General features: G+C 39.5%; 1 protein-coding gene across 3 annotated transcripts; it reads right to left on the bottom strand.

Moving 5' to 3' along the window:
• Positions 1-5885: 5885 nt before the first annotated feature.
• UEVLD (UEV and lactate/malate dehyrogenase domains) lies at positions 5886-45650 on the bottom strand. 3 transcript variants are annotated; one of them, XM_060177058.1, is made up of 11 exons: positions 45452-45557; positions 36474-36539; positions 34834-34997; positions 31003-31138; positions 29071-29189; positions 24153-24255; positions 18622-18792; positions 17157-17330; positions 10407-10467; positions 7494-7617; positions 5887-6167 (listed from the first exon to the last, which is right to left on the bottom strand). In XM_060177058.1, the coding sequence occupies exons 1-11, from the start codon at positions 45489-45491 to the stop codon at positions 6000-6002; spliced, it is 1326 nt and encodes a 441-aa protein (XP_060033041.1). In that variant the 5' UTR covers positions 45492-45557; the 3' UTR covers positions 5887-5999. The 3 variants fall into 3 exon arrangements, with proteins under 3 accessions (XP_060033042.1, XP_060033043.1, XP_060033041.1); XM_060177059.1 differs by lacking the exon at positions 18622-18792 and having other exon boundaries at positions 5886-6167; positions 45452-45650; XM_060177060.1 differs by lacking the exons at positions 29071-29189; positions 31003-31138 and having other exon boundaries at positions 5886-6167.
• Between the last annotated feature and the right edge of the window lie 5245 nt (positions 45651-50895).

The following is a 50895-nucleotide window of genomic DNA, read 5'->3' as shown; positions in this document are numbered from 1 at the left end:
TGAAAAAAAATTTAAAAATGGTTCTCTTAGTCTTACTTTTATATTTCATACAAAAGAATAGTGAGGCTAAAAGAACAAACATTCATGTTTTTTATTCTAGTTAATTTTGGTTGGAATATTTTTTTTCAATGTGACTTTTTAATTTTTTAAATTTATTTATAAAAAGGAAACATTGACAAAACCATAGGATAAGAGGGGTACAGCTTTGCACAGTTCCCACCACCAGACCTCTGTATCCCATCCCCTCCACTGATAACTTTCCTATTCTTTAACCCTCTGGGATTATGGACCCAGATCATTGTGGGATGTGGAAGGTTGAAGGTCTGGCTTCTGTAATTGCTTCTCCGCTGAACATGGGTGTTGACAGGTCAATCCATACTTCCAGCCTGTCTCTCTCTTTCCCTAGTGGGGCAGGGTTCTGGGGAAGTGAAGCTCCAAGTCACATTGGTGGGGTCGTCTGTCCAGGGAAGTCTGGTCGCATCCTGCTAGCATCTGGAACCTGGTGGCTTAAGAGAGGGTTAATATACAAAGCCAAACAAATTGTTGAACAGTCATGGACTTAAAGGCTGGAATAGTGCAGATGAAGTGTTGGGGGGTCCTCCATTTTGTAGATAGCTAGTGGGCATATTTTAGTTATATTTCAAAGGGCCTGTAGCTATACTAATGTTTTTGTTTGTTTGTTTTGCCTGAGCCTGAAATCTGATATGCAGGTGGATCCTAATTATTGTCTGGGGAGATGATGTCATGGCTGGGAAGAGGACCAGAAAGCTGAATCAGGGAAGAGAGTAGCTCCCTAAATGGGAAAGGGGTATAAATATTACTGTAAACCCCATCGATTTGATGTGATCTGGGGCCCATAATTAGCTTAGGAGCCTGTGTGACCTTTACATCCCTCTAGATCTGAGCTCACATTCTGTGGTCATGAGTAGGAACATTCCATGCTGCCCCAGTATTGACCCATCTTCCTCAGGTGTAGCACAGAGTATGTTGTCCAGCCTCCCTTCAGAGGATGGAACATTCTCTACCATTGTTGATCCAGATTGAGGGCAAGGTCCTATGGGGGTCCACAAAGGGGTCTATTTTGTTGTTCCTGATACAGATGACCGGTAACAATGGAGAGAGGGATTTATTTGAGTTCTAGGCCCATCAAGTCTGTTTGGGAATCTCAGGATTCCCTGATTAGGGCCCTAGCGGTTGGAATCTTTTTAAGCACATTACATATCTTCCTACTTTTCTTAAGCTAAGATACTGAGTGTAATTTCATCTTTTCTTTATGACTTAAGCTCTTTATAGGCATCAATTATAATAAATCAGCATTAGTCTAACCAACTTAATAAATCACCTGACTCCTATCTCTCTTAAGTGCGGAGTCAACTTACTATATGCTTTCAAAGTACCTAGGATTTCTTCACAGTATTTATTAGACTTACAATTATAATTTATTAATTCAAATTGATCACTGTGTCTTCATTCTAGATTGTACAGATCATAACTCTAGTCCATATGGACTCACTACTACATCAAAGTGTAGCACAATGTCCAGTGGCTCGCAGGCTCTTAGTCAATACTACCCAAGTGACTAAATAAATAAATAAATGAACAACTACTTTAGTGAGTGTTTCTCTCTGCTATGTGCTGAACAAGCCTGGAAAGTCAGGGAATCAATCTGTTTAAAAGCTGATGGGGAAAGATAAAAGGCCAGTCCCTATATGAAAAGAACAGTAATCCTTCCACAGTGCACAGAAACCCAGCTTTAGGGTCTTCTAATTACGTTGGCTGCTAAGTTTTGACACCACCTAGTTCTTATAAAGAGTATAGGTGGGGGGGCCAGGTGTTGGCACACCTGGTAGAGCACATGTTATAACACCCAAGGATCAAAATTGAAGCCCCCTGGTCCCCACCTCCAGGGAGGAAGCTTCTTAAACAGTGAAGCAGTTCTGCAGGTGTCTCTTTTGTCTATCTCCCCCCACCTAGTTTCTTTCTGTCTCTATACAAAATTATGTATTTTTATTTTATATATTTTAAAATTTTATTTATTTTCCCTTTTGTTGCCCTTGTTTTTATTGTTATAGTTATTATTGTTGTTATTGATATTGTCATTGTTATGACACAGAGAAATACAGAGAGGAGGGGAAGATGGGGAGAGAAAAATAGACACCTGCAGACCTGCTTCACCGCCTGTGAAGTGACTCCCCTGCTGGTGGGGAGCTGGGGGCTCAAACCGGGATCCTTACGCTGGTCCTGGCGCTTTGTGCTATGTGCACTTAACCCACTGCACTACCGCCTGACTCCCAATAATTTTTATTCCCTTCTCCATGAGAAGATGATAAAATCTACCTTGATGGGTTACTATGAGCATACAATAAAATAATAAAGTACTCATCACACTGTTGAAATAGAAAAAGTACTGATGTTAGCTCTTATTGTTAATTGAATGTAAAACCAGTAATAATTTCACATATGAAAATACTACTGTTATTTACCTATGACCAAAGCACATGTAGCCTGGATCATTTCTTTAGGAACAATTAAAAGATTTTCTCAGAGCAAGTCCAATTAACTTCTCCCTCTTATGACCACTGGCTTTATATGAAAGCCTTATAATTAAGCTTTTAAGTAACTTGGTTTTATTAATAATCTATTTCCACTAAAATACATGTTTCTCAAAAAAGGACACTTGGAAGGTAATAGGTGTATGTGTGACTCACAAAGGAAGTAAAGGCAGGACTATAGAAAAAATGAGAAAAGGGTGGGGGTAGATAGCATAATCGTGATGCAAAGAAGACTCTCATGCCTGAGGCTCCAAGGTCCCAGCTTCAGTTCCCTACACCATCATAAGCCAGAGCTGAGCAGTGCTCTGATAAAAATAAAAATAATAAAAAGGGGGAACTGGGGGTGGCAAACTGGGTTAAGCACACATAATGTGAAGCCCAAGGACTGGAACAAGGATTCCAGTTAGAGCCTCAGGCTCCTCACCCGCAGGGGACTCGATTCACAAGCAGTGAAGCAGGTCTGCAGGCGTATTATTCTCTCCCCCTCTCTGTCTTCCCTTCCTCTCTCAATTTCTCTCTGTTCTATCCAAAAATAATAGCAGCAGCAACAACAGCAGCAGCAACAACTATGAAAAAAAAAAAAGGCCTCCAGGAGCAGTGGATTCGTAGTGTAGGCACCGAGCCCCAGAGATAATCCTGGAAGCAAAATGATGATGATCTATAGGTAGACATAGATTTAGATACAGACAGATATAGATATAAAGTAAGTCCATATCTGTGACTTTGGAGAACTAGTGCCATTTCTGCAGGAGGATGGGGACACAGAACTCTGGTAGTGGGAACAGTGTGGAATTATACCCTTATTATCTATTTAAAAAAATTTTTGTGATTAATAGTAGGTTACAAAATTGTAAGGTTACAGTGTATAGTTCCATATTTCACCCACCAAAGACCCCTATTATAATTTTGTAAATCACTAATAAAAAAGGTTTTAAAATACCTATCTCTCTACCATTATTTTAGTACTACAGTGTGTTCATGAGTTGTTGAGATCTTACATAGTTTAGGAAGAAGTTATAGGAAATTTCAGAAAGAACAGTCTCACTGGAATTTAAAATTAAATATCTTTTTCTTCACGCATTACATTTTGTCACTTTTTTTTTTTTTTGGTAACTAGTTGGAAGAGGTGAAACAAAATGTTTCACCATTGCTATCATCTCTTAATTTTATAAGGTAACTTGAAGGAGGCTGGAAGGTAGAATGCACATGTTACCAGGTGCCAGGACCCAGAGTAAAGCCTCCAATTGCAGGGGGAAACTTCACAAGCATTGAAGCAGGGCTACAGGTGTCTCTCTTTCTCTCCATTTTAATTTATCTCTGTCTCTATATAAAGAAGGTAGAGGAGTAGAAGGAAGGAGAAAAAGGAGATATGTCCACCAGGTTTTCATGAAGCATTTAGCCCCTGCAATAACCCAGGTAGTAAAGGGGGAGAAAAAGGGAAAAAAAAAAAAAAGAAACAAAACTTGAATGCCTTAAACTAAGGATCCTTTGGAAATATACCTAGTGCATATTTTTGTATTCCATTATTGGCCTTCAGCTTATCTTGCTTATAGTAACAGTCAAAAAGTATTAAATGGAATTGGCATATTGCACCCAAGTAAAAGACTCTGGGGTGGGTGGGTGGGTGGGGAGAATACAGGTTCATGAAGGACGATAAATGACATAGTGGGGGTTGTATTGTTAAATGGGAAACTGGGGAATGTTATGCATGTACAAACTATTGTATTTACTGTTGAATGTAAAACATTAATTCCCCAATAAAGAAATAAATTTTTAAAAAAGTATTTTTTGGGGGGAGTCAGGTGGTTTCGCAGTGGGTTAAGCACACATGGCGCTAAGCACAAAGACAGGTGTAAGAATTCCAGTTTGATTCCTCCACTCCCTACTTGCAGGGGGATCGCCTCACAAGCGGTGAAGCAGGTCTGCAGGTATCTTTCTCTTCCCCTTCCCTCTCGATTTCTTTCTGTCCTAACAACGACATCAATAACAACAACAATAACCACAACCATGATAAAACAATAAGGTCAACAAAAAGGGGAAAAAAATAGCCTCTAAGAGCAGTAGATCCGTGGTGTGAGCACCAAGCCTCAGTAATAACACTGGAGGCAATATATACATTTTTTCTTTATTTTTTAAAAAGTTTTTAGCCTTTATTTATTATTGGACAGAGACAGAAAGAAATTGAGAGGGAAGGGGAAGACAGGGTGGGGAAAGAGACAGAGACACCTGCAGCCCTGTTTCACCATTGTGAAGCTTTCCCTGTGCAGGTGGGGTTACCATGGAATTGAACCTGGGTCCTTGTGCACTGTAATGTGTACACTTAACCAGGTGTGCCACCGCCCAACCCCTGAAAGCATTTTATTTTTATTTTATTATTATTTTTTTTACCAGAGCACTCACTGCTCAGCTCTGGCTTATGGTGATGCAGGGGATTGAACCTGGGATTTGACAGAGCCTCAGGCTTTAAAGTCTGTTTGCATAACCATTATGCTATCTACCCCTACCCAGCATTTTATTTTTAAAATATATTGCTTCCAAAATATGCCTGTAGTGCTCAATGTGCTTTTGAGGATACATAAATTTAAAAAATATATATTTATTTTCCCTTTTGTTGCCCTTGTTTTATTGTTGTAGTTATTATTGTTGTTGTTGATGTCGTTGTTATTGGACAAGACAGAGAGAAATGGAGAGAGGAGAAGACAGAGAGGGGGAGAGAAAGAGAGACACCTGCAGACCTGCTTCACCGCCTGTGAAGCGACTCCCCTGCAGGTGGGGAGCCAGGGCTCCAACCGAGATCTTTAAGCTAGTCCTTGCGCTTCACACCACGTGTGCTTAACCCGCTGTGCTACAGCCCGACCTCCGAGATACATAATTTTAAATGATGCATATTGCAGATGACTCTTTGCCTCTGTTGTAGAGATATATGCAGTATAGAAATCTCAAGAATAACAAAGGAAATTAGCTTTCCCTCTCATCTGAATTCCTATGGACTCAAATTATGAAGCTAACCAAAAAGTCATCTACCTTACCCAAGCAGTTTGTAAAATAACAGTAACATACAGAAAGAAGTTCTAAACCTTACAAGTGACCTTTCCTGTCATATTACTCTGAACTTTAGAATCAAAGTTTTTTAAAGATTTTTTTAGTGGTCTTTTAAAAAAATATTTATGTATTCCCTTTTTGTTGCCCTTGTTTTCATTGTTGTAGTAATTGTTGTTATTGCTGCCGTCGTTGTTGGATAGGACAGAGAGAAATGGAGAGAGGAGGGGAAGGCAGAGAGGGAGTGAGAAAGATGGACACCTGCAGACCTGCTTTACTACTTGTGAAGTGACTCCGATGCAGGTGGGGAGCCGGGGAGGGGGGGGTTGAACCAGGATCCTTACACAGGTCCTTGCGCTTTGCGCCATCTGCACTTAACCCACTGCGCTACCGCCCGACTCCCTAGAGTCAAAGTTTTAACTGCTGCTGGAGACCATAGATTGATGATGCACTGCTTTGGAGTTTCTCAGACACTGTATCTTCTTTCACCGTGGTTTTGATGATTTCACATACCCCACTGCTTCCAAGGATGCAAGGCAAACTTAAAAAAACGTCGCTATTTACATCATAATATCCCTGAAATGAAAAAGGTAGGGATTATACTGTATGAAATGCTGGGGGGAAAATCTACTTGATTTACTAGACCTAATATAATATGATACAAATTAAAGATTGTTTATTTGTTGATTGATTGCCTCCAGGGTTATGGGTGCCTATACTACCAATCCACTAGTCATTTTAATTTTTTTGATAGAGATTGAGAGGGGAGGGGAAGATAGATGGGGAGACAGAAAGATATACACTTGCAGACCTGTTTCACCACTTGTGAAGCGACCCCTCCCCCCCAGTAGGACGGAGAGCCAGAGGCTCAAACCCAGATCTCTGTGCAAGTCTTTATGTTTCATGCTATGTGTACTTAACCTGGTGCACCACCACCTGGCCCCGTTTATTTATTTTGTAAACTCAGGTTGTTTCAGAAATTTTTTTGTGACAGGAGCATGGCCAAAGATACCCCTCTAAGGAAGCAGGTAAGCAATATGGATAACAGGTTGGGAGCTAAGAACAAAGACACACGGGAGCCGGGCGGTAGCACAGCGGGTTAAGCCCAGGTGGTGTGAAGCACAAGGACCAGCATAAGGATCCCAGTTCGAGCCCCCGGCTCCCCACCTGCAGGGGAGTCACTTCACAGGCGGTGAAGCAGGTCTGCAGGTGTCTATCTTTCTCTCCCCCTCTCTGTCTTCCCCTCCTCTCTCCATTTCTCTCTGTCCTATCCAACAATAACGACATCAACAACAACAACAACGACATCGACAACAACAATAAAAAAAAACCAAGGGCAATGAAAGGGAAAATAAGTAAATAAAATAAAATAAAATTAAAAAGAACAAAGACAGAGTGGATTCTTTGGGGAGGGTCACAGCATGGGCTCTAGGCCCAGGAAAACCAGTGAGCAGTCTTACATTTTTCTCTGCATGTTTTATTTCTCTCCTGATATGCCACATCACCCAGAAAATGGCTGCACAATTATACCTGATTCTAGTACTTTTTGCTTGGGAGGATGTTATCAAAGGACAAACTGAACTCAAGAAGCAGACTGATAACCAGTGTGAGCTTATCAGTGTGAGCCCTGACTGGCTGAGTTACTAAACAGAAGTTAATGAACTATATAAATGCTTCCTGGGGATTCCCAAAAACTACCTGTGATGGGTAACCTGGTAGAAAGTCTGATTTCCCATAGTCAAGCAGGATAGGGCTTAGCCCAAACTGACTCCACCCACACATTACTATACAAATGAGTAATATTGAAGATAATGGGGTAGTGAATGAACAGCATTTTTTTTGGTCTCTATTAATAATACAAAAGTTAAAAAATATGATGAAAGAATGAGAACAGCAATTTACCTTTGCTAAAACTGATACAGAATGTACTTTCTTTTTATCATTCACAATACTGTCTACCAGGTCAGCTACTGATAGCCCAACAGACCAGGATCTTTGACTTTTTACTCGTAACAACTCCATGGCTCTAGGATATAAAAACAAAAACCATGTTTTTAAAAAGGGTCAAGGATATAAAAAGAAAAACCATGTTTTTTTAAAAGGCACATTTAGTTTTATCTTCTGTTTAAGGCATTAAATATATGATACAGAAATAGAGTTAGAAAATAACTGTTAGGAAAGTATGCAAATATTCTAATTAACCTTTTCTTAGAATGTCAGGCAGTCCACAGGGAGAGACTACAAATGACCTAATAGCATAAAATATCAGAACTAACCATCACTAGTACTTATTTAAATGTCAACTAGAGAAACATATTTCTATAAGTGAGTGTCAAGTGACAATCTTCTAGGAGGAAAATCTGGTGACATATGATCTAGGAATTCCTATTCTTGATTTTATCCTATAGCAATGTGGTCAAATGTGCGAAGGAATACACAGTATTGTCTTGCTTAAGACAGCAAAAATTTTGGGAAGAACTCATTAAAAAAAAAAAAAAGATTGTTTAAGTAAATCACAACTGTAGTACTATATAACTCTTGAGAATAAGAGAGATTTATATGTATAATATAAAAAAAATGTCCAATATTTATTTTATTAGGGAAACAAAGCAAGTTGCAAGATAATAGGACTAACACAAATCTATTATTAGAAAATGTTTACAGAGGCGTTGAAAAAAAAAGTTTGGGGCTAAGATGTGTTTAGAGGTTCAGCAATAGAGTATATGCCTTGCATAGATGAAGCCTTGGGTTCAATTCCCAGCACCACATAAAGCATGACAGAGTAGCACTCTGTTTCCCTTCCACCCCCCATAAACATACATAAACACAAAGAAAAATGCTTTTATTGTTCAAATATATAGGCTCTTAACTGTTAACAGTGGTTGTGGTTCTTCCTAGAGAATAGTATTATCCCAGCTTTTCATATTTTACTTTACAGATATCTGCAGTATTTAAAGTTTTAGAATAGCACATATTTTGCAAGCAATAAAGATACAAATTAAAGAGACATGTTTCTTCATTTTTAGAAACTATAAATGAAGTCTGGGAAGTCACTCTCCCAGTAGAATGTCAAGCCCCTGGAACCACATGGGAGGGAGTGCTATGCATAACAGCTTCAAAAACAGTGCAGTGGCTGCTATGGTGTCTTTCTCCTTCTCAGTCAGTCTTTCCCTCTCTCTCTGAAATTAAAAAGAAAAAAAAAGGGGGGCTGCTCAGTGGGCATGGTAGAGTACCACAGAGATGAGTCAGTCCCCAGTACCAAAATAAAAATTAAAAAAACAATAACAAGCAGAAGGATGATATAATTACACTGAGTGGATTATACAACCTACTGTCTTTTCAATAATAGTCTTTCCAGTTGTTCTAAAATACACAAAAGTGAAGTTGTTACTGATTTTTGTTGTTTTGCTGATTACTTTGTTTTTTGAGCAGAGGACTGTTTAGCTCTGGCTTCTTGGTAGTGCAGAAAACTGAACCTGGGACTTCTGAGCTTCAGGCATGAGAGTCTCTTTGCATAACCCCTGTGTTTTCTCCCCTCACCCAAGGGCAAAGTTTTTTTTTTTTTTTTTTTTTTATAGAGACAGAGAGAAATAGAGAGGGGGAGATAGAAAGGGAAAGAGACAGAGAAACACCTGCATCCCTGCTTCTCCACTTATGAAGCTTTCCCCCTGCAGGTGGGGACCAAGGGATTGAACCTGGGTCTTTGTGAACTATACTGTGTGCGCTTAACCAAGTGCACCACTGACTCGACCCTCAATGGCAAAGTTTTTTTGTTTTTTTTAAAGAATTTATTTATTCATGAGAAAGATAGGAGGAGAGAGAGAAAGAACCAGACATCACTCTGGTACGTGTACTGCCGGGGATTGAATTTGGGACCTCATGGTTGAGAATCCAGTGCTTTATCCACTGCGCCATCTCCCCAACCACAATGGCAAAGTTTTAATAAGTGAAAATAACCACCACTCAGACTTTAGAGAAATATTATATGATTTTGAAACAACAAATGGCATGAAAATACATAGTATATAGAGTCCAACCTATAGGATCTAGATTCTGGAAGGCCTCTGAGCAAAGACAAAAGATATACAGGTCTGTTCATTATACTTGTTTTTACATTAATATATAATGGAGCATAGCTATTCATAATTAGACTAATTTCCAAATGCGTTTATGGCTAATAAATACCTATTAAGTTTTAAGTGATATTGACTAGTTCTCTTCTATATTAAAGAACTTCTCCCATGTTTAGACATAAAAGCAGTAAATCATTATCTACAAGCAAGGCACTTGCTCTGTCCTGTAAATGTCAACCACACAGTGGAGCAACCAGGAGGTGGCATTGTGGATAAAACATTGCACTCTCAAACACAAGGTCCCAAGTTCAAGCCCTGGATCACCATGCATCAGAGTGATGCTCTGGTTCTCTCTCCTCATATTGTTTTCATTAATTAATAAATAGATCTTTAAGAGAAATGTCAAACACAAAACAAGTTAGATCTACTTTCAGATATGAAATGAAGATGAAAGTATTGTTCCTTTGTATTCTTAGATTTAATAGCTAGCTTGAAAAATTTATTATGAGAGAGAGAGAGAGAACAAACAAACCAGAGCATCACTTTGGCATATGCAATGCTGGGGATTGAACTCAGGACCTCATGCTTAAGAGTCCAACACCTTAACTACTGTGCCACCTCCCAGTCAAAACTTTCAGATGGCTTTCAGCTTGGTAAGTACGTGGTATAAAGTGATCTGTTATGTTAGTCATGAAGTATATGATTTTCAGTTAGATAAATGCAATTCTACATTCAGTGTTACCTGTTAGACAGCTGAACATCAGAGTTATGACTCAATCCTTCTTGGCTACCCCATATGGACACTAAAAATAAAATGAATAATTATATTTTGTCAATAATTTTTAGGATTAAGATATGATTGTAGGCAGTCAAGGGTACTTGTATTAAAGTTTAGATATATTTTTCCCCTTTCTAGGAATAGTTGTATTTTTTCAAGCTAGTGCTACTACATGTATGGTACCAATTGCCTGAGGCAAGAGACTTTGAGCTAAATCCCTTCTCTCTATCCCTTCCCCCCAGTGGTCCCCAAAGTCTACCTGCAACCTCCTTGCCTGTTCTCAACAGTTTCTATATAAGGGCCACTTCATTGTAAAGCAGAAAGTTTTGTTTCCTTAGCAGGTTGTGTATAATAGACTCCTAAGTGCAAAAACACTTAGTATTCTGTTGGAATCACACTGAACCTAATTTATTTCATCAGGTGAGGAATAAATTGGTCACCTATTTTAGGCTTTATTTGCCTAGTTGTCAGAGAAGCAGGGCTGTTTTTTAAAAAAATTTTTCCCTTTTGTTGCCCTTGTTATTTTATTGTTGTAGTTATTATTGTTGTCGTTGTTGTTGGATAGGACAGAGAGGAATGGAGAGAGGAGGGGAAGACAGAGTGGGAGAGAAAGATAGTCACCTGCAGACCTGCTTTACCACCTGTGAAGCAACTTCCCTGGAGGTGGGGAGCTGGGGGCTTGAACTGGGATCCTTATGCCGGTCCATGTGCTTTGGGCCACCTGTGCTTAACCTGCTGTGCTACCGCCCGAGTCCCCCCACAACACAAATTTCTAATTGAGCGGTCTGGGAGGTGGCATAGTGGTGGATAAAGCATTGGATTCTCAAGCATGAGGTCCAGAGTTCAATCCCCGGCAGTACATGTACCAGAGTGATGTCTGATTCTTTCTCTCTCTCCTTCTATCTTCATGAATAAATAAATAAAATCTTAAAAAATATCTAATTGAAGAGATAAAATGAAAGATTAAGACATTTTAAAAAATATTTTACTTGAACATAAGAATTATACATTAATTAATTAATTCTACCACCAGAGTAACACTGGGGCTCGATGCCGGCATTACGAATCACTGCTCCCAGCAGCCATTTCTCCTTTTATTTTTTTCCCTCATTCTCTCTCTCTTTATCTTTCTTCCTTATATTTTTATTGGGTAGGACAGAAAGAAATTGAGAGGGAGGGGGAGATAGAAAAGAACGAAATAGACATCAGAGAAAGTTCCAGTACTTCTCCCTGTATTTCTGTATCCCTGTTTCTATCTGAATGAAAAAGTGACATGGAGTATAAGGTTCTGGCTCTGCAAAAAAAAAAAAAGTAATGTTAATAATAATAATAAGGATAACGGTTACTCTTATCACCTGACCAATATGACTGTGGAACAAAGGCAAAAAGGAAGACATTCTCAAGTCAAAATAGGGAAAATATACATCAGGGAAGGTAAAAACAAACAAACAAAACAAAATACTCTCCAATCCAAGGAACTGAAACCTTGGAGTAGGGAGAGAACAAGTAGTTGATAAAAGAAATGTCATAAGGGATAAAGAGTGAAATTTATGTTTAAAGAGGTGAAAAACAGGAGCTGGAGAGGGAGGTCACCGGCTAGCATTCATGACATGGACCCAGCCCAGAGTAGAGCCCTGGTGCCAATGCAGATCCTCTGGTGCTACAATACCTCTCCTGTTTGTCTAAATAAAAAAGTGGCCCAACCTCAACTTGGATCAACAACGGTAAAGAATACTCCATCCTCTGAAGGGAGGCTAGACAACATACTCTATGCTACACCTGAGGAAGATGGGTCCTGATATTGGGGCAGCTTGGAATGTTCCTACTCATGACCACAGAATGTGAGCTCAGATCTACAGGGATACAGAGGTCACATAGGCTCCTAAACTGAATATGGGCCCCAGATCAGATCAAATCGATGGGGTTTACAGTCAACAATATTTATACACCTTTCCCATATTTGGGAGCTACTCGCTTCCCTGATCCAGCTTTCTGGTCCTTTTTCCAGCCATGACATCATCTCCCCAGACAATAACTTGGATCCACCCACATATCAGATTTCAGGCTCAGGGCAAAAAAAAAACTAGTATAGCCACAGGCCCTTTGGAATATAACTAAAATATGCCTACTAGCTATCTACAAAATGGAGGACCCCCCCCCAACTCACTCTTCATGTGCACTATTCCAGCCTTTAGGTTCATGATTAGTCAACAATTTGTCTGGCTTTATATGTTAACTTCTTTTCAGCCACCAGGTTCCAGATGCTAGCATGATGCCAACCAGACTTCCCTGGATAGACAACCCCACCATCAGTGTGTCCTGGAGCTCCAATTCCCCAGAGCCCTGCCTCACTAGGCAAAGAGAGAGACAGGCTGGGAATATGGATCGACCTGTCAATGCCCATGGGGAAGCAATTACAGAAGCCAGACCTTCCACCTTCTGTATCCCTCAATGACCTTGGGTCCATACTTCCAGAGGGCTAAAGAACAGGAAAGCTATCAAGGGAGGGGATGGGATACAAAGTTCTGGTGGTGGGAATTGTGTGGAGTTGTACCCCTCTTATCCTATGGTTTTTGTCAGTGTTTCCTTTTTATAAATAAATAAATAGAGGGGACTTCCGGAGGCGGAGCTACGAGCAGCAGATCGCTTTCTCTCCTCTCCTCTCCTCTCCCGGATCAACTAGGAATACCAAAGGAGACCACCCGGACCGAAACAAGACAGGACTAGAATGACCACAGAAACCCAGTAAATCACCCGTGAGTACAAACACGCGTGGCTGGTGACAGAGAGGAGAGAGGGCCCTAAGGAGAGATTAAGTGACTGCTAACAGTTCGACAGTTTGTCAGTGGAGACACCACCTCCAGTCTGCTCCACCAACAAGGGGACAGCTGAAGGGAGGAAAGGACTCCCCAGAGACTCACCAAGTACAACTCTGAGTCTCCATTGCTACTACCCTCAGAATCTGGAGCAGCAACAGGTAGGGACACCAGGGCACAGAGATCTAACCAGGAAACTCAGGAGAAGACCTATACCTCGGTGGCATAGCTGAAGGGCTGTGAAAGTCTCTTTGCATAACCACTGGATTATCTCTGCCACACCCTGCTTTATCTCTTGGTCAGGCGTCATTGATTAAGCCAAGAAGCCTATTGATAGTTTAAAAGCCCTCAGGCTACCATAGCCTACAGGGGAAAAAAAAAAGGCTTTTACACCACTGAACTCCAACTCAGGGATTGAAAAACCTCTTAACTTATATAAAATGGTTAAAACAACAAGAAAAAATAATGGAGACTCGAACCAGGACAAGAGTCCAGCTAAAAGTCCTCCAGAGGGTGAAGCACAAAACAACGAGTTCAACATCCAAACATTAGCTAAGGAAATAATAACAGGAGTGAGTAAAGAATTTGAAAAAATTGTAATCAGAACTGCAGGAACAACAAATGAGAATATGGAAGAAAATTCTAATAATCTCATGGTTATTAGAGAGCTGAAAACTGAAATTGCTGAGCTAAGAAGGCAACTAGCTGAACAAGCTAAAACAGTATCAGAGCAGGGCAACAAAATAGATGAACTCCAGAAAGCAGTAGAGGGCAGAGAGAATAGAATCAATGAGGCTGAAGACAGAATTAGCAAGATTGAGGATGAATTAGAGACAACTAAAGAAGAAGTAAGAGATCTCAAAAAGAGATTAAGAGATGCTGAAAACAACAACAGAGTCCTATGGGATGACTTCAAAAGAAACAATATACGCATTATTGGCTTACCAGAGGAAGAAAGAGAAGGGGAGGAAGAAAGCATTCTCCAGGCCATAATAGCTGAAAATTTCTCTAGTCTAGACAACACCAAAGACATAAAGATTCAAGAAGCCCAGAGGGTCCCAAACAGAATTAACCCAGACCTAAAGACACCAAGACATGTCATACTTAGATTGGAAAGGAATAAGGATAAAGAAAGGATCCTCAAGGCTGCAAGAGAAAAACAAAGAGTCACCTACAAAGGAAAACCCATAAGATTAGCAGCAGACTTCTCCATACAAACACTACAGGCCAGAAGAGAATGGCAAGATATCTATCGAGTGCTCAAAGAGAAAGGCTTTCAGCCAAGAATACTATATCCTGCTAGATTGTCATTCAGACTAGATGGAAGCATCAAAACCTTCTCAGACAAGCAACAGTTGAAGGAAGCAACCATCACCAAGCCTGCCTTGAAAGAAGTTCTGAAAGGTTTCCTATAAACAACCAGACCACCACAAATAGGACATATATCAAAACACTCTAAAACTCTACAAGAATGGCGTTAAAATATCTTCAATCTTTGATATCAATAAATGTGAATGGCCTGAATTCACCTATTAAAAGACACAGAGTAGGAAGATGGATCAGAAAACACAACCCAACAATATGTTGTCTACAGGAAACTCACCTAACGCAACAAGACAAACACAGACTTAAAGTGAAAGGATGGAAAACTATCATTCAAGCCAATGGCCCACAAAAAAGGGCAGGAACAGCTATTCTCATATCTGACATGATAGACTTTAAAATACATAAGATTAAAAAAGATAGGAATGGACACTACTTAATGCTCAGAGGATCAGTCAATCAAGAGGACTTAACAATTATTAATATCTATGCACCCAATGAGAAGCCATCTAAATACATCAAACTTCTACTGAAAGAGCTACAGCAATATATTAACAGTAACACAATCATAGTAGGGGACTTCAACACCCCACTATCTCAACTTGACAGATCATCCAGGAAGAAAATCAGTAAAGACATAAGGGAGCTAAATGAAGAGATAGATAACCTAGAACTATTGGACATTTTCAGAGTCATTCAGAGCAAGTTGTGGTATATATACACAATGGAATACTACTCAGCTGTAAAAAATGGTGACTTCACCGTTTTCAGCCGATCTTGGATGGACCTTGAAAAAATCATGTTGAGTGAAATAAGTCAGAAACAGAAGGATGAATATGGGATGATCTCACTCTCAGGCCGAAGTTGAAAAACAAGATTAGAAAAGAAAACACAAGTCGAACCTGAAATGGAATTGGAGTATTACACCAAAGTAAAAGACTTGGGGGTGGGTGGGTGGGTGGGGAGAATACAGGTCCATGAAAAATGATGAATGAAATAGTGGGGGTTGTATTGTTAAATGGGAATCTGGGGAATGTTATGTATGTAGAAAAAAAAAAAAAGAAGAAGTAGAAACGCAAAGCAGAAATTGACTGAGTTTGGAGTATGGCACCAAAGTAAGAAAGCAGAAGTACACTAGAGTTTGCAGTGAGTACCTCCCTAATACTTCCTCTCCACTTTTCCAAGCTTTGGGTCCATGATTGCTCAACAATTTGTTTGGCTTTGTATGTTAACTCTCTTTTCAGTCACCAGGTTCCAGGTGTCATCAGGATGCCGGCCAGACTTCCCTGGATTGAAGACCCACCAATATGTCCTGGAGCTCAGCTTCCCCAGAGACACACCCTACTAGGGAAAGAGAGAGGCAGCCTGGGAGTATGGACCGACCAGTCAACGCCCATGTTCAGCGAGGAAGCAATTACAGAAGCCAGACCTTCTACCTTCTGCAACCCTCAATGACACTGGGTCCATGCTCCCAGAGGGATAGAGAATGGGAAAGCTATTGGGGGAGGGGGTGGGATATGGAGATTGGGCGGTGGGAATTGTGTGGAGTTGTACCCCTCCTACCCTATGGTTTTGTTAATTAATCCTTTCTTAAATAAAAAAAAAGGGAAAAAAAATAAATAAATAAATAAGTGGCCCAAAATGGTGAAGTTGGGCATGTATATGGTCCTAACTACACAGATACACAGATACACACACACACACACACACACACACACACACACACACACACACACACACGAAAATCAGATAGAAGTGTGTCTAGGGAGAAAGTCTGAACTTAGAAAAGTTATGGGGGCCGGATGGTCACACAAGTTGAGTGCATGGCACACATTACAATATGCATGGACCGAGGCCCCTGGTCCTCATCTATGGGGGGAGCTTCATGAGTGGTGAAACTGTGCTACAGGTGTCTCTATCCTTTCCTATCTCCCCCTTTCTTCTCTAAATTTCTTTCTGAGTCTATCCAAAATAAATTTAAAGTACAAAAAAAAAAATCTGAACAAGGTTAGAGTGGAGAAGGTAAAGAAAAAGCTCTGTGTATTTAGGATTATTTAAATGTTCTCTGGAAAATTAACTCTGAAAATCAATTAAAATTATAGAAAAGATCTTGACTTTTCTTAATCTTAAACTAGTAGAAAGGTAGATAAGATGAAAATGGCATACTTGAAGAGTCTATTTTCACCACAGGGCCTGTTACACAGAAGGCATTTAACTGTGGAACAAAAACCAATGGAGGGCGAGAGGTAGCTCACTTGGATGGTGTGCTGTTTTGCTGTGTACACATCTCAGGTTCTAGCCCAGTCCCCTCTGCACTGAGGGAGCTTTGATGTTGTGGACTCTTTCATTCTCTCTACCTCTATCTCAAAAAAAAGGGGGGTTGAGCTTCATAAGTCTACAATCCCCAGACATATGAATAGCTGATATATGAAACCATGACCATTGGTGATTTACATTATCAGTGAAGCTAATATAGCTCATGCTTCATATGTATAGTTGAGTGCATGCCTCACATATGTAAGGTAGTGGGTTCAATCCCTAACAACAACATACACACACTCACAATTTTATTTACCTTTATCTTCACCTTGTTCCCCAATAACCCACACTTCTTTTCCTGAAATCCGTGCCTTCAAAACATTTGTGATAATATATTGCAACCTCTGTGAATCCAGATTGCATCCAATTCCAATCACTCGACTTGGAGGAAATGCACTCAGTTTCCATGTCACATACGTCATGATTTCCACTAAAAATCATACACAACAAAAAAAAAATGCAACAATTAGAAAATACTAACAGCCTAGTTCATATGTAAAATATTTATGTATGTATTATTTATAGAAGAGAAAATAAAGCACCAAGTTTCCTTCAATGTGGTAGGGGCTGGGCTTGAACCTGGTTTGTGCACATGGCAAAGCAGTATACTATCGTGGTGCAGGAGGTGGCACAGCAGATAAAGTACTGGACTCTCAAGCATGAGGTTCTGAGTTTGATCCCTGACAGCACATGTACCAAAGTGATGTCTGGTTCTTTCTTTCTCCCCTCCTATCTTTCTCATTAATAAATAAATAAAATCTTAAAAAAAAAAAACAGTATATTATCCAAGTGGTCTATTTCACAGTATATACAAAAGATTTAAAATTTTAAAACATATATAAGAATGTCTATATACTATCCTTATACTAAGTATCCTATAAAGCATAATATTCTCTAAGATTATTTACTTATTTATGAAAGAAAGACTAGAGCATCACTGTGGCATATGCAATGCAGGAGCTTAGGACCTCATCCCTATGAGTTCAATGCTTCATCCATTGAACCATCTCCTGAGTTACAGCATAATATATTATTCTTCTTCCCCCTTCCTCCCCAGGGCACTGCTCAGCTCTGGTTTATGGTGGTGCAGGGAATTGAATCTGGAATTTAGGAGCTTAAGGTATGAGGGTTTCTTTGCATAACCTATACACTATCTACCCCTGGCCCCAGAATAATATATTCTTAAAGTATACTAAAGACCCTTACTAGATTTCAGCATGATTTTATATAATTGGTTGGAGTTAAATAAAAATTATTAAAAGTAAAAAAAATGTTCGGATCACTAAAACCATTCTGTTCATAAGTTTGAGTCTAATACCTGGGTGAAAATATTTTTGGACAAAACAGTTCCAAAATAATCTCTAAAATTCAAAATGTTTAAAGATGTACCACAGATGCTTAACAACACTGTATGATACATCAGAGTTAACAAAAGATCTTTCAATAAGTCATACACTTTTCTCTTCATTGTTTACCCATCCCCACTGAAGAAGGCATGGCTAACCATCTTGAACAGAACATCACATTACATAAAGTACTGTTAGTGGTAGCATTCTAGTTAATGCAAGTCAGAACTGGTTGACGGGATATAGAAATACCATGTTCTTCATGGGAAGAACAGTAAGAACTTTTAATTTACAGTCTAATTTTATAACTTATCACTAATGGCAAATCTACTAATATACTGGACCATTAAGTTAATTTAAAATAAGACCTTTTACCTGGTTGTGATGCAACAAGCAGGACACTATGTTGACTATAGTGTCCCAGAGCTGGGATGAGGGTTCTGAACATATCCACATTGCTCTGCACAACATCAAGATAGGACTGAGAACTACCCAAGGAGTTGACTGTGATGATCACCACTTTGGACTGAGCAGAGGCAAATAAATCTAATGAATCAAAAAAAAAAAAAAAACAGACAGCTTAGTATACTGATTTTAACCAAGTTCTTGCCATAGGTTTCCTTTCCTTTCCTTTTCTTTTTTTTCCCAGAGTACTGCTCAGCTTTGATTTATGGTAGTGTGGAGGATTGAACCTGGGACCTGGGAGCCTCAGGCATGAGAGTCGGTTTGCATTAACTATTTTTTTAAATATTTATTTTATTTATTCCCTTTTGTTGCCCTTGTTGTTTTATTGTTGTAGTTATTATTGTTGTTGTCGTTGTTGGATAGGACAGAGAGAAATGGAGAGAAGGAGGGGAAGACAGAGAGGAGGAAAGAAAGACAGACACCTGCAGACCTGTTTCACCGCCTGTGAAGCGACTCCCCTGCAGGTGGGGAGCCGGGGTTCGAACCAGGATCCTTATGCCGGTCCTTGTGCTTTGCGCCACCTGCGCTTAGCCTGCTGCATTACAGCCCGACTCCCTTGCATTAACTATTATGCTATCTCCCTTACCCCGTTTTTTGTTTGTTTGCTTTTCCTACATCACTATCTATAAAAATGATCCAAAAAGGGGCCTGGGGAGACAGCATAAAGGTTATACAAATGACTATTATGCCTGAGGATCTGAGGTCTGAGCACCGCCATAAGCCAGAACTGAGCAGTGCTCTGGTATTTCTCTCTTTCTCTGTCTCTTGAAAATAAATAAATAAAATATTAAAAAATATTATCTGAAAAAATAAACAATATACCTACTGATAAAACTTTACAATAAAAGTTAAAACACAAGTTGCAGACACCAATACTAAATACTAAAAGCATGAAAAGTAATGGATGATATGCCAAAAAAGTTACTTTAGAAGTTTTTACTGAGAGAAAGTGACTCACTCAAGCTGTTTCAAGCATGAAGGACATGTTGAGGTTAGTAGGAGTTTTTACTACAAGTACATGGAAAGGAGGATGGAGGTAACTAGGTGATTAAAGGCTTAAATCAAGAATTCTCAACTTGAATACCGTGAATGTCAAGCTTCTTTTGATGGTGATTCATGCAATGAGAAGTAATTTATATTATAATTCAAGACACAATCATTAGATAGGTCTACACATAAAACAAAAACAACTGAACTAACTGCTCAACTGAACCGATTTCTTTTAACAATTAATATTTCTCCAGATTCAATCTATGCATACACAAACAGAACTGTGCATAAAAGTAAATGTGTTTCCCCTAATAAAGGGATTAAATGGACTGAAGACCCCATCAATATGTCCTGGAGCTCAGCTTCCCCAGAGACCCACCCTACTAGGGAAAGAGAGAGGCAGACTGGGAGTATGGACCGACCAGTCAACGCCCATGTTCAGCGGGGAAGCAATTACAGAAGCCAGACCTTCCACCTTCTACAACCCACAATGACACTGGGTCCATGCTCCCAGAGGGATAGAGATTGGGAAAGCTATCAGGGGAGGGGGTAGGATATGGAGATTGGGTAGTGGGAACTGTACCCCTCCTACCCTATGGTTTTGCTAATTAATCCTTTCTTAAATAAAAAAAAGGAAAAATAAATAAATAAAGGGATTAAAAAATAAGTGTAGGGCAGAGTGGTTTATGTAATAGAATTTCTTTTTAATTTTTTTCCCTTTTGTTGCCCTTGTTGTTTTAGTTATTATTGTTGCTGTTATTGATGGCGTCGTTGTTGGATAGGAAAGAGAGAAATGGAGAGAGGAGAAGACAGAGAGAGGGAGAGAAAGATAGACACCTGCAGACCTGCTTCACTGCCTGTGAAGCAACTCCCCTGCAGGTGGGGAGACAGGGGCTCGAAAAGGGATCGTTACAGCGGTCCTTGCACTTTGTGTCACCTATGCTTAACCCGCTGCACTACGCCAGACGCCCAGTAACAGACTTTCATGTCTGAGGCTTGGAGGTCCTAGGTTCAATTCCCAGCACCACCTTAACCAGAGATGATCAGTCCTCTGATTAAAAAAAAAAAAAAGTGTATATGTATGCTTATATACGCTTATCCTTCCCACAAATGATTTGAAAAATCCAGATGTAGCATACTTCTAAGATGATCACTCAAATCAGCAATCAATACCTGTTATTTAGGGCAAAACTAAAACTTACAAAACTATTAGGCTGAGTTTCTCAAAGCTATTCATGCACCTCTCTGTATCATAGACTATATGATGCTATTAACATTATAATAAAAAATTTTCTCATAATTATAACTAAGGGCAACCAGGAATACACAGATAAGATTCATGGGAAACATAAAAATTACCCAAAGATGATGTGAATTCACTCAATATGCCTCACTTCATGCCACACACCATGCATTATATATACTCTAAGTCTAGTCTTTCAATTATCTGACAAAACAGTTATTGATGGCTAATGAGACACACAGGCATAGACAGTTTTCTCAGAATCTAAATAGCCTCACATCCTCTTAGCCTTTATAATTTTAACAGTCATCCTAAAGTGATTTGGGAAAGTTAAGAGGTCCCTTAAGAACTTTAGTATGTAGAAATATCAGACACAAGAGAATATCCAGCTCCCCAGGGACCCTCAGTACAAAGCCTACACAAGGATCATTACAGTAACTGTGGGACTCGTCCCAGAGAAGGAAAATTAACTCATTATTCTCTACAGGGATTCAGAGGCTTATTTATTTAAACCATTATAGCCAATGTTTTTTTTTTAACCCTAATCCCTTAATCCTAGCCCTAGACCCTAAAACTTCCCCTTTTTGTAACATAATTCAACTATAAGGATAAGGTGTTTTCAGTAGACTCAGACAAATGTGGTCATATGTCATGATATTTTACTTGTAAATTATGATCAAGGACACCAGAAGACATAAGTAAAGAAAGGCAAAGAAAAGCTAAATAACTGCAACATATTACAAAGTACATGTGAATTGTTTTCTGTCGTTGGTGCAGGTGGTAGAATGACAGAGCACAGTACATGTAATGCGTAAGATACAAGTTTGCTTCCCCAGTACCTCATATGCCAGAGTGGTGGTCTGGGTCTCTTTCTCTTAAACCAATAAAAAATATTTTAATCTAAGGAAGATTTTTAAAAATAATAATATATTCAAATTTTAAATAAAAAAGATGAGATAAAATTACTTTTGCGGACTGGATAGATAGAATAAATGGTTATGCAAAAAGACATTCACGGGCCAAGCAGTGATGTACCTGATTAAATGCATATATTACAGTGTGTAAGGACCTGGGTTCAAGTCCCTGGTCCCCACCTGCAGGGGAAAAGCTTCACAAGTAGTGAAGCAGTGCCACAGGTATCACTCTTGTCTCTTTCCCTCTTTACCACCCCCGCCCCTCTCAATTTCTCTCTTAAAAAAAAAAAAAAGACTTTCAAGCTTGGAGCTCTAAGGTCTCCAATTTTTCTTAACAATTAGTAAGTATATCTCCAAATTCAGTCTATGCATACACAAGCACAGCTATGCATAAAAGTGTATGTGTTCCACCAATAAAGTGATTTAAAAATGTAAGTGCAGGGCAGAGTAGTTTATTTAAAGACTTTTATGCCTGAGGCTTGGAGGTCCTAGGTTCAATTCCCAGCACCACCTTAAGCCAGAGATGAACAGTCCTCTGATTTTAAAAATGTTTATATGTATGCTTATATCACTTATCCTTCCCACAAATGATTTGAAAAATCCAAATCCAGATGTAGCATAATTCTAAGATGATCACTCAAGTCAGCAATCAATTCCTGTCATTAAGGGCCAAACTAATATTATTTGACTTAGTTTCTCTTAGAAATGTATTCTGAGAAAGAAAGCCAATTTATACTAAGATATTGGATTGTTAGAAAAGTCATGATGCATTTTTTCATAGAAAAATACATCATGACTTTTCTGACAACTCAATATAAGTCAAAGGCAAAGAACTGATGCTTTTCTTGTTTTAAACTAGACCACTAATCACACCACTACTCAGCTCTGGCTTATGGTGGTGATGGGGACTGAACCTGGGACCACTGAACCTTGGGCATTAAAGCCTTTTTGTATAACCACTACACTATCTCTCCAGCCCAAGAGTAGATTCTTTTCATCCCTCCTAAAAGTAGTTTGTTCATCTTATTATTGTTAATATAGTCAGTTACAATTTCCTTTTTAAAAAATATTCATTGATCCAACAACAATGACAGCAAAACAACAACAACGATAAACAAGGGCAACAAAAGGGAAAATAAATACATATAAAAATTAAAAAAAAAATTCATTGAGGAGATGGCATCGATTTACTTACTTAGAAAGAGGTAGAGAATGACAAAGTAGGGAAACCATAGTACTTCTCAGCTCTGACATAAGGTGGTAGAGCCCGGCTAGCTCAGTCGGTAGAGCATGACATAAGGTGGTGATGGAGATTAAATCTGTGGTCACTGAATCTGTTATAATCTCTATATGACTTTAAGTAAATCACTGACTTAAATTTTACTTGCTCAATTTGTAAAATAAGGGCTATGAATCAAGTAATCATTCTTCCTTTTTGTGCTGTAGACTGAGCCCAGAGCCTCATACATGTTAAGTATCCCTGGCCTAACAAAGTAATCTTTAAGTTTAAACTTTAAGTTCAGTATTAAAACTCTAGGACTCTAAGCAGAACAAAGAGGGTTTTTAGGACTGGGGAGAGAGCATAATGGTTATGCAAAAGGCTTTCAAGCCTGAGGCTCTGAGGTCCGAGGTTCAATCCCCAGCCCCATAATAAGCCAGAATTGAACAATGTTCTGGTGTCTGTCTGTCTGTCTGTCTATCTAACTAATTTCCCTTTGCATCTACTCTCTTATTAAAAAATCTAAATAAAATATTAAAAAATATTCTACATTCTTTAAAAAGAGAGAGAGAGAGTTTTTAAAAAAGATCTATTTAGAGGCTGGGTGGTGGTGCGCCTAGTTAAGTGCACACATTACAATGCACAAGGACCCAGGCTTGAGCCCCTGGTCCCTACCTTCAGGGGGAAAGCTTTGTGAGTGGTGAAGCAGTATTGCAGGTGTCTATCTCTCTCTCTATTACCCCCTTCCCTCTCGATTTCTGGATGCCTCTATCCAATAAATAAAGTAATAAAAAATAAAGATCCATTTATTCATTCATGACATAGAGAGAACCAGAGTATCACTCTGGCATAGGTGACATCAGGGATGAAACTCAGGACTCCACAACTCAAGAGTCCAATACACTATTTGCTACAATTTCCAGGTTGCTGAGCACAGAGAAATTTTAAGACAGTGAGGCTACTGCATGTGATGTTATAATGGTGGATATATGGCCTTGTAGATTTGTCTATTTCAACATATTTTAGGACTCAAATAGTAGACAGGGCAAACATTGTTTAAACAGAATCATCAGACCTTTGCTTATCTCCACATTCGGCAGGTTGAAGATGTCAAGATCCATCGTCCCTCCTTTAGTCCCATCTGAGAGGTCTAAGAGGACCAGTCTGTCTACAATGCCCTGTATAGTGTAAATAAGAAAAGGAATAGCATTACACTGGACATGGTCAGTCACTGAATCTAAATCCAATTAAAAGCTAGCGTTTAATGAGAAAGTACCAGCCTCACGTGCTTCTGCTTTGTTTTGCGGTCACTAGGGTTATCACTGGGGCTTGGTGCCTATACCAAGAGTCCCCCACTTGCTGCAGTCATCCCATGCCCCACCCACCCTCCTTTTTTTTTTTTTTTTTTTTTTTTTTGCGGATAGCAATAAGAGACAGAGAGTGGGACAAAGACAGAGGAGAGAGAGAGAGAGAGAGAGAGAGACCCCCTGTAGGTGGGGACTGGGGACTTGAACCTGGCTGCTTGCGCGTGGTATAATGTGTGCATTCTACCTTGTGAACCACCATGCAGCCACATGTGTTGTCTTACAGAGATAAAGCAATACAATACGGTATCAAGGAAAGGAACAAGCAAACAAGAATGCATTGTGAACTTGTATCTGAATGCAAACTGGGATCTAACAGGGCTTCACTCAGAAATCACAAATTGCAGTCTTCTTTTGGGATAGTGAATAATAAAAAGATACTTTGATCTACTTAATAAAAAGATACTTTGATCTACTCAATATGCTCACTACTGTTAATTTTTAAATAGCTTCTTTTATTAACAAAGAAACACATTAAGAGTATAGGTTCTTTTCTAAAGGAGCATTTGAGCTATGTTTTTCTTTATTAAGTAGTTTATCACTAAAATATACAAGTTAAATTATTAAGATACACATTCTTCTTGCCTATATAAAATGTAAGCATATATTTTATCAAAAACTTTAATTTGTAAATGTTAATTATCTATGAGTTGTAATAAGAAGCAATTACTTGACTTATTTTTGAAAGACTTAAGAAAGGTTCTGATCACCCTAATAAGAGTAGCATCACTTGATCCCAAGAGCAGTTATTGGACTGAGTAAAACTAATTCAGACTCAGTGAAAACTATGGTGATTATTACAGGGAAAGGGGAAGAAGAAGAAGAGTGGATACTTGGAGTCTTATATTTTAAGATTTGTTAACTTATTTAGTGAGTGAGAGAGAGGGAGAAAGCAGAGTCAGAGATTAAACCCAGGGTCTTGAAGTATGCTTGCTAATGTTCTTGAGTTTATTTTAATTTTGATGCCACTATTTCCATTCTGGAAAAATAACTGTAGTTATTTGGCTTACTTTAGCACCTTATTTCTAGCATCAAAGTCAATACTTATGTCAAATCTCTTAAGTAAAATTGTAACCATAAATTTAAAAGTTCTCGCGGTATATACTCATGTATGCTCTCTGGGCTGACTATAAATGAAAATAGGAAAATTCCTATCAGTCATTTTATCTTTTGGGAAGTGTTTTACCAAAGTAGTAAGAGTTGAGGATCTCTCACAGCTGCCTTTTCACCTTCTTCCCAAGGGGCTTTTGCACCTCCAATTCACTCACCTATTCAGAAGGGCTACAATTCCGAAGTTCAAGAGTATATTTCATTGGTGTATTGCACCAAAGTCAAAGACTCCGGACTTGGGGGGAAGTGGAGTTCAGGTCCTGTAACATGATGGCTGAGGATCTAGTGGGGGTTGTATTGTTGTATGGAAAACTGGGAAATGTTACACATGTGCAAACTATTGTATTCACTGTCGACTATAGCACATTAGCCCCTCAATAAAAACTATTTTAAATTAAAAAAAAAAAGAGTTGAGGATCTCGCCCATCTTAGAGTATAAGAAGAAGAGTACCCAGGGATCTACCAGAAAGTGTTGAAATTAAGACAACAACCCAGCTATACCACTAATTTCTCTGTAATGCTTAGGAAGTTAGTGGACTTGGCCTTAATTGTGTGGTGATGAGAATTATGTAACATAGGACTGCCTTACAGCAGTCTTCTCTGCACTGCATCTATTCATTTTTTTATTACCATTAACCACATTCATGAGAAAAATGCAACAAAAGTCACAAGATGTATGTGCATCTAAAAGAAAATTCAGACAAGTATATAGGCAACTTGTAATCAATGTTTATAGAACATTATATGTAATAACAAAGGACCAGAAAACAATTTAGTCTTTTTTTATTATTCCCTTTTGTTGCCCTTGTTGATGTTTTTTATTGTTGTAGATATTATTATTGTTGATACTGATGTCGACATTGTTGGATAGGACAGAGTGGGGAGTATAGTCTTCTTAAGAGGCCTGAAAGGTGTAGGAAAGAAAAATATGGGTAAAAAAGTGAATATATAAAGAAAAAAAAGTGAATATATAGGAGTTGGGTGGTAGCTCAGTGGGTTAAGTGCACGTGGTGCAAAGTGCAAGAACCCGCAGAAGGATCCTGATTTGAGCTCCCGGCTCCCCACCTGCAGGGGAGTCGCTTCACAGGCGGTGAAACAGGTCTGCAGATGTCTGTTTCTCTCTCCCTCTCTGTCTTCCTCTCCTCTCTCCATTTCTCTCTGTCCTATACAACAACAACAATAATAACTACAACAATAAAACAAGGGCAACAAAAGGGAATAAATATTTTTTTTAAAGCGGGAAAAAGTGAATATATATTACTCTGGATCCCTGCCTACAACCTAATTATTTGCTTAAATAGAAAAACCTGCCTCCAAGACATATACAAGTCTTAAATGGAAAGGAATGTCAATACAATCACATTTTAATAAAAGAATCAAAGGTTAGCTATCAAATAAACATCTAAATGGACAGTTACTCTTTTCTAGGCTACATACACTAAATGCCAGACACGTCTTTACCATAATACTTGGAGAGTCTTTTGAATATCTCTTGAAGGGAATTTGGATTTTTTTTGCCTCCAGGATTATTGCTGGGGCTCCGTGCCTGTACCACGAATCCACTGCTCCAGCCATTTTTCCCCCTTTTGTTGCCCTTGTTTTATCATTGTGTTTATTATTATTGTTGTTGTTGTGGATTTTTAAAGAACAATTAACATAGAAAAGATCTAACATTTTGGTCCATACTCCCAAAGGGTGAAATGTTAGGGGAAGATGGCCAGAAGGTTCTGAACCCCAGTTCAACTGGAACCCAGAACTTTTTTTAAAAAAGAATTTATTTATTCCCTTTTGTTGCCCTTGTTGTTTTATTGTTGTTGTAGTTGGATAGGACAGAGAGAAATGGAGAAAGGAGGGGAAGACAGAGAGGAGGAGAGAAAGAGAGACACCTGCAGACCTGCTTCACCGCTTCTGAAGCGACTCCCCTGCAGATGGGGAGCTGGGGGCTTGAACAGGGATCCTTACACCGGTCCTTGGCGCTTTGTGCCAGCTGAGCTTAACCCTCTCCGCTACCGCCCGACTCCCAACTCAGAACATTTGTGACATGAAACCTTTGTTTCTGCATTATCACTGAGAGAGAAGAGATTCTAGAGAACACCTGAGGAAGTCAGGGCTGAAGAGGGAAAAAGAAGGCCAGCTATGGGGCATTTTCACTCATAAGTGGAATATTGAGAACTAAAGTACGTAAACTTTAAAAAAGAAAAATTATATATATACATTTATATTCAACCCATACTTATGATCTTAGGAGAACTAGGGTCTGGAGGGAGGGGGACACATAGAACTTTGGTGGTGGGAGTAGTGTGGAATTATATCCCTAATATAATTTTGTAAATCACTAATAAAAAAAAATGAGATCACACCTTTTCAAGACAAGAATATGTAGCAACCAGGTGAAATATACCATATCAATTTAAAATTCAGGAGATAAGAAAAAATATCTAGCAAAAATAATCAATTAAAAAAAATAGCAGCACGGGCCAGGCGGTAGCACACCGGCTAGCTCACATCATATAAATCACAAAGGACCTGCGCAAGGATCCCACTTTGAGCCTCCAGTTTCCCACCTGCAGGAGTCGCTTCACAAGTGAAGCAGGTCTTCAGGGGTCTCTCTCTCTCCCTCTCTCCCTTCCCCATCTCATTCAGTTTCTCTCTGTCCTATACAATAAAATGGAAAAATGGACCCTAGGATCATCGAATTAATGTCGGCACCAAGCCCCAGTGAAAAACCTGAAGGAAAAAAAAAAATCAAGCAAATTTCAAACTAGTATAAAATATAAACTCAGGCACTATGATTATAAAAGAAGTGGAATAGTTACACAAGAAAAGCAATCCTTTAAGGAAAATGCTCTTTTAGAAAGCTAATTTAAGTACCTTATTAAACGGAGTTTAATTAAAGTGGATGACTCAGGAAGCAGAGAATTTGTGACTAAGTCAGATAAATGTCAAGCTGACATTTCCCTCAGATTTGACTGATGATCCTATTGTTCAATCCACTTTTTCAAAGCATAGTCCACACTCAACTAATTAAGAGGCAACATCACGGATGAGTGTTTTCAACTTTTTAGTCAACTTACTAAGTATATTTAAAGGCAAAATGAGATTTTGTCCCCATGACGAGATGAAGCCATTATTTCTTGTATCTTTTTTTTAAAATTTTTATAATATCTATTTTATTCCCTTTTTGTTGTTCTTGTTTTTTTTTTATTGTTGTAGTTAGTATTGTTGCCGCTGTTGTTGGATAGGGCAGAGAGAAATGGAGAGAGTAGGGGAAGACAGAGAGGGGGAGAGAAAGATAGAGACACCTGTAGACCTGCTTCACCGCTTGTGAAGAGAACCCCCTACAGGTGGGGAGCTGGGGGCTCGAACTGGGATCCTTATGCCGGTCCTTGCGCTTTACGCCACATGCACTTAACCCACTGTGCTACCGCCCAATTCCCATTACTTCTTGTATCTTAAACATAAGTTGCCTAATACTACAGCACTGTGACAGATGTATTGATGATTAGTGAGCTTACATACCTTTGCTGAAATTGCTAACGTGCAGGCAACTCCCAGCTCCCCACCTCCAACCACAGTAATTTTACTGACTGATTTATTCTCCTGATCTGCCCAGTTCTTTGAATTAATGTCTGAGACACCTAGAAAAGAAGAAGTTGAAAAATAAGAACAGAACAGAAAACACAAAGTAGAATTTGGACTGAAGTTGGTGTATTGCACCAAAGTTGGTGTATTGCACTCTGGGGCGAGGCGAGGGGGAGGGGTCAGGTCCCAGCACATGATGGTGGAGGAGGAGGACCTAGGCTGGGGGGTTAGAGTGTTATGTGCAAAACTAGAAATGTTACCCATGTACAAACTACTGTATTTTTTTTTTTTTTAATCTGCTCAGCTCTGGTTTATGGTGGTGTGGGAGATTGAACCTGGAACTTTGGAGCCTCAGGCTCAGGCATGAAAGTCTTTTTGCATAACCATTATGCTATCTACCCCACCCCAAACTACTGTATTTTACTGTCAACAGTAAACCATTAACTCCCACAATAAAGACAATTTTTTTAAAAAGTAGATTGTCATGACAATTTTCAAATCATATAAAAATATTACTAACATTTTTAAATGTATCAAGCTTGAATAACTTAAACAGAAAACATAATGCTAGTTGATAAGACACTGAAAAATATCTGAACAAATAAAATACAAAAAGAGAAGAATCTCATATTAAATGGTCTATTAGAGACTACCCTCCTAAAAAGCATTTCTCCAAACATTTTAACAATACATTTGAGTGAAAAATGATTTCAATAATTTTGAAAAACATTCTTATTCCTTTTTTATTTAATTTTTTCATATGTATTTATTTCCACTTTTGTTGCCCTTGTTTTTACTGTTGTTGTAGTATTATTGTTGTTGTTATTGATGTTGTCATTGTTAGAACAGAGAGAAATGGAGAGAGGAGGGGAAGACAGAGAGGAGGAGAGAAAGATAGATACCTGCAGACCTGCTTCACCACTTGTGAAGCGATTCCCCTGCAGGTGGGGATCTGGGGGCTCAAACCAGCATCCTTTTGTTGGTCCTTGTGCTTCGCACCATGTGTGCTTAACACGCTGCGCTAACGCCTGACCCCCCAAAAAAACATTCTTATTCTTACTTCTACAGTCTACAGTGCAAAAACTAAAAGTTGAAAGTGTGGGTATTTTGCTTTATCCTCATTGAGAAACACTGAAAATTATAGACATTCAAGCCTAAATGTACTGAGGCAAAAAGCTACATTAAAAATCTAATTTAAAAAGTTTGCTTGGCTGAGGCTTCAAACTCCCAGATTCAATCCCCTGCACCACCATAAACCAGAGCTGGTAAAAAACAGAAACAAGAAAACAAACAAAAAGCTTGGATTGTCAACACATATCAAGTGGTTTTGAATACATGAATTATTTTATTGATCAGCATCAGAGTAACTGTTTTGAAACTTAGGAAGATATACTTGTTGGGACTATACTGTAAACCTAACCCTAATAGATTTATAGGAATTTTGCTTCACACAAGTTGTATATACACACATATTTACAAAAACCAAGTCAGGAAGAGTACTAGTAGGTCGAAGAAGGATTCAGAGGACCTAGTGGGGGTTGTATTGTTATGTGGGAAACTGGGGAATGTTATGCATGTACAAACTATTGTACTTACTGTTGAATGTAAAACATTAATTCCCCAATAAAAAAAAAAGAAAAAAAAAAAGAAACTGTAAACTTGGCTGGGGGTAGGTAGCATAACAGTTAATGCAAAGAGACTCTTACACCTGAGGCTCCAAAGTCCCAGGTTCAATCTCCTGCACCACCAAAAGCTAGAGTTAAACAGTACTCTGGTTAAAAAAAAAAAAGAAAAGAAAAGAAAGAAAGAAAGAAAGAAAAGAAATTTTAAACTCCTAGCTCAAGGCAATCTGATCAGCAAAATACAAACCTTCTGTGATTTTTGCAATATAGGCTAGCAAGTCGACCTGCCGCGCTTCATCAGATGGTGACAGAGAGTACAGGGGAAGCTCCTCTTGAAACTTGGCAATCATTTCTTTAATTAGTCCAACAATGACAGATTTAGGCTGCAGAATACACACAACGGGAAAAGTCACCTAAATAGGCTGCTAGAGTGGCCCCGAGATTGTGCAGGGGCTAGAGGGCTGGACTTAAGTGTGTGAGGTCCCAAAGTTGATCTGCAGGGTTGCATACCACACAGTGATGCTGTAGTTCTTGCTCTTCTTCTCTTATGTTAGTAAAGTTTTAAAAATGCAAAAGCATGAGATCCTGAGTTCAATCCCTGGCATCCAGTGTGCCAGAGCAATACTCTGATTCTCCCTCTCTTTCCTTATCTTATGCTAATAAAATTGTAAAAATAAATACATAAATATTTTTTAAATATAAAAAAGAAAAATGCATTAATCATTGATCAATCTATGAAAAAGATTTCAACTTCTCAAATAACCAAAGAACTAAAAATTATGTTCAAGATAATGTTTTTGCTCTTCCAACTGACAAATACCATGACCCAGTTATCACATTTAAGTGGCAATCTTATTTAAATCACCAGTAATGCAAATGACATACACATTCATAAAGTAAAAGGCCAATGTCTCCCTACTTAAACTCCAATCTGTGTATCCTTTTTCTCTTCCTATTTTCTTTCTAAAGGAAAAATAATACATACGTGTATATCATTACCTACACATATATATAATAGGAAATATATATGTATATATGTATGTGTATATATATAACAGCATATATACACATATATAATAGGAAAATCATAAAAACAAAAATCCAGAATTGCACACCTTTTTATAATACAAAATATATACATGGTGGAGGATAACACACCAGAGTTACATACTTCAGAGGTCCTAGGTTCCAAACCAGAGGGGAACAGCCCATTGGTCTCTCTCATGAAAATTAATTAATACATAAATTCCTAGCAGTGGTCCACCAGGTCGAGTGCACACATTACCATGCACAAGGACCCTAGTTCAAGTCTCTGGGCCTCACTTTCAGGGGGGAAGCTTCACAAATGGTGAAGCAGTGCTGCAGGTATCTCTCCCTATTTTCTCTCTCCCTATTTTCCCCATCCCTCTCAATTTCTCCCTGTCTCTATTCAATCAATCAATCAATCAATCAATTAAGAGAAAACAAATCTTAGGGCCAGGGAGATAGCATAGTGGTTTACACAAGACTCATGCCTGAGGCACCAGAAATGCCAAATTCAATCTCCTACACTACCATAAATCAGAACTGAGAAGTACTCTGAAGGTCAAATGAACAACGGAGAAAGGAAAAATAAACAAACAAACAAAATCAACCTGAATAGTTTAGCTCATAGGTAGCTAGACTGCATGTAAGTTTTATAGTTTGATTCCTAACCCAAATGTACCAGTCACACTCTGGCCTCTCTTCCTTATTAAAGAAATAAATGAAAATGCAGGAGGAGGTGGTTGGAAAGACAGTTTAATGGCTATGCAAAAGACTTTCATGCCTGAGGCTCCAATGACTCAAGTTTAATACCCAGCACCACAAGTCAGAGCTGAGCAGTGCTTTAGTGGAAAAAATAAGGGGAGAGGGAGACACTATAGTCCTAATACCACCCTTTACTCCAGTCTCACTCAACCACACATATCCCCATGTCTTCCTAACCTATAACCTTTTTGGTAGGTATAAATATGGTATAAATTCATCTTTTATGATAATTATAATTACAAAATAAGCACATATCAATTTATTTTATTTTACTGATAAGACCTGCTATCAGAGTGAGGATATTATTCAACAAGCAATCTATACTGCTTCCTTTCTTTTTTTAAAAAAATCCCTTTATTGGAGGATTAATGGTTTACAGTCAATAGTAAAATACAATGGTTTGTACATGTGTAGCATTTTTCAGTTTTCCAAACAACCCCCACTAGGTCCTCCTCTGCCATCATGTCCCTTCTTTTTATTGCCGCCAGGGTGATCACTGGGGCACAGTGCCAGCACTATGAATCCACTGCCATTCAGCAGCCATTTTTTCTTTTCTTTTTTTTTTTTGGATAGGACAAGTAGAAATTGAGAGGGTAGGGGATATGAGAGGGAGAGAGAAAGCACCTGCAGACCTGCTTCATCTCATGAAGCATTCCCCCTGCAAGTGGGGAGCAGGGGCTTGAACCCAGGTAATTACATTGCTTAACCGGATGCAGCTGCCAGACAGACCCCTCTACAACAATTTCTACTGATGACAGTTAATACTGTCTACCTTCATGAGACCAACTTGATAGTATGTGTGAATGGCCTCCAAAATATTTATATGCTTTGATATAATCTTTCTACTCTTAGAGTTTAACTTATCAAAGATATATGATGTATACAAATATTTATACTTACAGAGCAATTTGTAAAATACATTATACAAAACATCCTTATACTGAAACATTAGCAACCATTAAAAACCATGTAGCAGGCAGTAGCGCAGTGGGTAAAGCACACAGAGTACAAAAACCATGTAGTTAGGGGGCTGGGCAGTAGCACAGTGGGTTAAACGCACATGACATAAAGAGCAAGGACCAGCTCAAGGATCTCGGTTCAAGCCCCCCTCCCGCCCCCCACTACCCACTTGCAGGGGGGTCAATTCACAAGTGGTGAAGCAGGTCTGCACGTGTCTATCTTTCTCTCCCCCTCTCTGTGTTCTCTTCCCCTCTCTCCATTTCTCTCTGACCTATCCAGCAACAACAACAATAACAAAACAAGGGCAACAAAATGGCTCCCAGGAGCAGTGGATTCATGGTGCAGGCACCGAGCCCCAGTGATAACCCTGGATGCAAAAAACCCCCAAACACACACACACACACACACACACACACACACACACACACACACACACACCATGTAGCTTGATGATACTGTTTAACATGGAAAGATACTCAATATGACGAGTAGATGAAAAATGCAGAGGGCAAAAATACATAAAGTGAGGACTTGTGAAACAAATGTTATGACTACAAATACCAATATGAGTGGTTTTTTGAAACTTAATGTTCAGTTAAAGCAAATCATGTTACAGAAGATCATAAACAGTATGAATATATTTATATAATGGTAAAGACCAACAAAAAATAGGCAAAACTAAAGGATCAGGCATGTAGCTTAGTAGTAGAACACATGTTTTGTTTATATCAGGCTCAGTGCTTGATCCGTAGCTCCTTAGCTCACTCCCTCAAAAAACCTAAAAACTGGGACCTGGCATTGACTCACCCGGTAAAATGTAGACATTATCATGCACAAGGACCCAGGTTCAAGCTCCAAGACCCCCCTATAGGGGGAGTGGGGGAGCTTCACAAACAGTGAAGTAGTGCTGAGATGTCCCACATTCTTTCTCCCTCTCTATCCCCCCAACCCCTCTCAATTTCTCTTTGTCTTATCAAATTAAAAAAAGGAAAACAAAATAGGCAAAAGTACACCTCCATCCATACTACATAAGAGTCTTTGATAGGGAGGGATTAGGGTGTGATGCCCCAATCACTTGCTAGTTGCTTAGATGCTTTATCATGCAGTAAGTGGTTAAGATGACAGGGAAAACAATAGTTGGTTCCCAAATATAAAGAGATCAGCTTCATGCAAGTTCTTGGGTGACTGAGAGGCAGCTCACTTTTCTATTATATTCAGAGGCAAAATAAAAATCATAACTGAAAGAAAACTCAGTAACTTCTTTGTATAAGGACCAGTGATAAACATTCAGAAATAAACATTTTAAAAAGAAAATGCAAGTTGATCTTACATGGCTCCAGTTCTGGAGATAAGGCAGGTATATTCTGCCTTGAGCGTCCACGTGTTTTCCAACTGAGATTCCCATATTTGCAGTTGGCTTTAAGAAGCAAATGGGGGGAGCAAAAGGGTGAGAATCCAAAATCCACAAGTGAATTGGTATATTATATGTAGTACCTGTTTGGGACAAAACAAACACATCTTCAAACAACAATGAAACACAGATGTTGGGGCCAGGCAGTGGTGCACCTGGTTAAGTGTACACGTCACAGTAGTGCTCAAGGACGCAGGTTCAAACCCCTGGCCCCCACTTGCAGTGAGAAAGCTTTGCAAGCAGTGAGCAGTGTTGCAGGTGTCTGTCTGTCTGTCTCTCCCCCTCTCTATCACCTCCTTCCCTCTTGATTTCTGGCTGTCTCTATCCAATAAATAAAGGTAATAAAAAAAGAAACGCAGACATTATATTTACGGCATAGATAAAATGACATTAGAAAACACATGTAGTCAAGCTTATATATGAAGTAGTTCATGAAATCAGTCTATTTCTCCCCATTTTGTTGTAGGAAATATTGGACCATATTTGGGAATATACTCCTAATAATCACTAATGTAACTTCTTTAGAAGTTTAATTCAATTAGTAGCTACCTCTTCCAACTCAATTCAGTAAATATGTATAGAATTTACTGCACCAAAGTTTGGGATATAATTTCTCCTTTACGTAAGCTGCTTCTTCTTCTTCTTTTTTTTTTTTTGTTCCACCCAAACAGTTATTACACCTTCTTTGAAAAGTAATAGACTTGGGAGTCAGGCTGTAGCACAGCGGGTTAAGCGCAGGTGGCGCAAAGCACAAGGACCGGCATAAGGAGCCCGGTTCGAGCCCCGGCTCCCCACCTGCAGGGGAGTCGCTTCACAGGCGGTGAAGCAGGTCTGCAGGTGTCTATCTTTCTCTCCCCCTCTCTGTCTTCCCCTCCTTCTCTCCATTTCTCTCTGTCCTATCCAACAACGACAACAACAATAATAACTACAACAATAAAAAAAACAGCAAGGGCAACAAAAGGGAATAAATAAAAAATAAAATAAATATTTTAAAAAATGTGCAAAGCATTAAAAAAAAGAAAAGTAATAGACTTGTATTTTTTAAATTTATTTATTTATTTATTTTTAAAGGTTCTTTTTATTTTTTCCCCCTTTTTTGCCCTTGTTTATTGTCGTTGTCGTTGTTACTGTTATTGCTCTCATTATTGTTGGATAGGACAGACAGAAATGGAGAGGAGAAGACAGAGAAGGGGAGAGAAAGATAGACACCTGCAGACCTGCTTCGCTGCCTGTGAAACGAACTCCCTGCAGGTGGAGAGCCAGGGGCTTGAACCAGGATCCTGATGCTGGTCCGTGCACTTTCCGCCATGTGCACTTAACCTGCTGCGCCACTGCCCGGCTCCTTTTTTATTTATTTATTATTGGATAGAGACAGAGAGAAACTGAGAGGGAAGACAGAGAGGGAGAGAGAGAGAGAGAGAGAGAAACACTTGCAAAGCTTTCCTCCTGCAGGTGGGGACCAGGGGCTCGAACCTAAAGTTGATTTAATGCTGCCCTGGCTCTTTCCTCTTTCATAAATAAATAAATAAATCCCACATTACCTCAACATCCATACTTACCATGGTACATCACGGGAATAGTGCCAGTGAAATTCAACAGATCTTTCTGTGAACTATCTTTAAAAACTGAAAGATAAACAAAAACAATGTATGATCATAAGTAGAAAGAAATATATTAAAGTGCGTGCATATTTGTATACATATATAAAAAACACACATAACTTTTAAATGCAATTATCTAGGAATCAGTAAATATGTTGACAAGGACAAGTTATAAGATGGTCTTTTTGAGGAGCAGAGATGGGAGCTGGAAGTGGCACAGTCAATAGCGTTGCCTTCTCTCACACGAGGTCCTGAATTTGACTCCCTGCACTGCACATGCCAGAGTGACACCCTAATTTCCCTTCTCTCCCTCTCTCTCTCTCTCATTAATGAGCAAACAAATCTACAAAAACAAACAAAAACACAGGCCTTTGATACTGACAGCCCAAGTTCTAGGCCTACATTTCCCACTTAGAAGCATTTGACTGAGGAGTCAGGCGGCAGCGCAGCGGGTTAACCACACGTGGTGCAAAGCCCAAGTTCAAGTCCCCGGCTCCCCACCTGCAGGGGAGTCACTTCACAAGCAGTGAAGCAGGTCTGCATGTGTCTATCTATCTCTCTCCCTCTCTGTCTTCCCCTCCTCTCTCCATTTTCTCTCTGTTCTATCCAACAACAATGACATCAATAACAATAATAACTCCAACAATAAAACAACAAGGGCAACAAAAGGGAATAAATAAATATTAAAATTTTTTTTTAAAAAGAAGCATGTGACTTTGGGCACTTTAGTCTCTTTAACTTTTAATTTATTTTTTTAAGACTGTCTTTTTTTTTATTCTTATTTATTCATTGGATAGAAACAGAAATTGAGAGGGGAGGGAAAGGGAGAAGGGGAAAGAGATCAGAAGCACAGTTTCACACTTGTGAAGCTTTTTCCCTGGGCATGAACTCAGTTCCTTGTGCTTGGTAATGTGAGGGTTCTACCAGGTGCACCAGTCCCTCACTTTCAATTTCATCATCTGTAAAATCAAAATAATAGGGCTGCATCATTAAATTACTAGGGGGTCAGATGAGATAATGTGAAAAACCTAACAAATAAAAAATTATAACATATGGGAACATTCCAACAACAGATGAGTGGCTGAGAAAGCTGTGGTATATATACACAATGGAATACTATGCAGCTCTCAAGAACAATGAACCCACCTTCTCTGACCCATCTTGGACAGAGCTAGAAGGAATTATGTTAAGTGAGCTAAGTCAGAAAGATAAAGATGAGTATGGGATGATCCCACTCATCAACAGAAGTTGAGAAAGAAGATCTGAAAGGGAAACTAAAAGCAGGATCTGACTAAATTGAAAGTAGGGCACCAAAGTAAAAACCCTGTGGTGAGGGGTAGACACGCAGCTTCCTGGGCCGGTGGGGGGTGGGAGTGGGTGGGTGGGATGGGACAGTCTTTTGGTGGTGGGAATGGGGTTTATGTACACTCCTAGTAAAGTGTAGTCATATAAATCACTAGTTAATATGAGGGGCAAAATTAATTGTATGTCTCCAAGTTTTTAAAACACAGACTGAGTCTTTTTAATATATAGGCTGTGTATTTGATATGCGGACTCTCTCAAAAGCCTAGACCAAGTAGATAAGAAGCAACCAATGGCACAGCTACATACAAGATACTGGGTACTATACAGCAAACCCTAACAAAAGGACTTTTCAAAGTTAACCCAATTACCAAATAATGTGATGATAACATTAACTATCCATTGTCTTTTTGAACCCTAAGACAGCAGGAACCTCACATCTCCACTATAGAGCCTATATTTCCCCCAGTCCTGGAACCTTAGGATAGGGCCCACTTTCCCGCATGCCTCTCCCAATCCATATCAAATAATATTGCATCTGCTGATTGCAACCTAATCAACTTGTTAGAAGGTAAAACGTTGTTAGAAGGTAAAACGTTCTTCCAGAAATAAAAGGGTTAAAAAGGTAAAATTTGAGAAAATGAGCCCCCTGGAAAGGCCAGTAAACTACTTGTTTTGACAAGAATCTGTTAAAGAAACATTTCCTGCTGAGGGGAGACAATTAACAAAGGCAACTCCCCAACCTGCTACATCCTGCTGACCAGGCAGGAGGGGAGATAACCAAAAGTCGCAACCCCTACCCCCAGCTTCCTCCTGCTATGGCTTGGGAAAACTTTTTAAACTAAACTGGCATGATGCTTGTCACGTAGCCCCTTTGTCCTAAACCCTATTTAAGCCCAGTAGAAATTGTAATCAGGGCTGAGCACCCAATACAGCTGTGGGTACTCAGCCCTAGCCCTATCCCGGGCTAGTAAATAAAGCTCTTTGTCTTTACATCACCCTGGTCTCTTGGTGAATTTCTTGGATTACCGAACCTAACAAACTCAACGATTGCCACCTCAACATGATTCAGCTCAGACTGTGTACAGAGACTTCAGGCGTGGAATGACAACCCTTCAGCTTCATTACTCAGGTGAGACCTTTCCTTTCATAGCATTCTCTAATTCCATCCCAGGTGGTTCACTTTCTAACAAAGTCCCAAAACCTAGATATAGACCAGGTTCTGTGAGAGAGAGCATATGTTCACACGTATCCATAAACAAGTGCAAAATATATACCTGAAAGCAGAAGTACACTAGAGTTTGCAGTGAGTACCCCCCTAACACTTCCTCTCCACTATCCCAACCTTTGGGTCCATGATTGCTCAACAATTTGTTTGGCTTTCTATGTTAACTCTCTTTTCAGCTACCAGGTTCCAGATGCCATCAGGATGCCGGCCAGGCTTCCCTGGACTGAAGACCCCACCAATGTGTCCTGGAGTTCCGCTTCCCCAGAGACCCACCCTACTAGGGAAAGAGAGAGACAGACTGGGAGTATGGACCAGTCAACGCCCATGTTCAGCGGGGAAGCAATTACAGAAGCCAGACCTTCCACCTTCTGCAACCCACAATGACCCTGGGTCCATGCTCCCAGAGAGATAAAGAATGGGAAAGCTATCAGGGGAGGGGATGGGATATGGAGATTGGGTGGTGGGAATTGTGTGGAATTGTACCCCTCCTACCCTATGGTTTTGTTAATTTATCCTTTCTTAAATAAAAAATAAATTAAAAAAATATATGGGAACATTATCAAATAACTGTTATATAGCAAATCAGTTAAAATCACTTTGAGAAATCAGATAACATTCGTAACCAGAAAAAAATGTTGCCTTGGTTTATTTAAATGACCTTCTGAAAGAGCAATAATTATATCCTTTTGTTACTTTTACTCCATCACTCCAGCTTCTTGCAATCTCTGAGTCCCTGGAATTTCAACTTACTCATGAACAATTGGGATGCACTGGTGGAGAATCAATGTCCTGGCTTCAGAATGGAATACAGAAAGCACCACTTCTGGTGGCCAGGAGGTGGCACAATGGATAAAGCATTGAACTCTCATGCATGAGGTCCTAAGTTCAATTCTTTTTGTTTTGTTTTGTTTTGTTTTTACCAGAGCACTGCTCAGCTCTGGTTTATGGTGGTGCAGGGGATTGAACCTGGGACTCTGGAGCCTCAGGCATGAGAGTCTGTTTGCATAACCATTATGCTATCTACCCCTGCCCAAGTTCAGTTCTTGGCATTGCATGTACCAAAGTTGTGCTCTGATTCTTTCTCAGGAAGAAAAGAAAGAAAGGGAGTAAGAGGAAGAGAGAAAAGAGAAAAGCAAGAAAGCGAGAACACTACTGGTTTCAAATTACCAGACGGTCTTAGAATTTACCTTTGATACCTCAGTAACAATACTAATTAGTGAGAGAACATTTTCTAAGTAGATTTGAAGACCTATACAAAAGGATACAAAAGAAATCAGGTTGACAAAAAAAAGTCATAGCGGAAAGCAAACATACAGGCAGTGCCAAAGAAATAGCTCAGCTGGGAGTGTGCCTGGTTTGACATGTGTATAACCCAGGTTCAAACCTAGGCCCCACCACCTTTGGGGAAGCTTCAGTTCTATGATGTCATTTCCTCTCTGATTTCTCTCTTTCTATCTAAAAAAAAAAAGTCCTTCCATACCAGTGTTGCTGCAGAGACAACAACAATAGGAAAAAAAAAGTGTATTTGTATACATCTGTTTACCTTGAATTACATGAGCAAAGCTAACAACAGGTAACATGAAATTCCCTGGCTAAAACTAAAATAGAAAGAAGAGTGGAACAGGGATTGTTACTTAAGGATACAGAATAACCCAGAAATGTGTTAGAGAAACAATAGTTATAAAATATTCATTGTCCCATCAAGTTATTCAAAAAACAAAAATAGAAGCGATCATAAAATATGTGATTGTCATGTGAAGTAAGATCAGCCAGAAAGAGGATGAATATAGGATAATCTCACTCATAGAAATTGAAAAATAAGAACAGAAGGGTTTTACAAAGCAGAACTTGGACTGGAGTTGGTGTACTGCACCAAAGTAAAGTACTCTGGTGTGGTGGGGAAGGTTCAGGTCCTGGAACATGATGGCAGAGGGAGACCTAGTTGGGGCTGAATTGTTATGTGGAAAACTGAGAAATGGGGCCAGGTGGTGGCACACCTGGTTGAGCACACGTTACAGTGTGGAAGGACCCAGGTTCAAGCTCCCGGTCCCCACCTGCAGGGGGAAAGCTTTGCAAGTGGTGAAGCAGGGCTGCAGATGTCTCTCTTTCTCCCTCTCTATCACCCCCTTCCCTCTTGACTTCTGGTTGTCTCTATCCAACAAATAAAGGTTAAAAAAAAAAAGGAGGGAGTAAGGCGGTAGCTCAGCAGGTTAGGCATACATGGTGCAAAGGATCCCGGTTCAAGCCCTAAGGATCCCAGTTCAAGCCCCCGGATTCCCACCTACAGGGGGTCGCTTCACAGGCTGTGAAGCTGGTCTGCAGGTGTCTATCTTTCTCTCCTCCTCTTTGTCTTCCCCTCCTCTCTCCATTTCTCTCTGTCCTATCCAACAATGACAATATCAACAACAATAGCTACAACAACAATAAAAACAAGGGCAACAAAAAGGAAATAAATAAATATTTAAAAAAAAAGAAAACTGAGAAATGTTACAAATGTACAAACTACTGCATTTTACTGTTGACTATAAACTGTTAGGCCCCCAATAAAGAAAAAAATAAATGTTATTGTAATTATCTTCAGTAATAAAATATACAGTGATAAATTAACCCCATAGACTGAAGTTTTAACAGCACATACTTCACTTTCTTTTTTAAAATAATATTTTAAAGATTTTATTTATTTATTTATGAGAAAGATAGGAGGAGAGAGAGAAGGAACCAGACATCATTCTGGTACATGTGCCGCTACGGATTGAACTCAGGACCTCATGCTTGAGAGTACAGTGTTTTATCCACCATGCCACCTCCCGGACCACCATAGTTCACTTCCTTTAGGCAGAAGGAAATGACATTAAGAATAATTGGTGGGAGTCAGGCGGTAGTGCAGTGGGTTAAGCACACAAAGTGCCAAGGACTGACATTAAGGATCCCGATTTGAGCCCCTGGCTCCCCACCTGCAGGGAAGTCACTTCTCAGGCGGTGAAGCAGGTCTGCAGGTATCTATCTTTCTCTCTCCCTCTCTGTCTTCCCCTCCTCTCTCCATTTCTCTCTGTCCTATCCAACAATGGCAACATCAACAACAACAATAATAATAACTACAAGGGCAACAAAAGGGGGAAAAAGACAAATTAAAAAAAGTAAACCGCAGGGACCGGTGTAAGGATCCCGGTTCGAGCCCCCTTCTCCCCACCTGTAGGGGAGTCGCTTCACGGGCGGTGAAGCAGGTCTGCAGGTGTCTATCTTTCTCTCCCCTCTCTTTCTGTCTTCCCCTCCTCTCTCCATTTCTCTCTGTCCTATCCAACAACAAAGCAATGTCAACAATGGCAATAATAACCGCAACGAGGCTGCAACAACTAGGGCAACAAAAAGGGGGAAAAATGGCCTCCAGGAGCGGTGGATTCATGGTGCAGGCACTGAGCCCAGCAATAACCCTGGAGGAAAAAAAAAGTAAACAACAATAATAAAAAAGAATAATTGGTATAGGGGCAGGGTGGTGGCACACCTGGTTGAGCGCACATGTTACAATGTTCAAGGACCTGGGTTTGAGCCCCCGGTTCCCACCTGCTGGGGGAAAGATTTGCAAATGCTGAAACAGACTGCAGTTGTCTTTCTGTCTCTCTATCATGTCTTCCCTCTCGATTTCTGTCTCTATCCAACACATAAGTAAAGATAATAAAAAAGAAATAATAAAAAAAAAGAACAATTGGTATAGGGCTGCATAATGGTTATGCAAAAGACTCTCCTGCCTGAGGCTCTGAGGTCCCAGGTTTAATCCCCAGCACCACTATCAATCAGAGCACTCCTTGGCATATCTATTTCTCTATCTCTCTCTCTTTCATTAATACAAAAATAAAGTAAGATATTTAAAAACAAAAAACTGGTGGGAGCCAGGGGGTAGCAGCTCAGCGGGTTAAGCACTTGTGGTGCAAAGTGCAGTGACCAGTCTAAGGATCCAGTTCGCACCTCTGGCTTCCCACCTGCAGGGGAGCTGCTTCACAGGTGCTTCACAGCTGCTTATTTCCCCCTCTGTCTTCCCCTCCTCTCTCCATTTCTTTCGGTCCTATCCAACGACAACAACAACAACAATGATAAAACAACAAGGGCAACAAATGGGGGAAAATGGTCTCCAAGAGCAGTGGTTTCATGGTGCAGCCCTGGCAATAACCCTGGAGACAAAATGAAAAAAAAAAGAAAAAGAAAAATTGGTATCTGTGGGTGGTGTATTTGGTGTAATTGCCACCATAACCTTGGTGGCAATTAAATAAAAAAAGTGAAACAGGCTGTTGTTTGCATATCTAAACCACAAAAGCCTTGGGTTTTTGGTTTTATTTTTATCCTAGAAACTAGTTGGGTTAAGGTCACATAGTATGAAGCAACAAAGATCTGTGCAAGGACCCAGGTTCAAGCTCCCCGCTCCCTACCTGCTGGGGAGTTGCTTCAGAAGCAGGTCTGCAGGTGTCTAGCTTTCGCTTCCCCTGTCTATCTTGCCCTCCTCTCTTAATTTCTCTCTGTCCTATCCAAAAGAAAAAAAAGAGATAAAAAAAAATGGCTGCAGGAGCAGTGGATTCGTAGTGTAGGTATGAAGCCTCAGCAATAACCCTAGAGGCAAAAAAAAGAAAAAAGAAAGAAAGAAAGAAAGAAAGAAAAGAATCTAGTTCAGCTTAAGGCTCCACTTAAAACTTGTTGCGTAAAAACAAAATTCACTGTTAAAATATCACAATCAAGAATCAAGTTATTGTTTGGTCTGCACATATATAAACTTATTTTATGGTAAATCTCCAGTTTCTATAATGATCTTTAATCTTCATCATTGTGGCCCTATTTTCATTTGTCAAAAAGCTTGAAATTGAACACTGAACTAATGTTTTACCATGGTCTACACACCTCAAAGATAGCCTTCTAAATCTTAAATTTCTATTTTGATGGAAGCCTGAGATGCCTATATATATCACTTGGGACACTTCAAATTTGGTTACTTCTGTGGTCTGGGAGGTGGCACAGTGGGTAAAGCACTGGACTCTCAAACATGGGGTCCCGAGTTCAATCCCCGGCAGTACATGTACCAGAGTGATGTCTAGTTCTTTCTCTCTCTCCTCCTATCTTTCCTCAGTAATAAATAAATCAATAAAATATTTTAAAAAATAGGACAGGCTTTCCCCCACTATCTGAAAGTTGGACATTGCTATTTGCTCTAATTTGGTAGGTTATTTTTTTAGTTCCTGAAAAGTTCAAGAATTTTTCTATTATGTTAATGGATGCAACATCCCCCAAAATAACTTACATTTTACTTTTGGATAACGAAGGAAACCTGTGTAAATTGGTCCAGCCCTGTGGAAAGCAGTCTGGAGAACTCTCAGAAAGCTACAAATGGACCTATCCTATGATCCTGCAATTCCTCTCCTGGGGATATATCCTAAGAACCCAACACACCCATCCAAAAAGACTTGTGTATACCTATGTTCTTAGCAGCACAATTTGCAATAGCCAAAACCTGGAAGGAACCCAGGTGTCCAACAACAGATGAGTGGCTGAGCAGGTTGTGGTATATATACACAATGGAATACTACTCAGCTATTAAAAATGGCAACTCCACCGTTTTCAGCCCATCTTGGATGGAACTTGAAGAAATCATGCTAAGTGAAATAAGTCGGAAACAGAAGGATGATTATGGGATGATCTCACTTACAGGCAGAAGTTGAAAAACAAGATCAGAAGAGAAAACACAAGTAGAACCTAAAATGGAGTTGGTGTACTGCACTAAGGTAAAGGACTCTGGGATGGGTGGGAGGGAGAATACAGGTCCAAGAAGGATGACAGAGGACCTAGTGGGGGTTGTATTGTTATGTGGAAAACTGAGAAATGTTATGCATGTACAAACTATTGTATTTACTGTCAAATGTAAAACATTAATCTCCCAATAAGGAAAAAAATTTTAAAAATAAAGACTATATACAATACATATTTATATCTTATTTTTGTATATGTATTTTTCCTATTCATTAAATTATAAGATCATGTAATTTTGTAAAAAAAATTGTGTTTTTAGAGACTTAGTGTCACTTCTTATGACAGCAATAGTAAGCAAATACAATATATTTTTTCTTAACTTAAATCTCCTGTGAAATTACATACATAAACTATAGCTCAAAATTAAGGGATTAAAGAAATGAGAAATTAGGGGCAAGGGGATAGCATAATGGTTATGCGAAAGACTCTCATGCCTGAGGCTCTAAAGTCCCAGGTTCAATCCTCTGCACTACCATAAGCCAGAGCTGAGCAGTGTGCTCTGGTAAAAAAAAAAAAAAAAGAGAAAAAAAGAAACAAGAAATTATAATTTTGTGTATTTCTAGGAACAAATCATTAATACTTTAAATAATATAGCAAAGTCAGAGGATATGAATCTTACCATAGGTATCCATGGAATATTTGAAATGTGGGAAAATCATATTTACATTCTTTAGTTCTTCCACAGTTAGATCCCTGAACTTATACTGAAAAGAGAAAAAAAAATTAAGCAGAGAATAAGAATAAAGTTATTAGACAAAGAATAATTACAATTAATGTTTAGTACAAATGTCTTAAAAACATAGACCTACCATTGTGATCTGTTCTACTTTCACCCTAACAGCTTTAGCATGACCCCTCATGACTGTATCACCAAGCCTTGGTACAGACAGATTAGTGGCTGATGGGGCTGTTTCGCTGACTGTGTTATTATTATACAGAAAACAAATAAAGACATTCTTTCCTTTAACATATAAAAATTAGGGGGCCGAGCAGTGGTGCACGCAGTCGAGTGCACACATTACCATAAGCAAGGGTGCAGGTTCGAGCCCTCACTCCCCACCTATGGGGATGGGGGGCGTTCTTCAAGAGCTGTGAAAAGAGGGTCTGCAGGCATCTCTTAATCCCTCTCTACTAACCCCCTCTCCTCTGTGCTATCAAATAAAATAGAAAAAAAAAAGGAGAAAATGGACAGCAGAGATGTTCCTGGTGGCAAAATAAATATTAACATTTAACTGAACGCTCACAATGTGCTAGCTTTTAGACTTCAGTTCTATAAACATGAATGTTTCATTTAACCCTTTTAATAATGACCCAGTGGACATAAGGCTTACAGTTGCTCTATTTTACAGAGGATAAAAATGAAAACTAGTCAACCAAAAGTAACTTGTTGAATGAGACTGTAAATTAAGTAGTGAGTGAAGTTACAATTCAAAACCAGTACTTGGGCCTTAACTTACCAAAGCAAACTGCCCCCAAATATCTCCTTAAGACTTAGAAATGGGGGTCGGGCGGTGGCGCAGTGGGTTAAGCGCATGTGGCGCAAAGCGCAAGGACCAGCGTAAGATCCTGGTTCGAGCCCCCGGCTCCCCACCTGCAGGGGGTTCGCTTTACAGGTGGTGAAGCAGGTCTGCAGGTGTCTCTCTTTCTCTCCCCCTCTCTGTCTTCCCCTCCTCTCTCCATTTCTCTCTGTCCTATCCAACAACAAACGACATCAACAATAGCAATAATGATAGCCACAGCAAGGCTACAAGGGCAACAAAAGGGGGAAAAGATGGCCTCCAGGAGCGGTGGATTCATGGTGCAGGCACCGAGCCCAGCAATAACCCTGGAGGAAAGAAAAAAATAAGAAGAAAAATAATTAAAAGAAAGAAAAAACAAAGACTTAGAAATACAGCAGGATAAGCCGAAATTGACTGAGTTTGGAGTATGACACCAAAGTAAGAAAGCAGAAGTACACTAGAGTTTGCAGTGAGTACCCTCCCTAACACTTCCTCTCCACTATTCCAAGCTTTGGGTCCATGATTGCTCAACAATTTGTTTGGCTTCGTATGTTAACTCTCTTTTCAGTCACCAGGTTCCAGATGTCATCAGGATGCCGGCCAGGCTTCCCTGGACTGAAGACCCCACCAATGTGTCCTGGAGCTCAGCTTCCCCAGAGACCCACCCTACTAGGGAAAGAGAGAGGCAGACTGGGAGTATGGACTGACCAGTCAATGCCCATGTTCAGCGGGGAAGCAATTACAGAAGCCAGACCTTCTACCTTCTGCAACCCTCAATGACCCTGGGTCCATGCTCCCAGAGGGATAGAGAATGGGAAGGCTACTGGGGAGGGGGTGGGATAAAAAAAAAAAAAAAAAGAAATACAGCAGGATGTATCAGCTCTTTCACCACTGTTCAAGAGCCAAAACTCATTCTTGAATAATGTCAGTATCTTACTCACTTGAAACAGCATGAATGTTCTTCCAACCTTTCTGAGGAGAAGGAGGAGGAGGAGGAGGGGAAGGAGGAGAGGGAGGAGGAAGAAGCAGAACATCATACAGTGATTGGGATCAAACTCAGGACCTCATGCTTAAGAGTCCAATGCTAACTCCCCAGTCATAATAAATCTTTTTTTTTTAAGGCTAGAATATAAACAATTTGAGGGCAGGAATCACCTCTTACTGATCTTTTTGTATTCCCACAGTACTTAGAGTAGGGTATGCTTTCAATAGGTATATTCTGTTTAGATGGTAGTTACTAAGTATATCAATTTTATATGAGTGGATTAAGAAAGCAGTTATGATCCACAGCACTAAGCTTAAAAATTAAGTTGATGGGGCCGGTAATAGTGCAGTGGGTTAAGCGCACGTGGCGCAAAGCACAAGGACCGCAGTTAAGAATCCCGGTTCAAGCCCCTGGCTCCCCACCTGCAAGGGGGTCGCTTCACAGGTGGTGAAACAGGTCTGCAAGTGTCTGTCTTTCTCTCCTCTTCTCTGTCTTCCCCTCCTCTCTCCATTTCTCTCTGTCCTATCCAATAACAACGACAGCAAAAACAATAACAACAACAATGATAAACAACAAGAGCAACAAAAAGGGAAAAAAATAGCCTCCCGGAGCAGCGGATTCATAGTGCAGGCACTGAGCCTTAGCAATAACCCTGGAGGTAAAATAAATAATAATAATAATAATAAAAATAAAATTAAATTTAAAAAATAAGTTGATCAGTATTATATACAACAGAGTAAAATTCATTCTAAAAGCAGTGTGTATACTTCAGAGTAAACAAGAGTGAATGAAATCATAACAATTTCAAATCCTACACAAAGGTACAAAAAGGTTATACTGTTATCACCCCAAGTAAGCATTTACTATGAACAAAATGTTTTTGTTTTCTATTTAATGTGATAAGCTATTTTCCACACCCTTAGCATCCTGCGACTATTAATGGTTACACAGGGACATATACTAAAATTGATTTAACTGAAAAACTTCTATAAAAGTTCAACAGAAGAGCAACAGCCTGGGAGGTGGCACAGTGGATAATGTACTGGATTCTCAAACACGAGGTATTGAGTTCGATCTCTGGCATTATTACTCTGGCCAGAGTAATGCTCTGTTTCTCCACACTTCCCCTTCTCTTTTTCTCATAAATAAATAAATAAATAAAATTTTAAGTTTAGCAAATGGGATCACAGGATTCTAAAATTAAAGCAACCTCACTGTCATAAAAATCACTAAATGTTCAAGTCCCCCAGTCCCTACATGCAGCGGAGAAACTTCACAAGTGAAGCAGGGCTGCAGGTGTCTCTCTCCCCCTAACCTTTCAATTCCTGACTCTATCAAAATAAACAAATAAATAATACTGAAATTTTTAAAGTAAAAATTTAACTCTATCTGCTATACTACAACTTGCTAGTTATAAGCATCAAAAGTACTCATATGTGGTTAGGGGAGATAGCATAATGGTTCTGCAAAGGGACTCTCAAGCCTGAGGCTCTGAGGTCCTAGGTTCTATCCCCCATACTTTAAGCCAGAGCTGAGCAGTGCTCTGTGCCACTGCCCGGCTCCCAGGAAGAAATCTTAAAGAGCAAGTCCAGATTTATCATTTCTTGAGTGAGCAAATCTGTATTAAGTTACTTGTCTAAGGTAACTCACCAAGAGAGTAGAAAACAGAATTAGGGAACCAGAGAATTTTTTCTAAATTTAATATTTGAAATACAGACACCTCTGTTCATTATATGTACATGTAAAGACATTTTGAAGAAAACCCACAACCCAGCTTCCCCATGTATGAATTGTAGAAGCATCATCCAACAAAACTTCCCGCCATGATAGAGAAGACCTATAAGTGTACCATTCAATATAATAGCCACAAAATACATGTGGCTGGTATAACTGAGAAACTCAACTTTTTTTTTGGATGATCTTTTTTGTTTTTTAAATTTTTTTATTATTATTTATTTTCTCTTCTGTTGACCTTGTTGTTTTTCATTGTTGTTGTTATTGACATCGTCGTTGTTAGGACAGAGAGAAATGGAGAGAGGAGGGGAAGACAGACAGGGGGAGAGAAAGACAGACACCTGCAGACCTGCTTCACCACCTGTGAAGCGACTCCCCTGCAGGTGTAGAGCGAGGGGCTCAAACCAGGATCCTTACGCTGGTCCTTGTGCTTTGCGGCACTTGCGCTTAGCCGGTTGAGCTACCGCCCGACTCCCGTGAGAAGTTCAACATTTTATATAATTTGATTTCTTAAAGTTTTTATGTATTTTATTAGAGAAGCCAGAGTAACGCTCTGGCATTTATGACGCCAGGGATCAAACACCAGGCCTCACACATGCACATTCTATATTGCTTGTATCTACATTAGTATCTATATTTGAAGATTGTTTTTAACATCTATTTTTAAAGGAAAGGTTGGTACAGACACCAGAGCATCACTAAAGCATATGAGTTGCCAGGGGTCACCTGGGCACTCACACATGTAAGGTCTGTACTCAGTGAGCCACCACATCACAGGAAATCTGCAATTCCTCTTCTGTTTTATTTCCCACTTTCAAATGTGTAATGTTGGTCATCATTTCTCCTTTGGCTAATTCTGCTTCTGTTTCTATCCGTGTCGGTCATCTCGCCAGGTTCCCCTGCATTGCTTGATGCTGTGGTCTATCTAGATAATCACTGTTTTGCCTGAGACCCGCCCTGCCTGCAGGGCATTGGTTTAATCCCCACTGGTTAGATGGAATTCACACTCTTTTCCTTCTCTCCACCCACTCTCCTACCCATTTCCTTTACCAGCTGGCCACTTCCGCCTCAGAAGATATAAAGGCAGATTCTTTTCTGATGAATAAAAACATTGGATTGTGTTCCCCCTCAGCCATGAGTCCCTGGTCGTCCTGCCTGTGAAGCTAGCCCAGCAGTGTAAATATGATTAAGTCCCCTAGTCGGTTCCACTTACCAATTCACCTATCCTATACCACTAACACACTATTATTATTATTATTATTAATTTTAGTCACCAGAGCTTTTCACCATTCCAGATTAACTTTTTCAGACAGACACAGAAAGGAACTGAAGCTTCCTGTACTGTTGTAGGGGGAAGACTCAAGCTTGAGTTATTCAAATGGCAAGGCAAGCACACTATCCAGGAAAGCTAACTTGCTTGCTCCAGACTAAATCTTAATTACTAGTCTTGATATCTGGTAGAGCAAGTCCCCACATGGCCTCCTCCTCTGTGAGAATGCCAACATTATTCTTGGCTTTCTACTCTTCCAAGTGAATTCTGGAATCAGTTTAAATAGGTTAAGGTGTCTATCTCCCTTTTCCCTCTTGATTTCTTTCTTTCTTATTATTTTTTTTAATTCCTCTCCTGAGGATAATTCCTCTCCTGGGGATATACCCCAAGGATTCTATAATGCCCAACTAAAAAGATATGTGTACATCTATGTTCATAGCAGCATAATTCATAATAGCTAAAACCTGGAAGGAACCCAGGTGCCCAACAGCAGATGAGTGGCTGAGAAAGCTGTGGTATATATACACAATGGAATACTATGCAGCTATCAAGAACAATGAGCCCACCTTATCTGA

The sequence above is a fragment of the Erinaceus europaeus genome, chromosome 17 (genome assembly GCF_950295315.1).
Source record: "Erinaceus europaeus chromosome 17, mEriEur2.1, whole genome shotgun sequence".
Classification (NCBI taxonomy): Eukaryota; Metazoa; Chordata; class Mammalia; order Eulipotyphla; family Erinaceidae; genus Erinaceus; species Erinaceus europaeus.
Note: the sequence above shows the minus strand (reverse complement) of the source record. Positions and strands in the feature narration are given on the sequence as shown.

Bases quoted from the DNA above. Each gene is read 5' to 3' on its own strand.
- UEVLD (XM_060177058.1), bottom strand. From the start codon at position 45,491: ATGATTTTCCCACATTTCAAATATTCCATGGATACCTATG. The intron at 34,998-36,473 runs GTAAGTATGGAT...TGTCCCAAACAG, and splicing joins TATTCCCGTGATGTACCATG to GTACTACATATAATATACCA. The intron at 29,190-31,002 runs GTTTGTATTTTG...CTTCTTTTCTAG, and splicing joins TATTGCAAAAATCACAGAAG to GTGTCTCAGACATTAATTCA.